Genomic DNA, 72,089 nt, shown 5'->3' on the forward strand with positions numbered 1-72,089 from the left:
TGATTACCAATTGTAACGCCCCTATCTAGATCGCGGCCGATCAGAGTAGGCTGGAGGAGGATCTGGAAAGGGGATGAGGAAAACTTGGAGAAGGGGATGAGCAAGGGAGAAGGTTAGGTGAGGGAATTTCATATTACTTTAACCAACATACAACTACATCCCTCTCCCAGGGGTTAAGTACACACGCACGCCAAGGCCTCTTACACACTTATAGGTTGAACCCACGCACACCTACACTTGGCCATGCCAACTGGCAGTCACACGGTGGTGTGTACCGCCGCTGTGACAGAGTGTGAATGAGACTTGTAACCCTTGGCAACACACGACTATCGGTAAAGTAACGCACGTCTGCAGAGTGTAATGAATCGCAACTTGTCACTGGTTGTTCTGGGCAGAAATTGCGAGCGTGATGGGAAAGGAATCCACAGGGTATTCTAGCAGCCCGTGAGACAACAAGAACATAGATTTTACAAATAAAACTTGTTGATTGTGCATTGGACTTTGGGACCATACTTCCTAGTAGTTGATAGTGCATACAACCAAGTTCTACTATCCTGGACTTGTTGAGTACCTCCTGTACTCATCTCGTATATAAAACCTTCCTTGCCAGATTGTGAGTCGGTGGATTCTAGAGCAGAGTACCCAAAAGTTCAAGAGGAGGAGCACGATGAGCAGGCACCTACAAAAGGAGAGGAAGGCGTCAACTACTATCTAGTCGTCAATGAGAAATCTAGGTTTTCTCAGTAGATGTGGTAAATTAGGGCATATCAGCGTGTCAGACATCTTTTGTTATAAGATAAACTTTGCTTTCAATTTTTTGTAGTTTTGAAGTTCTTCTTGCAGCTTGCTACCAGAGCTTTGGTTGCAGCTTGTTTCTCATTTTATAATAGTTGTTTGTATTAATGATAAGACCGATGCAATACTTCTGTTGTAATACCCTGATCAACATACTGTTCGAGAAATCTCATTTCACTTGCAATATGTTGAAGGCCTACATGTTATTATCTTAATAATATGCCAGTCGCTCCAGTACCACACTGAAGAGGATCGATTCTATAGTCTAGAGAGGGGGTGAATAGACTTTATAAAAAATATACTCGAAGTTTTAAAGTTTGTTGTTTATAGGCTACACTTTACAAGCTGCTTAGAGATACTAAGAGAACCTTTAGCAGAGTCCCCATAATGGCAGCTTCCATAATGTGTATGGAGCACACTTTATAATATTTTGGAGGCCGCCAAGGCGATACACAAACACAGAGTCGTCGTAAATAGAGCCTAGAAATCCATGTGAGACCCGTTGGTCATTGGCTAACAAGACCTCTTCCTCCCATCTCATCGAACAACAATGGCAGTTTTTTTGAACTTAATGTCAATAAGGATTTCAATAACAATTACAACTAGGATTTCAACAACCATTTGAACTACTATTTTAACAAGGATTCTTTACTATGATTTTTACAACGATATTAAACAATTGACCTATTGGTTATCTAGATGTGAACTAGCAGAAAGGGATGCTTCGGTTGTCGCAACTTTCGTGATCACACGGTCAAGAAACGCATGTGTGTCCTTCATGCGAGAGAAGGCCAAAACTTTATAGCCCTCCATGAGCATCTGTTTCTGCCAAGGCGGCTACCGACATGCATGAAAAGTAGTAGTGGGCGGCGGGGAGGCACTCACCGATAGCTAATCCAGCCTTACGGAAAGTATCCTTCCTAACCATTTAGAGTACTCCCGCTCCTTCTCCCACAACTTTCTCTCAATGCGTTCCTCTTTGGTCTCACTGAGGAAAGGTGCGTAAGGAGGGCTCAACCATCGTGAAATGTCCGCTGGGGGTGATTCTGGCGGCGATGGGGAAGGGAAGATATAGGTGAGGAGTGGCACTGGTGAAGGGGGCAGATGGGTGAGGAGTGGTGCCGTCGAGCTTGATGGCTCGATTTATATACCCGCGAATGGGCCGCTGGGGTGAGAAACGGGTCAGATTTGGCATGTGCGGGTGGGAAACGAGTGCAAAATGCCCTGACAACCAATAAAGGTGTTATTCCCGGTGGAAAATCAGCTACACCATTGGCAGGGGTGGAAGCGGTAGTTGTACGGATGGCAGCACCATTGGCCGAACTGCATGCGGGAGGAAGAGGTTAGACTGAAACTTCCCTCCCTCACGAGCGGTTGCTTTTGGAGGCCGCTCTATATCAGTGCCCCCAGCCTCCAAATATGGACGCTCGCGGGCTTGATTTGGAGTGGACTCCATACATATATAGGCAGAAGGGCATCTAGCGAGTCTGCTAGAACCACTCACCCCGCCCACATTCGGCCGCGACTATCGTCGGGGCAATTATAATGGCGGTCGGGCCGATATGGCGCATCTGCTATAGTTTGTCTAAGAAATAAGTAATCAATAAGATAGAGAGAGGAAACAAGACATCGCATGAAACTAAGGAGTAGAGTAGGAGATGCAAACATAGAGGGACTCGACGATGTCTTATCGAGGTTCAGATAGTTGGTGTTATCCTACTTCTTGTTGATGGAGGTTCTTACATCAAAGACTCCAAGACCACAAATGTCTTGGTAGCATGACCACGAATGCCCCATTTAGTGCATACCCATCTATTCCACTATGGCTTATAGAGCACAAAGGTCAAGCCTCATTCGGGGTAGATCATAATAAATAAATAAATAAATAAATATAGGAGATCTCCGATACAAACTCTTGATTCCTTCCGCTAGTACATAATCGGGCTTTGCATTCGGCTTTTACAAGGAATGTCAGTGGTTAAAGAATCAGCCTCAAAGACGATGTCACTAATACTCGGCACAACGCGGCGTATTTTAAAGCCGCCTTGAATGCTCACAGCACCGCAGGTGGTTTGTTATTTTAAAGCCGCCTCGAATGCTCGCAGTAGCGAAGATAGATTCTTATTACTAGCCGCCTAGAATGGTCAGAACGTAGCTTCTATTTCTTCGATTTGAGTAATTAGTCCTACTACTAATATTCACATAAAACAAGAAACTAGTCACTGGTACAACGACATGCTAAACAAACGGTTTTTAACCCCTTTCCGCGATGGCATTTGGAACCGTCGCCAAGTGAGTGTGTGTGATAGGGTGTCCATCCCACACGACCCAGAGATCATCGGGGATAGGCCCTCCTGGGACCCAGGCTGGGGCCATGTGCGATCGGGCGAGGCATCGAAACCCAGTCATTTCCGTAGGTATGTACATCCCACACGATAACCCGAGGAAATCATTTCCGTAGGTATGTACAACCCACACGGTGAATCCCAGAAAATCATTTCCGTAGGTATGTACATCCCACACGGTGAATCCCAGAAAATCATTTCCGTAGGTATGTACATCCCACACGGTGAATCCTAGAAAAACATTTCCGTAGGTATGTATATCACACACAGTTCTTTGTGTGGAAACGTTTGTGCAAGGTGGCCTAACGCAAACAGTTCACTGCCGGAAGCCGTGTGTGATTGTTAGTTGATCGAACACGCCTACTTTCTAGAAATCATGCGGGTTTTTTGAGTTCATCGCCAACGGTGTTGTCTGAGTAACCATCTGCAATAGAAAACCCCAATAAGTAGGGTAATTAGCCTATTATTGATAATCCATATACTAATCAAACTGACATTTCTTATATAACATGCCAGATATTTCATATCCGTATAAAAGCAACCAGGATTTCATAATCGAATTACATCAGATAGCTTCGGCACTCAGTTACGCCATTACACAACAGGACCAAGTTTCACATGCAGCATCAAAAACCTTTGGAAAGTAGTATCATACACGGTAAATAGACAGATGAATCTCATCTGGGAAACTGCAGAAGCGGAAGGCAAATATTGAGCCTTCAGTAATGTTGAATCTCATCTGGGAAACTGCAGAAGCGGAAACGAATAATGTCCAGTGGCTATGGATAATTCCCCGCCCAACCTTTGTCCTCTTCAGCAAGACTTCAATATTGTACCGTGGGTGTTGAATGAATACCTTCCTCGGCTCTTGACCATGCAGGTGGTTTGAGAGGTAATCATCGGTGAACTGCTTTGAAAAGTACTGAAAACAAAGATATGCATAAATTGCTGTTGTAAATTTTGAAATGGCGCAAGGGGTAAAAACAAGGTAAAAGAGTTGGTACCATCCTATAGTTGACTGATGTCTTCTTCATTGTGCAAACAAAGATCTTGCTGTTATTCGTCGCAAGTTTCTTCATCCTAACAATCTTTCTGAGTTTCTTGACTTGACTGATATGGATGGACATCTCATTTCCCCATATGCAAAATGGGTCGAACAGTGGGTCTAAGCCTCTGACAGTAGGACCTACATGTGCAAGACCAAATTGTAAGAAACCTAAATATTAGAATGATTCCTGCAACTACACAATAATGTGCTATTAGCCAAAGGACCCTACTTGAACAAACCTCGATGGTAAACCGCAGTGTCTCCCATTGTTTCCCTGCAACACACATAAGGAAGATCTTGATCAGGTTAACTGAGAGTTGCCATACTATCAGTAGAATATGTATTGAGTACAGCCAAATTCGATTGGTGTCACATGCATAACAATACAAAATTGTACCCACAGCAAATGAAAATCAAATTGCAGAACTGAACCAAACAGTTAAATGGACAGCAGACCAAATGAACCAAAATAGTTAACTGAGCACGACATTGCAGAATAGAAACATGTACTAGAAGATAAGACAGTTAACAAAACAAAGAATGCTTGAGAACAGTACTACGAAATGTAGCAATTGTTGGACCAAAGTGTTAACTGAACATTACATTTCAGAGGACCAAACTGTTAACTGAACATCAGATTGCATATTAACATTACACAGGACAAATCACTAGAAGGCACTGGCGGTGGCCTTGAGAAAACATCACGAACTGTATTTTAAAGTAGACAACTGTGTGGCGGTGTCGATGGTGGCCTCGAAGGCGAGGTGCTCCTCCAAGATCTGGTAGTCGACACGCATGGAAGCAATAGCGACCTCGTTCGTGCATGCGGCCGCATGCTACTCAGCTCCATGTTATACTGCGTGTAAAATGGCTGTGGGCGGCGCTTAATTGGAGGAGGGGGCAGTGATTTCGGTGGAAGGTGTCGCTCCGTAGATCGGGGCATGTGGGACGGGAAAGGAGGAGGATGGTGTGGGTGGGGTGTAGATTAACTGGCCATATCGACGAGGCTGCGCAGCAAGAAGAAGGGTCGGCGGCGAGGAGGACACACAGCAAGAAGAAGGGTCACCGGCGAGGAGGCGGCGCTGCAGGAAGAAGGGTCACCGGCGAGGAGGCGGCGCTACAAAAAGAAGGGTAGCCGGCGAGGAGGTGGCGCTGCAAGAAGAAGGGTCGCTGGTGAGGAGGCTGAGCTGCCAGTAAGCAGCAGTGAAGGTTTGAACTTGGAAAGCAAGGAGGAACAGTGGAAATGTGACTTTTGATAGGAGAGAGGGGGCGGGGAGATAGATATTTCCACGATGGCCAAAAAATTCCGCTCGGTGCCGCGAGAAACTCGCGCGCAAGTGTGGTGCAAGGGAGGCGGTGGACTGTAGACGACGAAGCTTCTTGCGTAAGCCAGACAAGATGGTGTGCCAAGATATTTTATATTGCATCCCACACGATTCTTTCTAGTAAACTATTTGTGGTATACCTGATTTTTTTTCATTATGTTTTAAAAGACAAAATGGTGTTACAAATGGAAAGGATGGTGTTTGAATTGCTAAACATTTACGTACACTGAACATGCAACTAGTACATGAGTGTCATGTTTAAATTTGGAATTATTCTGGGTTCATTTGGCATTTTTATGCATTAATTGAGTTTCTGGGCATTTAAGGTGCATAATTCAAATTTGAACTACAAGCACATGCTCCAATGCACCAAAGTTGTTTGAAAAATCACATGTGTGTCCTTGGGTGAATTTCTAGGTCGCATGCCAGAGATGGGAGTGAAATTCAAACATCTGGGCGTCGTGGCTCGGCCAGAAAGATTGAGAAACTTGGTTTTTTAATTCCTGTAAATCCAAAACACGCCTGAGAATCATGAAACTTGGGATGGTGTCATGACAATATGGCACCAACATGCTTCGGTAATTATTTTGGCCGAATTGGTACAAGCTTTGGTGTAAGCTTCTTGCAAACCGGAGCTTCCCTCAAGAAGGCTCGTGGTTCCGAGAGGGAACGTGTCACCTCCGTGTGCGAAACGACATACGTACACTGCCTTCTCCCGCCTTAGTTTTTTTATACAGGCAGATTAGACCAAATAGAAGTACCGTGCTAAATTTTGGAATTATTCCGGGTTCGTTTGGCCTTTTTATGCATTAATTGAGTTTCTGCGCATTTAATGTGCATAATTCAAATTTGAACTACAAGCATAGGCTCCAATGCACCAAAGTTGTTTAAAAAATCACATGTGTGTCCTTGGGTGAATTTCTAGGTCCCATGCAATAGATGGGAGTGAAATTCAAACATCTGGGTGTCGTGGCTCGGCCGGAAAGATTGAAAAACTTGGTTTTTTAATTCCTGTAAATCCAAAACACGCGTGAAAATCATGAAACTTGGCATGGTGTCATGACATGGCACCAGCATGCTGCGGTAATTTTTTTGGCCGAATTGGGACAAGCTTTGGTGTAAGCTTCTTGCAAACCGGAGCTTCCCTCAAGAAGGCTCGTGGTTCCGAGAGGGAACGTGTCACCTCCGTGTGCGAAACGACATACGTACACTGCCTTCTCCCGCCTTAATTTTTTACATAGGCAGATTACACCAAATAAAAGTACCGTGCTAAATTTTGGAATTATTTCGGGTTCGTTTGGCCTTTTTATGCATTAATTTAATTTCTACGCATTTAATGTGGATGATTCAAATTTGAACTACAAGCACGGGCTCCAGTGCACGAAAGTTGTTTGAAAAATCACATGTGTGTACTTGGGTGAATTTCTAGGTCACATGCAAGAGATGGGAGTGAAATTCAAACATCTGGGCGTCGTGGCTCGGCCGGAAAGATTGAGAAACTTGGTTTTTTAATTCCTGTAAATCCAAAACACGTGTGAAAATCATAAAACTTGGCATGGTGTCATGACATGACACCAGCATGTTGCGGTAATTTTTTGACCGAATTGGGACAAGCTTTGGTGTAAGCTTCTTGCAAACCGGAGCTTCCCTCAAGAAGGCTCGTGGTTCTGAGAGGGAACGTGTCACCTCCGTGTGCGAAACGACATACGTACACTGCCTTCTCCCGCCTTAATTTTTTTACACAGGGAGATTAGACCAAATAGAAATACCATGCTAAATTTTGGAATAATTTCGGGTTCGTTTGGCCTTTTTATGCATTAATTGAGTTTCTGTGCATTTAATGTGCATAATTCAAATTTGACCTACAAGCATAGGCTCCAGCGCACCAAAGTTGTTTGAAAAATCACATGTGTGTCCTCGAGTGAATTTCTAGGTCCCATGCAAGATATGGGGGTGAAATTCAAACATCTGGGCGTCGTGGCTCGGCCGGAAAGATTGAGAAACTTGGTTTTTAATTCATGTAATTCCAAAACATGCCTGAAAATCATGAAACTTGGCATGGTGTCATGACATGGCACCAACATGCTGCGGTAATTTTTTGGCCGAATTGGGACAAGCTTTGGTGTAAGCTTTTTGCAAACCGAAGCTTCCCTCAAGAAGGCTCATGGTTCCGAGAAGGAACGTGTCACCTCCGTGTGCGAAACGACATACGTACACTGCCTTCTCCCGCCTTAATTTTTTTACACAGGCAGATTAGACCAAATAGAAGTACCGTGCTAAATTTTGGAATTATTCCGGGTTCATTTGGCCTTTTTTATGCATCAATTGAGTTTCTGCGCATTTAATGTGCATAATTCAAATTTGAGCTACAAGCACAGGCTCAAGTGCACCAAAGTTGTTTGAAAAATCACATGTGTGTCCTGGGTGAATTTATAGGTCCCATGCAAGATATGGGAGTGAAATTAAAACATCTGGGCGTCGTGGCTCGGCCGGAAAGATTGAGAAACTTGGTTTTTAATTCCTGTAATTCCAAAACATGCCTGAAAATCATGAAACTTGGCATGGTGTCATGACATGGCACCAACATGCTGCGGTAATTTTTTTGGCCGAATTGGGACAAGCTTTGGTGTAAGCTTCTTGCAAACCGGAGCTTCCCTCAAGAAGGCTCGTGGTTCCGAGAGGGAACGTGTCACCTCCGTGTGCGAAACGACATACGTACACTGCCTTCTCCCGCCTTAGTTTTTTTATATAGGCAGATTAGACCAAATAGAAGTACTGTGCTAAATTTTGGAATTATTTCGGGTTCGTTTGGCCTTTTTTATGCATTAATTGAGTTTCTGTGCATTTAATGTGCATAATTCAAATTTGAACTACAAGCACAGGCTCCAATGCACCAAAGTTGTTTAAAAAAAATCACATGTGTGTCCTTGGGTGAATTTCTAGGTCCCATGCAACAGAAGGGAGTGAAATTCAAACATCTGGGTGTCGTGGCTCGGCCGGAAAGATTGAGAAACTTGGTTTTTTAATTCCTGTAAATCCAAAACACGCGTGAAAATCATGAAACTTGGCATGGTGTCATGACATGGCACCAGCATGCTGCGGTAATTTTTTTGGCCGAATTAGGACAAGTTTTGGTGTAAGCTTCTTGCAAACCGGAGCTTCCCTCAAGAAGGCTCGTGGTTCTGAGAGGGAACGTGTCACCTCCGTGTGCGAAACGGCATACGTACACTGCCTTCTCCCGCCTTAATTTTTTTACATAGGCAAGTTAGACCAAATAGAAGTATCGTGCTAAAATTTTGAATTATTCGGGTTCGTTTGGCCTTTTTTATACATTAATTGAGTTTCTGGGCATTTAATGTGCATAATTCAAATTTGAACTACAAGCACAGGCTCCAGTGCACGAAAGTTGAAAAATCACATGTGTGTCCTTGGGTGAATTTCTAGGTCCCATGCAAGAGATGAGAGTGAAATTCAAACATCCGGGCGTCGTGGCTCGGCCGGAAAGATTGAGAAACTTGGTTTTTAATTCCTGTAATTCCAAAACACGCCAGAAAGTCATGAAACTTGGCATGGTGTCATGACATGGCACCAACATGCTGTGGTAATTTTTCTGTCCGATTTGCGAAGGCGCACACATTAATATTGAACAAAGTCATTTTGGAACAAGTGATGTCACGTTACAAATCGGAAACACAAGTATTATTGAAACCGCGGGTGTTCTACTTACCAATTACGTGCGGCCACGCGTCCCCTTTTTTATTGGCTAGGAGGTGCCGTGCGGGGTAGCTATTTGAGTATGGGAGGCATGCGATCAGACCCCTGCGCGTGCTCATCGGGAGGAGAGCCCTTTGACCGCTACCCGCCGCGCACCTCCCTCCTAACGTCTCCATTAATGGCACCCGAGCACCTGTTCTACGGCGTGGCTATATGTCTCACTGGACTGAGATTTAGGAGAGAAAAATGGAAATCTGAAAAGAAAGTTTTGCACGGATCTTGATGTAAGATCCGATGGACCTATATAGCATCGACTGCGACTTATAGCAAGCATGATGAATATAAGGACGATGACAGTGGATAATAATTGTCTTACATATTTAGAAACATAATTAAAAAAGCCACATGCGGCAACGCCCGAAATACACAAGGGCAAAAGAAGAAGGTAGACAACGATCTGGCTCGCTGATCTCTACTTTCTTGATGTGTTGCTGCAGGCCGCGGGAACTAGTCTCCAGGGCGAGCGGCGACGAGCTCTTTCTTGTCCTCAAGATGCCGCTTAAGAGCATCCACGGATTCCTCCACCAGCCTTCTGCGCTCGATGCGCAGCATGGCATTCTCGTCCATAAGTTTCTCCACAATGACGCCGGTCCTCTTCAACAAGGCAGTGGTCTGCTCCTGCTGCTCCGCACTTCCGACGATCTTCGCCCTCAGCAGGTCGCGCTCGGCCTGGAGCTTCGCATTGCTCTCATTTAGTTGTCGGATGACGCCGGTAGACTGTTCAAACGAGGCTTTCGGGTCATCCTACAACCTCGCCCACCTGGAGATCTAATCCATCTGCCTAAGGACGAGGGCATGCATGCGCCTGTAAGAGTCCTCGCCTGCCCGCGAGACATTTTCCTAGGCCGCTGCAGCGTGGGAGGACATCTCTGCTGCATTCACGGTCCGGCGGGATACGCGGTGCGGCCGGACCAGTCTGCTGCATCGACGGCGCAGCGGGACCGCCGTGCTGCTTCGGCGGCGCGGCGGGACCTCTGTGCTGCTACGGCCATGCGGCAGGACATGTTGGCTGCTCTCGTGGTGAGGTGGGACATCTCTCGTGCTTCCGCTTCCAGGCTCTCCTCTCCCTGGTGGCAATCTCTCGACCCAGAACTCACGCTGGCCATGGCGGACGCAAGGGAACGATGATGAATGACGTGTTTGTTTTTGACTTTTTCTGGATGAGGAGTTGAGGAGGAATGTGCGGTCATCTTGGAGTTTTAGTATTTATAACCGCGTAGTAATACGCTCCTAAGTGGGAAACCGTTTACGTTTTGATCGATGTGAAAAGGTTTGCAATTTGGAATGTGATGGGATGCCGCCTCCCTGTTCTTCTAGAAAAATTGTGACGGGACGCATGCTCAAAATTTACTGACGGTTATAAGTGCGACACTATTCCCGAAAGGCGTAAAGTGGGCACGTATGCCTTCTCGGCCGCGTACGTGGTGTTTGCACCATAGGGTGCGCCGCAATAGGCAATGTCAGCACACGTCTTGTTCCAACAACCATGCTCGCTCGTTATTACCATCGCGCACACTTCTTTTAATTAGAATGTGTGTGCCCGTCTAGCGCACACACGTTGATCTATCTAACGGTTTCACTTTGTTGTGGCTAACCGCAAACAGTTCATCCATTTGAAGTGTATGCCATCAATCGCAGACACTTTGATCTGGCTGACCCGTTTCTGTTCTGTTGCCTAATTGCAAAGAGTTAATCCTTCTGAAGCGTATGCCCTCAATCACACACACCTTGATCTGGCTGACCGTTTCTTTTGTGTTGCCTAATCACAAACAGTTCATCTGGGTGAACCATATGCTCTATATCGCACACGCCTTCATCAGGCTGCCCGTTTCTTTTGTTCTCCTTCATCGCAAACAGTTCATTGGACTGAATCGTATGCCCTGGATCGCACACGCAACTAAAATCTGAACCGTGTTTGATGGCTCCACCATCGCAAAGGTTTTGCACCTTTTTTGACGGTTCTTTTACACCACCTTTTGCGATTATTGCATCGCACACAGTTTCGTCGAAGGGTCTCTCATCGTAGTGTCGCATTAGCAGCATCCTGCAGTAGTGAGTGTATGTGACAACAAATTAGCATACACACTGAAATTCATATAAAACAACATTACTATTCAACATACACACAAAAAAGAAAGTTTAATATAGTTCAACATGACAACCGATCACAGAGGTTCCATAAAACACATACAACCTAGGACTCTAGTAAAGCACCACTTCCTTCTGCATCACCGCTGGCTCTTCGATTTTGGTATACAATGTTAGGGGCATGAGCATACACCTGAAAAGACAAATAACCAACGGTTTAAAGAAAGCACCGAAAGGCAAAATCGCACATCTAGTCTTAAAGCAAGTTAAATGTTCTAATCATTGTTTAGGATATCAGTAGTGTCGATAGTCAACTAACATTGACATATTACATGCACCGACCAAAATCAAAAATAGCACATCTAGTCCTAAAGCAAGTTTTAGGCCATTCCCAAATCTAATAACATGTGTTTTGCTATTCACCTAAGAGCATCAAATATTTGTACATGTATATGTCAACATTTAGTACAAACTACTAATAAAAATCATAAATTTACCTCTTTGTCTTCTTCATTCTTACAGCGCTTGCTTCCAGTTGTGACATCATTACTCGACCTACTAAGCCTTTTTCCTTGATTGACATGTGCAAAAGAGATGATTTTCCTATACATTTCCTATGACTAGTGTCAACATAGGAAAATCTCCTACTCCTATGATTTCCCTATACATTTCCTACAAATCAAATTAACAAACCCTATATTGTTGAAATAGCGGAGGAAATAAGCATAACTGAACTTGGAAGGGCATGGATAGGAAACTTAATCCAAAGGGGGAATTCATCTGATTTCCTATGGTCTTTTTGCTTTGAATCAAACCGATGAGTAATGATAGCATCAGAAAAAAATTATATTCCTATGAATGTTCTATACATTTCATATGAACCAAATTAAGAGACCATATCTTTCTCAAACTAGGTAGCATATGAAATGAACATATGAACTTGGAAGGGTATGGATAGGAAACTCATTCCACAGAAAAAAAATCATCTAATTTCCTACGGTCTTTTCCTTTTGAATCAAGCGGATGAGTATCAACATAGGAAAATTTCCTACTCCTATGTTTTTCATATACATTTCCTCTCAATCAAATTAGTATTACCTATGTAAATTAAATGAGCTAGCGTAGGTAATATTAAACAAAATGACCTTAGCCTATTTGTTGTCACTACAAGGGGTCTTGCTGGAATCCATGCTATCTTGATTATAATCGCAGAGAGTTGATGGAAATGTTTACTTAAAATAAAAAAAAGTACAAAACTAATAAGCCAATGTTGTCATAGATTCAATCTAATATCAAAGGATCCTACCTTGGAAACTCTCTCATGAACTAATCTGAAGAAGAGTTAGAAAGAGAGAAGAATATGCGAGGGAGAAGAAAGAAGCAGAAAATAGGAGGAGAAGAGAGTGAAGCAGCTTTTGTGGGAGCATTGTGGGAAGTGGGGAATCTAAGGCGTCGGTTGCACAGAAAGCCTCAACCTCGCGTCCGCTGCACAGACTCCTCCACTCCCCATGCCCTTCTTAGGCGCGCACTCCTCACCCCCCCCCCCCCGCCACCCCCTCGCGCCATACCCCTCCACTTCACAATGGGATTAACCCCCTCCCCTTGGAACTCTTCGCTTCCCGATGGGATTAAAACCCCTTCCCCCGCCCTAGACTCCTCGACTTCCAACCACCACTCACTGTGTCGTTTGAAAATGGGAAAATGGGGAATGTGTTTGACATGCCCTAACATTGTCCCCCTGGAGCAAGGTTGGAGGCATGAGGCGTGACGAGGTGCTGCGAGGCGCAACACCAGACCGTGGCGATCGCGTGGGCCACATGGTACAACACGGCAACAAGCCTATAACGGAGAGGCTTTCCGGCGTGAGGCCTAAGACTCCATGGTGCAAGGCTATGGGGTGAGGAATGGGGGTAGCGCCGAATACATAGGAGTTCAAAGAGCGGAGCGGTTCTACAAACTAACAGGCAGTTTGTAACTATGAACCACCTTGAAAAAAATTACAGGAGGTTTTGAATTTCCACCCGCATCCAGCACAAAGATAACGGCCTCTGCTAATTTTTGACATGCGACTTTGTATCACCTTGCCATAACCGCTTCCAGGGCCCGCGCTAATGCCCGTTTTTTTACTAGTGTACAAATACGGCAGTTGAAGGATCTCAAGTAACTCCTAATCCTATATACCTAAGAGAGTGATCCCCACTAATTTATTTATCTCATCATGCAAGCATGCCACATCATCATACAATTATGGATAAGTAAGGCACACCTCAACATGCAACCATGCATGAGAAAGACCCACATCTAGTTGTAACCATGCATGGGAATTTTTTTGCATTCTATTATTATACTTATATTCAATAAATATTTTACAACTATAGATAATAAAATATAATACGCCATGTGTATTTTCAATTTTGGTTCACGTGTTATTAATATTTATATTTATATGCAACATAATTAAAGCTTATTAAGGCCTTCTTTGGTTTGTAGGAAGGAATTCTATAGGATAGGATTTGCAAAGAAAAAATTCCTTTGAAGCTCTTTGGTTTGTAGGAATTGATTCCTATTCCTATGTAGGACAGGAATCAATCCTTCACATTTTGGAGGAAAAAAACATTAGCCTAGACCCAATGGAAAAAATCCTATCATATGCACCAAATGGCATCTCTTTCTCTATATGAATTGACATGCATGTCATCTCACTTCCTATGATTTTTCTATTCCTATAAAATTCCTATCCTATGAACCAAAGAAGGCCTAAAACATATTGCAACCAATTCCCACTGGAACGCATGGAGTATCATCTATTTGTCTAAGAGGCGCCCACCCTCCAAGGGTAACAAACAAAAAAAAGTCACTTTCATGAACTCCTCAAAAGATCATCAATCAAAGCACTCTCAATCTCAAGAATCTATGGGACCTACATTTCTCAACGGATAGGATAGGAAGCAAGAGCGATGAACACTTAGCATTGGGGGTTCAAGCAAGGGAGGTGCTCGGCCTTCATGATTTGAGCAAGATGCTTGGCATCACCCAAAGCAATCTTCCAATCTTCTTGAAAGAACTAGGCTTCAAAGCTCTCAAGAACTCACCCATATAGAACCAGCATAAGGGTGGAATGACTTGACTTTCCAAAGCAAAAGGGTGTGTGGTTGTAGTTATAGAGAGAACAAAAATCTGATCTTTACTCAAAAACTTGCCTACACATTCCAAAGAAAATGTTCTCGAAAGTACCAAACGCATTCAAAATTTGAACATACAGAACCAGCTATTTGGACACAATACTCAAAAGTACCAGAAAAAGAGAAGTGGAGGCATCAGACAAAAATGGTGGCTATTTTCTAAGAGAGATTGAACTACCTTAGAAGTACCAAAAATATGAAATCTCAGAGGTATCTAGTTCAACAAAGTAGTTCACAAATGAAATCTTTGTACAAAAGCCTAAGTCCCAGCTTATAGGTTCCGGAATTATCTAAACGGAAGTACTAGACCAATACTGGCACTATGAAGCAGAAGCAAGTCGAAAGGTCTTCAAAGTGCTAGAGAGAAATCTTATGCTCAAAGGTTCTAGAGCTAACGGATATGGTCTCAAACAAAACAAAGCTTGGTAGTATCTAAAAGGTTTCACATGAGTTCCATGCATGCTGAAGGAAAAAGGGTTATCTCGCCAGGGTAACTCATAGAGGGCCCTATGTTTGTATCATGTCAACTCTCCGAAAAAGGATTTTTGCTCTCCGAAAAAGCGAATCATGTCACCTTGATGTGCTATTCACACAATAGGGCAAGAAGTGTGAGGTACGAGGACAGTATAAATAGATGAACTTAGTAGCAGGAGTGGAATGATAAAGAATTTTCATAGAGGACCTAATTTTGGAGTTCAACCTAATATATTATGCTTGAGACCCTCTTGATTGTGCAATTGTTCTTAAACTCAATTGAAAGGATCGATAAGAGGTGTCTAGAGGGGGGTGATTAGACCCTCAACAAAGAAAAGTAGTAGTTTTTAATTTCTTCAAGTTAAGGTGGAGTTTTAGCACAAATTTAAACATTCATAATACATTTCAAGCAAGCATGGCAAGAGTATATGAGCAGCGGATAGTAAAGCATGAAAGTTGCAAGAAAGTAAAGGGATGGGATTGGAGTGTGCAAACGCAATTGGACACACGGAGATTTTTGGCGTGGTTCCGATAGGTGGTGCTATCGTACATCCACGTTGGTGGAGACTTCAACCCACGAAGGGTAACGGTTGCGCGAGTCCACGGAGGGCTCCACCCATGAAGGGTCCACGAAGAAGCGACCTTGTCTATCCCACCATGGCCATCGCCCACGAAGGACTTGCCTCACTTGGGTAGATCTTCACGAAGTAGGCGATCTCCTTGCCCTTACAAACTCCTTGGTCCAACTCCACAATCTTGGCGGAGGCTCCCAAGTGACACCTAACCAATCTAGGAGGCACCACTCTCCAAAAGGTAATAGATGGTGTGTTGATGATGAACTCCTTGCTCTTGTGCTTCAAATGATAGTCTCCCCAACATCAACTCTCTCTCACAGATTTGGATATGGTGGAAAGATGATTTGAGTGGGAAGCAACTTGGGGAAGGCTAGAGATCAAGATTCTTGTGGTTGGATTGGAATGTCTTGGTCTCAACACATGAGTAGGTGGTTCTCTCTCAGAAAATGAGTAGTGGAAGTGTAGGCACGTTCTGATGGCTCTCTCCATGATTGGAGAATGGGTGGAGGGGTATACATAGCCTCCACACAAAATCTAGCCGTTACACACAATTTACCAAACTCGGTAGGACCGAATTGTTAAACTCGGTTAGACCGATATGGTTCAAAATGTGAACGTTAGAGTTTTCGATGGGACCGACAAGGTCAACTCACTGAGACCGATGTGCTAGGGTTAGGGTAAAACCTCAACTCGGTTTGACCAATTACACAAACTCGGTGAGACTGATTTTGGTAATGAGCAAACATAGAGTTGGTCAAGCAAACTCGGTCGGACCGAATGCTTATTTCGGTGGGACCGAAATAATTGCAAAAGGCAACAGAGAGTTCGCAATCCCATCTCAGTGAGACCGAGATCCCATTGGTGAGACCGAACTAATTAGGGTTTCTGGTAGTGGCTATGTCAAGTGAACTCGGTGGCGCCGGATAGATCAAATCGGTGGGGCTGAGTTTGACTTTAGGTTTGGGACATATGTGGAAATGAGAAAGTGGTTGAGGGCTTTGGAGCATATCTCTAAGCACTTTGATCAAGCAAGTTGTGACACCCTCGATTTAATCGTACACTAATCATAGACGCAAATATGTACGATCAAGATCAAGTACTCATGGGAAGATATCACAACACAACTCTAGACACAAATAAAATAATACAAGCTTTATATTACAAGCCAGGGGCCTCGAAGGCTCGAATATAAATGCACGAAGACACAAGAGTCAGCGGAAGCAATAATATCTGAGTACATACATAAGTTAAACAAGTTTGCCTTAAGAAGGCTAGCACAAAAGTAGCAACGGTCGAAAAGGCAAGGCCTCCTGCCTGGGACCTCCTAACTACTCCTCGAAGTCGAACTCCACGTAGAAACATCCTCGGGATCCTCTGGCTCCTGGACTCCGGCATCTGGTTACGACAACCAGGTATAGAAAGGGGGAAAAGGGGGAGCAAAGCAACCATGAGTACTCATCCAAAGTACTTGCAAGCAAGGATCTACACTACATATGCATTGTTATCAATGAAATGGGTAGTATCTGTGGACTGAACTACAGAATGCCAGAATAGGAGGGGGATAGCTAGTCCTATCAAAGACTATGCTTCTGGCAGCCTCCATCTTGAAGCATATAGAAGAGAGTAGATGGTAAGTTCACCAAGTATCATCGTATAGCATAATCCTACCCGGTGATCCTCTCCTCGTAGCCCTGTGAGAGAGCGATCTCCAGGTTGTATTTGGCACTTGAAAGGGTGTGTTTTATTAAGTATCCGGTTCTAGTTGTTCTAAGGTCAAGGTACAACTCCGGTCGTCCTTTTACCGAGGGACACGGCTATTCGAATAGATAAACTTCCCTGCAGGGGTGCACCACATTACCCAACACGCTCGATCCCTCTGGCCGAACACACTTTCCTGGGTCATGCCCGGCCTCGGAAGATGAACACGTCGCAGCCCCACGTAGACTCAACAGAGAGGTCAGCACGCTGGTCTAAATCCTAAGCGCGCAGGGGTCTAGGCCCATCGCCCATTGCACTCCTGCATGTTGCTTGGGCGGCCGGAAGCAGACCTAGCCCCTTTAATACAAGCGCGGGCTTACGGTCCAATCCGGCGAGCGCCGCTCAACCGCTGACGTCAAAAACAGCTTCGGCTGATACCACAACGTCGAGTGCCCATAACTGTTCCCGCATAGTTGGTTAGTGCATATAAGCTCGTAGCCAGACTCATATCAAATACCAATATCTTGTTAAGCGTGTTATTTTGAAGCAACCGCGGATGCCGACCAGGACCAGGCCCACCTCTCTCCTAGGCGGTCTCAACCTGCCCTATCGCTCCGCCACAAAGATCCACACAGAGGGCCGTCGGGAAAGTATGTCCTTTCAGCCCCCAATCCGTGAATCAACCGCGGGTACTCAACAAGCCGACCCGACTTTAGTCACCACATGTATCATATATTATGTATATAAGTATATACCCGTGATCAACTCCCGAGTGATCACCGCCCGGTAGTATAGCATGGCAGACGGACAAGAATGTAGGGCCACTGATGAAGTACTAGCATCCTATACTAAGCATTAGGATTGCAAGTAAGGGTAACAACTGTAGCAACAATGACAGGCTCTGCAGCAGAATAGGATTAACTGAAAGCAGTAACATGCTACACTACTCTAATGCAAGCAGTAGAGAGAAGGAATAGGCGATATAGGGTTGATCAAGGGGGGCTTGCCTGGTTGCTCAGGCAAGAAGGAGGGGCCGTCAACACCATAGTCGTACTGGGTAGCAGCGGCGTCGGTCTCGGTGTCTAACAAGAGAGGAGGGGAAGAAATAATAAATATAATGCAAACATATGCATGACGATGCATCACATGACAATGAGCGGTGCTAGGCGTGCCCTAACGCGGCAGTAGGTGATACCGGCAAAGGGGGGAAACATCCGGGAAAGTATTCCTGGTGTTTCACGTTTTCGGACAGATGAATCGGAGGTGGATTGTTACATGTTCGCTATGCTAGGGATGTGTGGCGGATGAACAGACTGTGTATCCAGATTCGTCTCGTCGTTCTGAGCAACTTTCATGTACAAAGTATTTTCATCCGAGTTACAGATTCTTTTATATTATTTTTTAAAGATTTAATTCATATTTAGAATTAACAGAATTAATTTAATTAGAAAATGTAATTTATGACGTCAGCGTGATGTCAGCAGTCAACCGTCTGTTGACTGGGTCAACAGACATATGGGTCCCGTTCATCATTAACTAAGACTAACTAATCACGATTAATTAGTTAACTAAGTGATTAGGTTAATTAATCTGAATTAATTAAGTTAATCAAGTTAATTAATTAATTAATTATTATTATTATTATTTTAATTCTTAAAAAAGTTCCAAGGGCGCCCCCCCCCCCCCGCTGTCATAGGCCCTATGGGCCTTAGCGGGCACCGGGCGGTGCGGTTACGGGCGTGGGGGCGTACGACCGCTTGCAGGCCCGAGGCCACCAAGGGGGCCGCCGACAACGGCGGCAGCCGGAGCAGCGCGGCAAGGGGGCGACAGAGCAGGGCGGACGGGCGAGGCACGGCGGCCGGACGCGCAGGCGGTGGCGGGCGTAGCGGGACTGCGAGGCCAGGGACTCTGGCGGATGCACAGAAGGCGCCGGTGGCCATGGCCTGGGAGTACGAGGAGGAGGCGGGGCGGGGATAGGCACGGCCTGCGGAGGGCGCGGGCCAGCGTGGCCGGGCGCGACGGAACTGTTGGGGAACGTAGTAATTTCAAAAAAAAATCCTACGCACACGCAAGATCATGGTGATGCATAGCAACGAGAGGGGAGAGTGTTGTCCACGTACCCTCGTAGACCGAAAGCGGAAGCATTATAACAACGTGATTGATGTAGTCGTACGTCTTCACGATCCGACCGATCCAAGTACCGAACACACGGCACCTCCGAGTTCTGCACACGTTCAGCTTGGCGACGTCCCACGAACTCACGGTCCAGCAGAGCTTCGAGGGAGAGTTCCGTCAGCACGACGGCGTGGTGACGGTGATGATGAAGCTACCGGCGCAGGGCTTCGCCTAAGCACTATGTCGATATGACCGAGGTGGATTATGGTGGAGGGGGGCACCGCGCACGGCTGGAAAACAATCAACTAGTGTGTCTAGAGGTGCCCCCCTCCCCCGTATATAAAGGAGAAAGGGGGAGGCTGGCCGGCCCCTGTAGGGCGCGCCAGGAGGAGGAGTCCTCCTCCTAGTAGGAGTAGGACTCCCTTCTTTCCTACTCCTACTAGGAGGGAGAAAGGGAGGGGGAGAGGGAGAAGGAAAGGGGGGCGCCGCCCCCCCCCCCCTCTCCTAGTCCAATTCGGACCAGAGGGGGAGGGGCATGCGGCCTTCCCTAGGCCCGCCCTCTCTCTCTCCACTAAGGCCCATAAGGCCCACTATTTCTCCCGGGGGGTTCCGGTAACCCTGCGGCACTCTGGTTTTATCCGAAACCACCCGGAACACTTCCGGTGTCGAATATAGTCGTCCAATATATCGATCTTTACGTCTCGACCATTTCGATACTCCTCGTCATGTCCGTGATCATATCCGGGACTCCGAACTACCTTCAGTACATCAAAACACAAAAACTCATAATACCGATCGACACCGAACTTTAAGCGTGCGGACCCTACGGGTTCGAGAACTATGTAGACATGACCGAGACACGTCTCCGGCCAATAACCAATAGCGGAACCTGGATGCTCATATTGGCTCGCACATATTCTACGAAGATCTTTATCGGTCAAACCGCATAACAACATACGTTGTTCCCTTTGTCATCGGTATGTTACTTGCCTGAGATTCGATCGTCGGTTTCTCAATACCTAGCTCAATCTTGTTATCGGCAAGTCTCTTTACTCGTTACGTAATGCATCATCCTCCAACTAACTCATTAGTCACACTGCTTGCAAGGCTTATTGTGATGTGCATTATCGAGAGGGCCCAGAGATACTTCTCCGACAATCGGAGTGACAAATCCTAATCTTGATCTATGCCAACTCAACAAGTACCATCGGAGACACCTGTAGAGCACCTTTTTAATCACCCAGTTACGTTGTGACGTTTGGTAGCACACAAAGTGTTCCTCCGGTAACCGGGAGTTGCAAAATCTCATAGTCATAGGAACATGTATAAGTCATGAAGAAAGCAATAGCAGTAAACTAAACGATCATGTGCTAAGCTAACAGAATGGGTCAAGTCAATCACATCATTCTCCTAATGATGTGATCCCGTTAATCAAATGACAACTCATGTCTATGGTTTAGGAAACTCAACCATCTTTGATTAACGAGCTAGTCAAGTAGAGGCATACTAGTGACACTATGTTTGTCTATGTATTCACACATGTATTATGTTTCTCGGTTAATACAATTCTAGCATGAATAATAAACATTATGATACGAGGAAATAAATAATAACTTTATTATTGCCTCTAGGGCATATTTCCTTCAGGAGCGTGGGGCCCGGGGAAGAAGCAGCAGCGACAGCAGGCTGGAGAGGCTAGCGAGGCGCGACAGCAGCCGCAGCACGGGCGGCACAAGCAGGCAGAGGCGGACGGGCGAGGATGGCCAGCGGGCTGCGGTGCTGGCGCGCGAGCGCATAGAGCGGCCGTAGCAGTGGTCGGGGTCACGACGGCGGGGTCACAGCGACGCGTGATCACGGCTAACGGCGTGCGAGGGTGCGGTGTGCACATGGGGACGAGGGAAGAAGGAGGAGAGGCTGGGGTTTGGCCCCACCGTACGGTGTAGGGGAGTGGCAGTGGCTCGAGGATGATGACGGGGACGGCGGCGAGGTCGAGGCGGTGGTGCAACAGCGGGGCAGCATGCATCGACGGCGTCCGGTGAGGACAGGGATGAGGATGAGCGACGGAGACGGGGAGGCGGCACCGACAACGGCAGGGTGGTGGGGCGGCTCCGACAGGGGTTCCGGGCGGCGGCGGCGTCGAGCGCCGTCGGGGGCGGTCGTCGCCGGGCTCGATCCCGATCCAGAGCTGGGTCGGGGGGGAAGAGAGCAAACGAGTGGGGGAGTGGGGTGTCGGTTAGGGTTTGGGTTTCCCCCTGGTGGGGATATGGAGGGGGGTTGGGCCGGCCGGTTGGTGGGCTGGCCAGCTGGGCTGTCTGGCCAAGTTGGCCAGGGGGGTGGTCCTTTTCTTTTCTTTTTGTTTTCTGTTTTTTCTTTTATTTTTACTTATTTTCCTTTTTTGTTTTAGTTTTGTTTCCTAGTAAATATAAACATAGCATCTAAATCAGTATTTCAACTTAGTCCATAGTCACAAAAATTCTAGTCCTCAAATAAATTAGCTTGACATTTTATTAATTACAAAAGGTATTTAAATAATTGTTTTACTGTTGTTTTATTCATCTAATAGTATTTAAACATTTTATAAAGGTGTAGTTTCTCCACCATAATTACCTATGCAATATTTGCTTCACTCCGACATTTTAGTTTTAATACTTGAAAGCTTTTATTGTTTGCTTGATTTTGAATTTGAATTTAAATCGGTTTCAAACTAACGCAAGATTAGCAACAGTAGTCGAAGGGACGTAGCGTCATTAGCAAAGAATTACTATAGCTTAATTATGCGGGCGTCACACAAGCCATTAAGCAACATCTCATCCCCTTTTAATAGTATTGGCTTTTCCTATGGACTCAGTGTGATCTTGGACCACTAAAATGAAAAAGTAGAGTCTTGAGCTTTTGCCATTGTTTGTCCTTAGCATCTTGAAGGGGTTCCACATCCTCCTGTCCATGCCACGCCTTTGTTGAACTTTCTGAAATATACTAGATGAAAATATTAGTCCAACAAGAGATATGTTGACATTAATTACCAAAATCACCCAGGGAGCACTTGTGCTTTCATCAATTAAATCTTATATTTACCAAAAATCTATAAAACACATGTTAGAGTAGACAAGCACCATTGATGTTAGGCTCAATCTTGAGGATTAAATTTCCTGAAATGAACTTGGTAGGCAGCTAGACCTCTCAATTGGTTTGTCATTAATTGTCAAAAACCAATATGGTTATCTAATAGATGCACTTTCATGTGCATCCCCTCACGTCCCCCACCCCACCCCGTGCCTACGAACCTCCTCCATTCTCCCCTCGCTGATGATGACCTCAAGAAGCTTGTCGAAAAGAAAGTGGATGAGCTTTTGGTGAGTTGCAAATTCAGTTTGGAATTTTCCAAGGTCTCGCCCGCTTTTTCGACAACAAGACTTTGGGCAATATCATGAAAACTTTTGTGATCCCCCGCAACATATCGTAGAGGATGTGAGAGACACCGAGGTAGACAACGCGTATGGCTACGTGGGCCAACTGTAACACCTCGTAGGAATGTGGACCGGCTTCAAGGCATTTCTTGAAGTATACTAGGGGATTGAGGACTGGGGTTCACATGAGCAGCCTTAGGAAGAACATGTTAAGAATCAATGGAAGCTATATGGGCAATAGTTTCATGGTATTTTACCATATTTATTCATGTTTAATGATATCAATTATTTGCATTTCGACCTATGTTAGTTTTGAATTTAAACTCAAAATTATGGATTTAGTATGTTGTTGAATTGTGTGATGTTGAAACGTGAAAATATTGAATTATATTGATGCGAAATACAAGTTATGATATAATTTATATAGACATAGATATGATAAATAGAATAGAAAATAAATATATAGTTTGTAGTTTTAGGGAATACAAAAAAGCACAAGACTTGAGAACCTCCGAAACCATTTTAGTGGGAGCCCTTTAAGGGGGTAAGCTAGATCGAGTTGCTCTCAAGAATCCAAACCCATTCGACAAGAAAATGACAAAAGCAGCTAGGTTGTGAATAGTGTCAAATTAAAACCCAAAGTTTGTCTTAGTATTGCATCCGCCTCAAAATATAACGCATATTAGTTTAGACAAAAAAAATCAGCGTCTACGATACCAAATTTAGTATCATCAGATCCATCACGAATTGTACTTTCATATTTCATTTATTTGATATTGTAGACATTGAAAGTTCCTTCTATGAAGTTGGTCAAACATCACCATGTATTTTGTAACAGATATGGAGTATAATGTTGCCATGTTGGCATAGTAGAGCTCGTAGTTGAGGATATTCCTCAGCTTCGGCCAGATAAAAAATGAGATTTTATCTGCACTGTTTTCAGAGAAAGAGGTGTTTGAGGCGATTTCGGAAACGAAACCGAATAAGGCGCCGGGACCAGATGGGTTCCTGCTGAATTCTATAAGAAATGTTGGCATATCATAAAGGGAGACCTTCTACCCATGTTCCAGGACCTGTTCAAAGAAAGAAGGAGCAATTCGTATTGAACAGTTTCGACCGATATGTCTTCTGAATGTGAGTTTCAAAATTTTCACGAAAGTTGGCACCAATAGATTGACACAGATTGCCCACTCAGTGGTGCAACCGAGTCAGACGGCCTTCATGCCTGGGAGACACATCCTGGAAGGGGTTGTTGTCTTACATGAAACTCTTCATGAAATCCACTCGAAGAAACTAGATGGGGTAATCTTCAAGGTAGATTTTGAGAAGGCATATGACAAGGTCAAATGGCCTTTCTTACAGCATCTAAATGGCCTTTCTTACTGCAGGCCATGCACATGAAAGGGTTTGATGAAAAATGGAGGAAGCAGGTGGATTCCTTCATCCAAAAGGGCAGTGTCGGGGTTAAGGTGAATGATGACGTGGGTCATTATTTCCAAACTCACAAAGGATTAAGACAAGGAGATCCAATGTCTCCTATTCTTTTTAATATCGTGGCTGATATGTTGGCCGTGCTTATAGGCAGGGCCAAGGAGAATGGCCTAGTAGGTGGACTAGTTCCCCGTCTGGTTGATGGTGGGGTTTCCATCTTACGATATGCTGAAGATATTATCATATTCATGGAACATGATATTGCAAAGGCTAGGAATATGAAACTAGTGTGTTGTCTCTTTGAACAGATGTCGGGGCTTAAGATTAATTTTCACAAGTGCGAATTGTTCTGCTTTGTTAGGGCCAAAGAGGAGCAAGAGGTGTATAGACATTTCTTTGGGTGCGAAATGGGATCCTTACCTTTCAGTTATCTAGGGGTCCCGATTCACCATCATAAACTTACTAATAAAGAATGGAAATGCATTGGAGACCGATTTGAGAAAAAACTAAGTTGTTGGAAGGGTAAGCTTATGTCCTATGGAGGTCGGCTGGGGCTGATTAACTCAGTACTTACTAGTATGCTGATGTTCCTATTATCTTTCTTTGAAGTACCCAAAGGGGTACGGAAGAGGTTATATTTTTATCGGTCTCGATTCTTTTGGCAATCGGGAGAAGTTAAATCAAAATACCTCTTGGCAAGATGGGATATTATTTGAAGACCCAAGGACCGGGGGGACTTGGGATCGAGAACCTGGAGGTTAAAAACAAATGCCTACTGAGCAAATGGTTGTATAGGTTATCAGTAGAGAATGATGGTATGTGGGCACAGATTTTGCGCAACAAATATTTACACTCTAAATCTCTGGCCCAGGTTACCGTAAGACCTAATGACTCACCATTATGGAAGGGGCTAATGACGATAAAAGATACCTTCTTTCATAGAGCAAAATTCGTTGTTGGTAGTGGTACCACAACAAGATTTTGGGAGGACAAGTGGTTAGGGGAGATGCCGCTAGCCTTACAGTATCCCACCTTGTATAATATTGCGCAACGTAAGGACGATTACGTGGCTACAGTATTACAAGAGGTCCCATTAAATATCCAGTTCAGGAGGTCCTTAGTTGGAGAGCGTTAGAATTCCTGGCTTCACCGTGTGGAGAGATTGATGGATGTTCAACTCTCTGACCAGCCTGATTCTTTCCAGTGCAAGTTAACTGGAAGCGGGTGTTTACGGTCAAATCTTTGTAGATGGATCTAATCAATTCTAGCCCAATCCGAAGATCGATTCGTATTTGGTGTGGTTTGTCCACAAGCAAGTTATCCTTACCAAAGATAATTTGCTTAGGCGAAGATGGGTAGGCAGTGCACGTTGTTGTTTTTGTGATCGAGATGAAACAATACAACACCTTTTCATTGATTGCCCTCTCACGAAGCTACTTTTGGCGCACCATCATATAGCCTTCAATATTTTTCCTCCAGATAGCATTGACACGTTATTTGGGACGTGGTTAACTGGAGTAGACTCAGTTATTGCGGCACGCATTCAGATAGGAATATGTGCTTTATTGTTGGTTATATGTAACTGTAGGAATGATATGATTTTTAATAGATAAAACTTTTTGAATTTCTTGCAGGTCATCTTCAGAGCTACGGCATGGATCCGTACGTGGTCGTTACTCACTCCTACGACTCCAGTGAGCATTTGACTACTGGGTGCAACCATTGGGAGATGGTAGTGCGGGGTATCTTCAACCGGTTTGGATGACGACCCATTAGTTGGATAGGTGTTTAGTTAACTCATCCCGTTTTTTAGAGTAAATAGCATAAAACTACTAGTTTACAGGCTATGGTTCCAAAAAACTACCACTTTTTAATTTTTCTCAGAAACCTACCAGTCGCGCGGTCCGCTGTTTCAAAAAACCCAAAATCTTCGTTGTTAAAAAATTAAACAGGTTTATGACAGGTCGGGCCCGCACCTAAACGATCCGTCTATTTGACCGTGTGTTTGACCGTTAACTGACATGTGGGTCCCACATGGCAGTGTCTGTAAACTTTTCAAAAATGCCATCAGGTCCCTGCAAAACTTTTCAAAACGCAATCGGGTCCCTACAAACTTTTGAAAAAAGCAATCGGGTCCCTCCCCGTGGCCGTGCGCCAGCAGCCGGCGTGAGGCGGCGGTGGTGCTCGCCGGTCAGTAGGTGGCCGGTGACGTCCTGGTGCTGGCTCTACTCCCCGCCACCTGATACATGACGAGGAGCGCACCCGACGATGTCCTGCTGCTGCTGGCTCCACTCCCGGCTTGTCATCGACCTCCCGTGCGAGGAATCGAGCGCAGGAGCCGGTCTTCTTCTCCGACGACGGCCGCCATGCTCTTTCGTGGCTCGGTCCGGTGTGGAGCCCCGACGCTAGGCTTTGACCTCGCACCGGCAACGGCCCCACGACTCTGGCCTTGCCCCGTGCGAGATCAGCCAGAGGAGAGCGGCGGCGCCGTCGTCCATGTCCACAGGGAGGCGGCTCGAGGCGCTCGTCCATGGAGCAGGGAGAGAAGGAGAGAGGAGGGCTGGAGGTGTGGGTGCCCCCCGGGATGCCGCGGCAGATCCCGCCGGACTCGGGCGCGACCACAATAAGTTAACGGTCAAACAAAACGGTCAACTAACGGATTGTTTAGGAGTGGGTTCGATCTGTCATAAATCGGTTTAAAACGTTAGCAACGCGGAATTTGGGTTTTTTGAAACAGCCGACCACCCATTTGGTAGTTATATGAGAAAAATTTAAAACCGGTAGTTTTTTGGAACCCTAGCCTGTAAAGTAGTAGTTTTATGCTATTTACTCCGTTTTTTATGCCGGTTTTTATTTTCTTTCGGATATTTTGTTTTCTTTTGCTCCGTTTGTAAGCTGTACTGGATTACAGACTTTGTATTTCGTTGGCACATTTTAATAATATGGCCGCAATGCATCTGTCGGATGCAGAGGCCGGGGGTGATCCTCCTTCTTAAAAAAAATTGGTATAGTAGTACCAACAGTAGAATTTGTGGTTTCCTTTTTCCTTGAGATGTGCATCTAATTTGGATCCAAAAGTCGTGGCATGATAGACGCATGTTGGAACAGTTTCAAAAGACATTTTAGTGCTAAACTGGTAGTTTAGTGCACTGCGGGGACTGGTGCCCTATACTGATTTTCTCACACCCTAAGCTCACACTCCTTGATACTCCTTTAACCGGCGACACGGTCGATCTCGCAATGATTCCGGGACCTCATCGACCTGAGGTCGTCGTAGACGATGATCATTGTCCATTCACGCTGCGTGACCGCTGCTTTGACCTGTGATGGAGTAACCTCTGAATCTCATCCTGATGAGCCTGAGGATACAACGCCGGAATTAATGGCGGTTTTGTTCGGGAGCCCGTGTTCGTTTCGGCGCTACAGCTGTGGCACGTTGCGCAATCATTAGCATGCATGCCTGATGTGCACACCGTTCTGTCAGGCCCGGCCGTCTGCGTAGTGTACGCACAACGGTCTATTTAATTAGCGCATGCATGCATACGGCCGGACAGATCACCTGCGCATGCATGCAGTGGGCACCGGTTTGAGTAGTTGATGCGCGCTGCTGCTGCTACCACGCGTTGCAAGTGACTGGACGAAGAAAATTAGGAATTTTTTTTTTTGAAACGGAAGAAAAAAACGAACACGTCCGGACACTGGCCAGGCGTGTCCGTGGACGTTACGTGGTTGAAGAGGCTCGTGTAGCTAGTCCATCACATGCACAGATACTCGTACATAGAAAGTGCACTACTATCTCTATTGCCTACGGGAAAGAAATGCATGCATGCATGCACATGCAGTACTGGTACGTGGATAGATCGCGTGAATATATATCTGCAGTACATCGATCGTACAAGTATAAGGAGCCGTCTCATCGTTCACCCTTCAAAATATAAGGAGCCGATCGATGGATCAAACGTGGGTCGGTGGATGCCCTTTGCTCCTCGCTCGCTCGATCGAGCACTTGCATGGCTACGACGGACGGATCGGGGCAGGTGATCAGAAGCAGGTGGTGGTGTTGTCGCCGGAGGAGGAGGAGTTGTCGTCGCAGGGGGGGTGCGTGTGGCGGCCCTCGTACGTGGTGATCACCATGCGGCAGTCCGTCGACAGCCGCTCCACGCGCTTCTTCACGCGGCAGTTGCTGTGCGTGCACCTGAAGTAGCTCCTGCATGGCCATTGGCAACAAAATGTTTATTACAGTATGATGTGTTTTTTTCACTATGATGTTTACACTATGGGGTATGTGTGCCCCGCTTTAGGTAGTACTACTGCTCCAGAACCACTTCTAAAGGAGATCAGAATATATCTATTCTTCAGCAGAGCAGAGAAATCATTAGCCAGTACACAGTTTGCTGAAAACCAAGCTGCCAGACCTATATATGGCGCACTGACTGACCTAGCTAGCTGTCGTCTGAAGTCTCAGACTCTCTGAAGAAACACAATCATCTTAAAATGTCCGTTCCATTTGTCCTGGCGCATATATGCAGGAGGCAATGCATGCATAGCCGTCTACTATATCCTATTTGCCCTATCACGAATCTTTTTTTTTCTATTCTTCTTTTACTACAGTGTTCAAAGGATAACAACTATGCAATCAGTATAAAACGTGGAGAAAATAATGCGTTATAATTTGGAAATAATATAAAATTTCTAGATGCATATAGTAGTATTAGATAACAGTTAGTACTCCATGAACCAAATATGTAATTAATGAATGGGACACACTAGTTGAAAACTACCTTTAAACATAGATACACTGAAGTATCTCATTTTGTCTTGTGTATATGCATATATATACACGAGAGCCTTTTTCGGTATATGCATATATATATATATATATATATATAGCTAGGTAGAGGTGCCTAAATTATATATACCACCGCTAGTGATCCGTGCAGCTTTATCGCATGCTACTTCTCAGCCATATATTTGTTCGTGTGCAAGATGATATCCCTTCTACAATCTCCTCTGTCATAGTGCCACTGCCTTTCCACACCGCCCCTTCTGTTCTTTTAGAAACTTTACTGTGTGACAACAAGTACTCCTTAGTTCACCCGTTGTACCAGTCTGATAATAATAAATTAGCACCGGAGGATATAGATGGTTTGGAAGATTTTCTTTTCCAGATAATAGAACAGAACTCTGTTAGGCCTTCTGTATTTATCTGAAGAAGCACACGATCGAGACCCAAATGATTCGAAACAACTGAACTATATGTATGGATTCGTTAAGCTTGTGTATCCAATGAAAGAATTTTTCTTATTAAGTGCCTCAAAACCACAAATTAAGAGAACACTTCTTTTATTCTATGCTGAGAGTGTGTTTCATGCATATTACATTTGTGCTCAGAGTACATCAGGCTATTAAGTATTCTCAGATTTGTACCCATAAAAACAGCTTGCACGTACAACTGCGGTATTGTTGCAGGCTAATTAATCTCAAATTAGGTTCCCCCTGGATCTATTAGCCACAATTGATTGAAGCAGATAGATCATTAATTGAAGCAAATAGATCAATTTCTCTACAACCAAGTTACTTCTGAAGCTGCTAGCTCTCAAGGGAAAAGATTAACCTACCACTACCACATAAAACTGATCCTTTCAAACAATCTGTACGAGCTTCTAGTTCTACTCGATCCTAGCAGAGACAGGCAAAGGTCTTGAGGAGTTCATAGATGACAGTTAAAAATGGAAATAGGTTAGGGTTCTTAATTGCTTATAGAACCGAAGTTACCTGGGATGGAGACTGTTCTTGACAACCTTCTGCCCGTATTTCCTCCACTTGTAGCCATCGTCCAGCACATCCACGTCGCTTCTGGTCTGGAAGCAAAACCTCGGCTCCCTCATCTTCCTCCTCACCTTCATCTTCCCCTTCTCCCCCGCCAACATCGTCGAGCCCCTCCACCTGTACCCTCACACGCACACCACAATGGCATCAAACGCTAAACATGCAGTTAAATCTCATGAACATAGCAACACTAGGTACAAACGCATCCCGTAACATGCTCTCGCTCACTAGCTCACATACCATGTATTACTAGAATAACCATTACAGGCAGTGACACCCTCATAGCCAACTCTTGCGGTCACCGACGTGCCCACCTGATCAGGAAGAGACATCAAATCAAATGCATCGATATGTAATTTATCATCTTTGTAATTCTCTATATATGATTATGAAGCTAGCACAGAGCATACCTCCTCAGCCTCAATATTAGGCATGAAACCGACCGTGGGCTTCTCGCAGACGGTGGCAGGCGCGGCGGCGGAGTGGCCGCCGCCGAACGGAAGCGCCGGCAGCGGGTATAGCCCGCAATGGTCAGAAGAGAGCATCAAGGCTTCTTCCTGGTCGAATGGCATCTGGAGAGGCTTGGGATGGAAGGGTAGTTGAAGTGGAGAAAGAGGAACAGGGGTGGTATAGTAGTGATCTGGCACACTGAGGTTAGGAAGACAGTAAGCCATCCCCAATTGGCTCCCTTGATCCATGCATATATGCATGTAGATCGTGGCGTACTGAACCCAAGGTGGTTCTTGGGGGCACAGAATTCTTGAGATAGACTTGTCAATCTCTCTCTCTCTCTCTAGAGAGACCTCTCTCTCTCTTATTTTTTCGTGTCAAATTCTGATAGGGTTGATGTCTCTAGGTTTGAAGTGGTGGGCTATGGTGCTCTGGGCGCTGGTCTAAGCTGCCCCCTTTTAAAGGGCCTTTTTGGCTCAAGTTGTGTCGTGGGTACAGTACTTACTTCAGTGGCAGCTGTTTGCCTTCTTGATAGCTAGCTACTGGCTGCTAATTCACCACCTCTTAGCTAGATGTCGGGTATGACTTTCTAGCTCAATACACAGATGCCTTTGATTGTTATTTTTCTTACGTAAAACAGTAGCATTCTAGCTACTGTTGAAAATATGAGCAAATTACTACGAGATTTAATCCGAATAAATAGGAAATAGATCATGACAACAATGGCAGAGATTAAACTAATCATGCGAACTAGCATAGTGGATGAACAGATCACATCTAGGGCACATACTAGAAACATGAATTCTACCACGATCTCGAACAAGAAGGATAGAATTACATACGGTGCAGCGGCCGCAGCACCGCCGGCGTTGACGTTGTCGCCCATGTCGTCGAGGATGAGGTTGCCGAGGTCGGGGAAGAAGTCGTCGCTCGCGAAGTCGTCGCTGCCAGCAGTCGCGCGAGTGCGCTCCCCAAAAACCTGATCGCCTCTCTCCCGTACAGGATCACGAGAGGCGGGGTTGCGGAGGCCTGCTGTCCCTTCTCCCGGTGCACGTCGAAAGGAGGGATGGAGAAGACTTGCTTGGCGGCGCAATGATCTGGAACGATGGTGAGAAACCATACGAAGCGGCGGCGGCTAGGGTAGACGTCTGCCTGACTATATAGTGCGGGCCGGGCAGGTCGTGGGAGTAAACCCCACGTCCGAGCCGTCACGATCCAAAAGAATCAGAAATGGTTCAGTAATTAACGCGTCCGTTAATTATTAATTAATGACTCATTAATTTTTCTCGAGCAGCAAAAATATAGACAACGTGCATAGCTCTGTCCTCGGCTCGGCTCAATCCCACAACCCGCGGCGCGTCGTGGCGAGGCGAGGAGGAGGAGGAGCGCGCGTGTAGGTCTCCTCTTCTCATGCTCATACAAGTGGTAGAAGAGCTCACCTTATAAAGAGGTGCAACTCTCTCTCAACTTATGAGGTGGGACTAAACTTTAGCCTCACTCACTCCATTCACATGTGTGCATGAATGGGCCAATAGAATTTCAGAATTTTAGTTGGGCTTTGGGCCAAAGGCCTACTAGCAAAATTCCAACAATCGCCCACAAAGTCTCATTGGCACATCTCATCATTTAGTTCCAAAACATTGTTTATATACCGGTGCTTAGTGGGGACTTGAACTTCCACTTAGAGATTTATGCTACACTAGATCACAACTTGAATAGTGGACTATGCCTTGAACTACAAGTTTTCTGCGAGACTAGTTTCACACAAATTCTTGACCGATACTGGGCTGCCGCAAGGCTTCCCCGCGGGTGGAGCTTATACGTCGTACTCCAGGGCCTTTTCATGAATTTATTAGAGTACACCCAATTCTCACAGACTGCGACGTTAACAGTCAAATTCATATAGGTGTGTTCCTCAGAAGATGTTCTGCAGGACAACATCTCTGCTTACCCGAATAAGCCACTTGGAACACATTAAGATAAGTATCAACCTGCCATGTAGATCAGGAGAGTATTGCATCTTCACGAAGTGGGATAGTTAATATAGGGATACTCTCCTCCCAGCTGACCAACAGCTTGTCTCCCACTTCTACTTCACTGGATCTCCGATCACATAGAGTGGGTTACCACTATGGACAACTTATGCGGTGGGTCTCAAACCCATCTCCATCGATGCATTATCTATCACATTACGTGATAGACCCTATGTGAAGGGATCTGCCAAGTTTTTCGACGTTTGGATATAATCCAACGTAATAACTCCGGAGGTTCTCAATTTTCTGACAGATTTTAGTCTCCTCTTCACATGTCTTGAGGACTTCATATTGTCATTCGAACTGTTTATCTTGACGATCACAGTTTGATTATCACAGTTCATCAGGATATGGGGTATTGGTTTTTCAACCATAGGTAAGTCCATCAAGAGTTCACGAAGCCACTCTGCTTCAACAGTGGCAGTGTCTAATGCTGTGAGTTCTGCTTCCATAGTTGACCTCGTTAAGATGGTCTGCTTGCAAGACTTCCAGGAAACAGTGCCACCACCAAGTGTAAAGACATAACCACTTGTGGCCTTAATCTCATCAGCATCAGATATCCAGTTTGAGTCACTATAACCCTCCAGTACCCTTGGATACCCCGTGTAGTGAATCCCATAGCTCGCGGTGCCTTTCAAATAGCGCATAACTCTCTCAAGCGCATGCCAATGATCATCTCCCGGTTTTGACACAAACCGACTCAGCTTGCTCACAGCAAAAGAGATGTCAGGCCTCGTGGCACTCGCCAAATACATAAGCGAGCCAATAATCTGAGAATACCTCAGTTGATCTCTAGCAATCCGTCGATTCTTTCGAAGCAACACACTAGCATCATATGGAGTTAGAGAAGGCGTGCAGTCGCTATACCCAAAACGACTCAAGACCTTTTCCACATAGTGAGACTGAAGCAGTGTGATCCCACCATTCTCATCTCTCAACAGCTTGATATTTAAGATAACATCAGCTACTCCTAGATCCTTCATCTCAAAACAGCGAGATAAGAAATCCCTAACCTCCTTGATTAAATCAAGTTTGGTTCCAAAGATCAGTATGTCATCGACATATAGACAAAGAATAACTCCTTCGCCCCCACCATAGCGATAGTACACACACTTGTCACCATCGTTTACTACAAAGCCGACAGCAGTTAATGTTATTTAGAACTTCTCATGCCACTCCTTAGGAGCTTGTTTAAGGCCATATAAAGACTTTAATAACTTACAAACCTTTCCTTCCTGACCAGGTACTACAAAACCATCTGGCTGATCCATGTAAATTTCCTCCTTCAACTCTCCATTGAGGAAAGTCGTCTTGACGTCCATTTGATGAACGAGAAGACCATGTGAGGCAGCCAATGATAGTAGCACCCGAATTGTGGTCAGTCTAGCCACGGGTGAGTAAGTATCAAAGAAGTCTTCACCTTCTTTCTGGGTATAACCCTTGGCCACAAGCCGTGCCCTGTATTTTTCAATCGTACCATCGGGTCTAAGCTTCTTCTTAAACACCCACTTACATTCTACAGGTTTGCACCCATAAGGACGGTCAGTGATCACCCAGGTACCGTTAGCTAAGATGGAATCCATCTCGCTATGAACAGCTTCCTTCCAGTAGTCAGCATCAGGAGATGCATAGGCTTCTGAAATAGTCCTGGGTGTGTCATCCACAAGGTACATAATGAAATCATCACCAAAAGACTTTGCAGTCCTATGTCTCTTACTCCTCACAGGAGTTCCATTGTCACCCTCAACAGGATTCTCAATGTGTTCCATCGCAATGGTGAGTTCAGGAATTACAGCGAATTCCTCACTAGATGGAGTAGGTATCTCCTGATTTGATGAATTCGACATATCCTTCATAGGAAATATGACCTCAAAGAAAGTTGCATCATTCGACTCCAATCGTACCAACATGCATGTCGGATACCTCAGATTTTATTATCAAAAATCTATAGCCGATGCTATGAAAAGCATAGCCCAGAAGAACACAATCCACGGTTTTTGGTCCAAGCTTGCGCTTCTTGGGAATTGGTATATTGACTTTTGCCAAACAACCCCAAGTACGTAGGTAAGAGAGTTTCAACCTTTTTCCTTTCCCATTCCTCAAATGGAGTCATGGTCTTATGCTTTGTGGGAACTCGGTTTAGGACATGACACGCAGTCATTAGCGCCTCCCCCCACCATTCCTTGGATAGACCCGAAGTGTCTAACATGGTGTTAACCATATCAGTTAGAGTTTGGTTCTTTCTTTCGGCTATCCCATTTGACTGGGGTGAGTAGGGAGGCGTCCTCTCATGGATTATACCATGTTCTGCACAAAACAAATCAAATTCATTGGAAAAATACTCTCCACCACGATCAGACCTAAGCCGTTTAATTTTTCGATCAAGTTGGTTCTCTGCCTCAGCTTTATAGTTTTTGAAGAAAGTTAAAGCCTCATCTTTTGATTTCAGAAGATACACATAACAATATCTAGTGGAGTCATCAATCAACGTCATGAAGTATCTCTTTCCACCTTTTGTCAACACGCCATTCATCTCACAAAGATCAGAATGTATAAGCTCTAGTGGCGCCAAGTCTCTTGCCTCTGCAGTCTTATGGGACTTGCGAGGTTGCTTAGCTTGCACACATACTTGGCACTTAGAGCCTTTGACAGGAGAGATTTTCGGAATTAAATTCATATTGGCTAGCCGCGTCATGCAACCAAAGTTAATGTGACAAAGTCATGAATGCCAAATATCAGACTCATTATTGTGGCCAACATTATTAATAACTTTAGTGCAAATATCTGACAAAGATAGGCGGAACAAGCCTCCGCTCTCATAGCCTTTTCCAACAAATTGTCCATACTTAGAAATTACAACTTTATTGGATTCGAAAACCAACTTAAAACCATCTCGACATAAACGGGAACCGCTAACGAGATTTTTATTGATGGACGGCACATGATGAACGTTCTTCAGATGCATGGTCTTCCCCGAAGTAAACTTCAGATCGACCGTACCAACACCTCGAACGATGGCATGTGACTCGTTCCCCATCAGCACTGGAGAAGTCCCTGTGGCCTGGTAAGAAGAAAACATGGAGGCGTCAGCACAAACATGTACATTGGCACCGGTGTCAATTAACCAACCAGGGGATTGAAATACTGAAAGGATGGTAGGAAAAATACCGTACCATGATTCCTTCATATCAGTATCACCGGTGACAACATTAGCGGACTTGCCGCTCTTCTCATGTTCGCGCTCCTCAAAGCGGTTAGGACACTTCGGAGCCCAGTGATTAGGATCACCGCAGACATGGCAAAGTCCCTTCCCCTTTTTATGAGAATTCTTCTTGAAGTTGGTAGAATGTGATGGCTTGTTCTTTGTATCAAACTTGCCTTTGCCCTGAGTTTTGTTCTTGTTGTTTTTGAACTTGTTGGGCTGGAAGTTCTTCTTCTGTACCATGTGGGCACTAGAACCTCCCTCAGCAACTCGAGAACGTGTGTCCTTTGCTCTCGCCTTCTCTTCAACATCAAGAGTACCAATGAGATCCGCAACGGAAAACTCCTGTATCTTGTGTTTCAGGGAAGTAGCAAAATTGTTCCACGAAGGTGGAAGCTTGGCAATGATGCCTCCAGCAACAAATTTGTCCGGCAACACACACTTGAAGTACTCAAGTTCTTTTCCGAGCGACTGTATCTCATGAACCTGCTGTACAACAGAGCGCTCATCAGTCATCTTGTAGTCATAGAATTGCTCCATGACGTACAACTCGTTGTCGGCGTCCGAGGCACCAAACTTGGCCTCGAGCGCAGCCCACATGTCCTTGCCATTGTCAAACGACATATACGAATCCACAATGGAGTCATCAAGAACACTCAGAAGAGCGCCTTTAAAGAGGGTATCGATCTTCCCAAAAGCTTCCAGCTGTGCTGGATTAAGATCGCCCTCAGGCTTGCCCTTGGTGGCGTCATAGCAGCCCATGGTCTGGAACCAGTAGACTGCTCTCGTGCGCCACCTCTTATATTGTGCCCCCTTAAAGGCAGGCGGCTTCAGATGCACAGCAAAACCACTCGGAGTAAAATGCCTATAATCAGGTTTTTGGATTGTTGGAAATATGAGCAAATTACTACGAGATTTAATCCGAATAAATAGGAAATAGATCATGACAGCAATGGCAGAGATTAAACTAATCATGCGAACTAGCATAGTAGATGAACAGATCACATCTAGGTCACATACTAGAAACATGAATTCTACCACGGTCTCGAACAAAAAGGATAGAATCACATACGGTGCAGCGGGCGCAGCACCGCCGGCGTTGGCGTTGTCGCCCATGTCGTCGAGGATGAGGTTGCCGAGGTCGGGGAAGAAGTCGTCGTTCGCGAAGTCGTTGCTGCCAGCAGTCGCGCGAGTGCGCTCCCCAAAAACCTGATCGCCTCTCTCCTGTACAGGATCACGAGAGGCGGGGTTGCGGAGGCCTGCTGTCCCTTCTCCCGGTGCACGTCGAAAGGAGGGATGGAGAAGACTTGCTTGGCGGCGCAATGATCTGGAATGGTGGTGAGAAACCATACGAAGCGGCGGCGGCTAGGGTAGACGTCTGCCTGACTATATAGTGCGGGCCGGGAAGGTCGTGGGAGTAAACCCCACGTCCGAGCCGTCACGATCCAAAAGAATCGGAAACGGTTCAGTAATTAACGCGTCTGTTAATTATTAATTAATGACTCATTAATTTTTCCCGAGCAGCAAATATAGACAACGTGCATAGCTCTGTCCTCGGCTCGGCTCAATCCCACAACCCGCGGCGCATCGTGGCGAGGCGAGCGAGGAGGAGGAGCGCGCGTGTAGGTCTCCTCTTCTCATGCTCATACAAGTGATAGAAGAGCTCACCTTATAAAGAGGTGCAACTCTCTCTCAACTTATGAGGTGGGACTAAACTTTAGCCTCACTCACTCCACTCACATGTGTGCATGAATGGGCCAAGAGAATTTCAGAATTTTAGTTGGGCTTTGGGCCAAAGGCCTACTAGCAAAATTCTAACAGCTACTGCATGCCTTTATATTTTGTTTTGTCACATAGGCCAGGGTTATCCTCCTTTCTAAAACAGAGAAGAAATCTCAGAGAACCTACATGAAACTAACCATCCATGATTGGAAGTCGATGAATTTCACCCCGCTTTATAGATAAAGCAATGACCAACATACAACCCAACGGATAAAACACAAAAGCACACACATCCAAAGCCGGATACAAAGGTGCTGAAGAACACCTACATCACTCCAAAGGACTCCACGAAAACGAAATAGAAAATATAGCACCACTAGAGGTCGAAGGAGCCTTCGACTATGAAAGAGTCACCGCGAGGGGATGAAGCCGAACATCGACAAGCAGGGCCTCCAAAGCGGCGCCTTCAAGAAAGACAGGACATCGAAGCGCCGCCACCACCCAATCCACAGGATCATGGTTTTCACCCGGAGTGTCTCAGAGGGAAATGAGCAGCGATGATGGTGCCTTCAAGGAGACAACGCCCACGGGCGCCACCACCGTTGGCCTGGCCAAAGCTTGAAAAAAAGTCCACCCCGGCTAACCCTTACCGCTCCCAAAATGTGGTATGGACAGATTGCCGCACCAACACCACCACACGTCGATCGCCAGCACCCGAGCCATGCGCCCTGCCCACGAGTACCGTGACTCCAACCACCAGGGCCGCCGCCCAGACATCCGAGACCACCCATGAGCTTTGCCACTCTCTAGAGACGCCGCCAATCGGTAAAGGGGTAGAAGGCCCCTCCTTGTTTTTGAGGGGTGGGGCAGTAGAAGGCCCCTCCTTCGACCCCAAAACGATCCCTTTGGCAAGAACGAGGCCTAGCAGGCCGGAACTGGGCAGTGGGAAAGGTCGGCGGCGGCTGCAAGCAACACCGCAGCCACCCTACCACACAAACCAGGGACCAGAGCCGCTATCACCACCAAATCATGGCGACGGCAATGCCGAGAGACACCCCTGTCTGCCTCACCATAACGCCCCTGCCACCTCTGGCCATCCATGGGCGCGCAACACATCGAGTAGTCATTCCTCACACGCAAGGCTCTCATCCAGCCGCAGATGAGCACACCATGAGCAGAGGAGGAGGGGGAGCCGAACCACCACCATTGCACCGCCACCTCCGCCTGCCAAGATGGCCACGACAGAGGCAGCCGCCCGTGGCCCGTGCCGTCGCGGGGCCAGATTTAACAAAGCCACCTCACAACCAGCTACGTCGCCATCCCCGATCCCCAGCCCGCACCACTACCACGCCGCGCGTCACACGACGCCACACCGATGCCACAGTACTGCTCCGGCACGCCACCACGCTCGGCACCTAGCGCCGCATCCTGGCTTGACCGCATGACCCGCAGTAGAGTTGCGTCACAAGAAGACAAGAGGACATCGGCGCCGCCTGTGTCGACCGGGCTTCGCCCTGGGAGGGAGGGAGGAGAGGAGGCGCGCTGGCGGCAGCGCTAGGTTTGCCTCCCGGTCTCGGGGGGGGGGGGGGGGGGGGGGGACTTTGGGTCCAAGTGATTTCTTTTTGACACCTTCCTACTTTTCTCGTGCATCCGTAAAGAATGGGCTGAATTCCTTTAATAATGGTTGCATTTTTAGTGGGATATGGATTTGTGGAACATGGTTCCATGGGAACTCCTTATGAATAGTAAATTTGAAAAGAATACTAGAAAAGGTAAAAAAAAACTGATTTTTCTTTTTGGGTAATATACATGGTCAACTAGTATACTCGCATATGAAGTTTCACGGAGAAATGATATCCGTGGCATTCTGAGGAAAAATGACATAATTGAATTGTATTTTGAAAACACTTCTTTAAGGAGTAGTAAGGTTGGATTGGAGTTTCTTCACTACCGAATAGTAAGGTAGTACCTCTAGTCATTCCTTCATGAAGCATCATACATGAGTAGAATGGTCGACCAAGTTTGATATTAAAAAAATAATTTTTAGTTAGTTTTCTAGTATTGAAAAATTTAATGTTCATATGGGTACGCATGGACCATATTCACCTGTGTATTTTCGTTTCTACTGTTTCAAATAGCCCAAAGCAAAGAAGCATAATAAGTTCCATGAAATTTCCTGAGGGAACCACCGCAGATTAGGTAGGAGCGTGTCCAGGAAGGGCAGCGGTGTTGCTAACATGCTTCGGCAAATTTGCAGTGGAAGAAAACAACGCATTCGGTTGTTACATGCAACTAATTAATCGTTCATTAACCCACGTGAATCGTCGCTTAATATTATGTTCGTATCCCAGCTTTCCTGGTTGCAGCTTCAGCGTTGATTCAACGAGAAACTTGCCGCCACTTTGAATCTTTTGGTCGATCAGCAGAGCTTTTTCAGGTGGGGCAGACATTATTGCAGCGATTGTTCCGCCAACAGGATAGCACTGATTGTACCTTTTGTTCCCTGTGATTGCTCGTTAGATATCCTTTTCATTGCAGAGAAGGCCCCTCGTTTTCAGTCTTCTGAAACGCACACGTATGTGCGCCTAGTCTATTCTTGAATCATCACCTCGTTTATTTCTTGGTATATATCTAGGTTACTTGTTCTGAACGCGTATCTCTACCAACCCTCTATTTTCTTTGACCACCCAACCCGTTGATGTATAAGAGCATGGTTAATAGTACAGCCAGCTGCTAGCTATATGGTCTTGCCACATCATCTATAGCCAACCTTATAGCCGGCAAGTACAATAGTTGCATATAAATATGTACTATTTTTTAATACATGGTCCATCTTTCTCTCTTACAACATGCCTAGGAGCACGTGCTACAGCCGGCTTTTAATCAGTAGCCCGCTTTCCTTCTTTCTCCTCCAACTCATCCAAAATATAATATTTAAAGGCTTATAGCCCGCCTACGTCATCCTATTATATTTGCTCTGACGGGATAAACATATATATATATAACTTCTTTTTAGAAGGACAAGGTAATATATTAAAATCCGGAATGGTCAGATTTTTAAGCATGGTAAATAAACTTTTTATGGCAAATTATGTTAATGCGAGGATAGCAAATTCTTTTAGCAAGTATGGTGATTCCTGGCAAAAAATGAACATGGCGAGGATTTACCATGCTTGCTAAAGGAAATTGCCTCCTCTCGGCAGCATAATTTGTCATGCTCAAAAATCTGACGTTCAATTCGTAGCGAAATACAACCATTACGGGATGAAAATTCAAGTTATTTCAAGCTAAAGCCACCATCAATATAGATACAATAAGATCTATGTTCTGAAAGATGATTCTCATACCGAATTTCATGACCACCAGCCTAAAGTTGCTCTGCTCTGGAGAGCTTTAAAAGATAAACTTGGCACTCCAATGGAAACATGCTCCCTGTTGGGTCTGAACCCTCTAACTCCAAGGTGTGATGATCTTTACTGTCATGAAGTCCCCTTTTCCGAAAATGAGATTGATGAGGTTATTAGGCTAATGCAGGTGGACAAGGCTTCTGGCCTGATGGATTTAATGGTGCATTCATTAAAGCTTGCTGGAGCATTATTTGTTTGGACTTCTACAGACTCGTTGAAGATTTTTATCATGGTAGGGTTTACTTGCATAGTATCATTGCATCATATATTACCCTGATTCAAAGGACGATAACCCTGTGACTGCTAGTGACTTCAGACCTATATCTTTTCTTGCACCATCAAGATTATTACTTTCTGGCCAATCGGTTCCAGGCTGTCATTCTTAAGCTGCTTCATATTAATTAGTGTGGCTTTATCAAAAGCAAGACCACTCAGCAATGCCTTGACTGGGCATTTGAATATCTTCATCAATGTCATCATTCCAAGAAGCAAATTCTAGTACTAAGGTTAGACTTTTAAGATGCATTTGATCTGACTGAGCGCAATATCATTTTGGATATTTCAGGGCAAAAGGTTTTGGAATAGATGGATGTTATGGATGCAAATGATCTTCTCTTCTCGCACCTCCTCTTTCCTACTTAATGGCATCCCTCAAAAGTAGTTCCAATGTAAAAGAGATGTCAGGCAAGGGGATCCATTGTCCCCACTCCTCTTTCGTCTGGCTCCCGACCTCCTTTAGACATTTTTTTATGAAGTCATGCACACAAATATCACTCAAGCTACATTGCAAGTTCATTCATGCCCTGATTTGCCATTTATTAGTATGTTGATGATACTATGTAATGCTCCCTGTTGAAGAGCCTCAACTATGCCAAATCAAGAATCTGTTATTACACTTGGTTTAAAACTCAACTACAATAAGTTTGTGTTGGTTCTAATTAATTTACTTGCCCAAAGACTGGTCAAATTGACATCAATTTTGGGATGACAATAGGGCTCGTTCCTTACCTATCTTGACTTAGCTATGGGACATCTAAACCAAAAATTGAAGATCTAAGCCAAAACATAATGCAGAGGATTGAGAGAAGGCTATCTGGGTGCTCTACAATGCTTTCATATGATGGAAGAATTATTTTGATCAAATCAGTTTTCTCTTCTCTGCCCACCTTCTTCATGCGCACACTTGTATTGCCTATGACAGTAGTCAATAAAATTGATAAATATTTAAGACATTCCCTTTGGAGAAATTTTGGATGGAGGATAAGGGTCCTACTCTGATTACATGGGAAAGGGTTTGTAGGCCAAACAATCAATGTGGTCTGGGTATCCTGGATGTCACCACCCACAACAAGTCTCTCCTCCTCAAGTATCTGCATAAGTTCTTTAATAAATAAGAACTTCCTTGGATGAAGCTGATATGAGAAAAATACTATAGCTTTGGGAAACTCTTGACAAATTGGAAGGCTCATGTTGGTGGAAAGTCATCCTGAAACACTTGCCTTGTTTTAAAGCACCTACTACTGCTACTCTCTATATATACAGTTGTTGGGATTTCCTGAAGAGGAAGGGTGAGGTAGTATAGTAGCAGATAGTATTTCCCTCAGTTAAGAACCAAGGTTAATCAAACTAGAACAAGACAGCACACAGACAACTTAAACAGTACACGCACACAAGCAAAGCAAATGCTTGCACCCAACGAAGGCAAGGGGGCTATCAATCCCCTTGTTCTCGCCAATTGCAAAGATTAAATCTGATAGTGGTAGGTAATCTAACAAAATAAAATAAAGCAAATAAAAACAACAAGCAATTGTAGGATTTTTAGTAATAATGGAAAATGGAATGGGGGGCCATAGGTTCACTAGAGGCATCTCTCTCATAAGCATAGCATCAGTGGGTAGACAAATTAATGTTGGGCAATTTGACATAATTGCTCATAGTTATGATTACGATTCTTCATGGCATGATTCATATATAGGCATTACGTCCATGACAAGTAGACCGTTAATCCAACTGCATCTACTACTATTCCTCCACCCCAAGACCTCTATTCAACATGAATCTCAAAGTATTGAGTTCATACAAACAGAGTAACACGTTAAGAAAAACGATGTAATGCAGACAAAGTAAGACCAAGCAATATGTTCGAACCCCATCGTTTTATACTTAGTAGAAACAATACAAATGTGCCCTAGCTCCTCCAGTCACAAAGTAAGGCTAACCGCAAGATTGAACCCACTACTATGCACCACTCCCTCTGAAGATCTACTCATCCAATTTGACAAAGAAGACTCATAGATCGGCAAGCATGCATAGCTATAAAATCACACATAGATTAAATCTCAAAAGACTCAAATGGTTTCAATGAATAATTTGATCATAAACCCACAATTCATCGGATCCCAATAAGCACACCCTGAGAATTACATCGAATAGATCTCAAAAGATCATTGGATTAAAGATCGAGAGAGAGAGAGAGAGAGAGAGAGAGAGAGAGAGAGGAAGCCATCTAGCTACTGCTATGGACTCGTAGGTCCTGAAGGAACTACTGACACATCATCATGGAGTTAGCAAGGTCGATGAAGATTGCCTCCTCAATGGTTTCCCCATCTGTTAGAGTACCAGAAAAGGCCTCCAAATGGGATCATGGAAGAACATAGGCTTGCAGTGGCGATAAAATTGGTTCCGGTCCCGCTTCTGTGTTTTTGCAATATATGGGAATTTATAGGCCACAGATTAGGGTAAACTAAGCCACGTAGGGCCCACAAGTGCCGATAGCGCCCCCCCTACAGGGCACGCCATGTGAGCTTGTGGCTCCCTTGTACGTCTTCTGGTCTCTCCCCAAAGCTTCTAGGGTCTCTCGTAGTCCAGAAAAAATCACCGTAAATTTTCATCGTGTTTGGACTTCGTTTGGTATGGTTTTCTGCTAAACGAAGAAATAGGAAAAAAAAAAGGAACTGGCTCTGGCCACTAAGTTAATAGGTTAGTCCACAAAAATAATATAAAATGACATATAAAGCATGCTAGAATGATAATATAATAGCTTGAAACAATCAAAAATTATAGATACATTAGAGATGTATCAGCTACCTACAAATTTGGGGAGGGAGACACTTCTCACAAATGGCTAGATCAGCCATTAATTCACAAATCTCTTAAACTCCATTATTTTGCCATAGATGATTTGAATTATCTCTCTATGGTGTTGTCTTTTGATGACATGACTGCACTTTTTCATAGGCCTCTCCCCGCCCAAGCATATGGATAAATTCTTGAGATTAAGAACAGTATGATTACGAGTACACCAACTGTTGTAGGATTGAAAGTATGTCTAGAGAGGGGTGATTAGACTACTTGACCGAATAAAAACTTATCATTTTCCCAATTTTAGTTGTAGGTAAGCTTTAGCAATTCTACCAAGTCAAGTAACACGCTACGCATGCAAGTCTAAGAGTTTAGCACCGGAAAGTAAAGACTTTGCATATGAACGTAAAAGAGGGATGGGAGAAATCGAACGCAATGAAGACACGATGATTTTTGGTGTGGTTTCGATAGGTGGTGCTATCGTACGTCCACATTGATGTAGACTTCAACCACCGGAGCCTAACAGTTGCGCGAGGGGCTCCACCCATGAAGGGTCCACGAAGAAGCAACCTTGTCTATTCCACCATCGCTTACGTCTATGAAGGAATAGCCTCACTCAGGGTAGATATTCACGAAGTAGGCAATCTCATTGCCCTTACAAACTCCTTGGTTCAACTCCATAATATCTTGGAGGCTCCTAAGTGATACCTAACCAATCTAGGATACACAACTCTCCAAAAGGTAATGGATGGTGTTGTTGTTGATTAACTTCTTGCTCTTGTGCTTCAAAATATAGTCTCCTCAACACTCAATCATTCTCTCACAGATTTGGCTTTGGTAGGAGAAGGATTGGAGCGGAAAGCAACTTGGAGGGGCTAGAAATGAAGGTTTAAATGGTTGGATTGGAATGCCTTGATCTCAACACATGAGTAGGTGACTCTCTCTTTCAAAAAATGAATGGTAGAAGTGTAGTTTCGTTCTGATGGCTCTCCTAGAGAGTGAGTGGGGGTGGAGGGGTATAAATAGCCTTCACCCAAAATCCAACCGTTACAACCTTTTGACTCAACTCGGTAACATCGAACCAAAAATTCGGTGAGACCGACCTATGTACAAGATTTAAACGTTGGGATTTTTGGTGGTACCAAGCAAAGAATCTCGAACGGACCGATATGTGACGACCTAAGCGAGACTGCATTTCGGTAATTCCAATCGGTTCAACTCGGTAATTCCGAAGTGAATCAATTGGGTTACAAAAACTTGGTCAGTGCAAATCGGTGGGACCGATCGTCATCTGGTGAGACCAAAACTCTAGGGTTTGGCTATGGCAAAGTATAGGATCAACTTGGTGGGTCCGGATGTGGAGATTTTGGTAGGGCCGAGTTGGCTTTTTAAGGTTTGGACAAATATGATGTTGAGAAGGTGGTTGAGGTTTTTGGAGCAATGTCTTCAAGCACTTGAGCAATTGAGTCATGATCAAAACCTCATCCCCTTTTAATAGTATTGGCTTTCCTATGGACTCAATGTGATCTTGGATCACTTAACAAAAATGTAGAGTCTTGAAGCTTTGCCAATCCATGTCCTTAGCATTTTGAGGGGTCCACATTCTCATGTCCTTGCCATGCCAATCATTGAACTTTTCTAAAATCTATCTTGAAAAGAGTTAGTTCAATGACACATATGTTGTTATGAATTACCAAAACCACCCGGGGAGTAGTTGCACTTTCAGTCTCCCCCTTTTTGGTAATTGTTGACAACATATAGATCAAAGCTTTAACAAATGATATAATCAATGAAAAATATCGCTGCTTTGAGAAGTATGTGATAAGCAACAGCTCCCCTTAAATTCGTCCATTATTAAAAAATTGCATTTGAATGCAAATGCACAATCGATTAGGTTCATGGGTTACTCTTTCATGTCACATACATCTTGGTGGAGTGCTCAAAATGATATGACTGGAATGTAACAAGCACTCATCACCAAGCATACACGTGAATTATCATACAAGAAGCATATAGATAGATAGATAAACATGTGTATCATCGAAGTATAGTATGATCAAGCACAAACGTAACATAGTCTCATACAAGCATCAAACAAATGTATCACGAAGTAGAAAACACTCAACGACAATCAAACAAGCAAAGCAAATCTCTCTCTCTCTCTCTCTCTCTCTCTAAGCCCTAATGATCTATACTAATTTTCCCCCTTTGGCAATAAGTACGAAAAAGTTCGAATGAGTACAGAGCTAAACGTCATTCTTGGCTCGATCTTCGGCAGCTCCTTGTGAAGAAGTCCTCTAACTTGCAGCTCCGGTGTGCATAGACGTTGTTGGAGTAGAGAGAAGTGTGTCTGCAAAGATCTCAGATGATGTTTGATGAACTAGTGGAGTGTAAACAGCTGGAGGGACTATGGGAGCAACTGAAGGTGGAGCAGCTGGAGCTGAGACTATGGCTCTAGTGTCGGTGATTGGCACGGCTGCTGACCTGGCATCGTCTGAAACTGAGTAGTAGTAGGAAGACATGTGCCCGCCTTCAATGGCCGCCTTTTGTATCCGTGTCCGTGGACGGATGCTGGAACAAATTTGCGGGTCAGCGTTGAAGATGCCCTTATCTACTCCCTCTGTTTCTAAATATAAAGGCATTTTGGCAATTTAATCTGAACTACCAAAATGTCTTATAATTTAGAAATGATGAAGGGAGTATATGCAAGATATACTCATTCATAACTATAGGGTATTTCACTTTGTTGCGGCAGTGGGGCTGCGAAGATAGATAGATATTGGCGAACTAAACACATTGCAGCTAGCAGGCGGTGCAGGCACTCACCACGCCCATTGATGCTTCCAGATTGAGCCACGGACTGCGGCAGACAAGGGGGGATTTTCCTATCATTGCAGCTGCGGCAAAAGCCTCTTCTTCAGGCCCTGCTCTCCTTGGCCACTTCTCCCTCAATGCGCACACATCTCTGCCACTAAATCCATCATGCATGCATGTGTATGATCTCCAATTAATTCGAATTAAGGTGCAAGATCCATGCATATGCAAGTACTACTGCGTTTATCATCTGCGTGGTGAATGTACGTACATGCATTGATCCGATCAGGCAGTACAGGTACATGATCAAGGAGTACTACTGTATGTACGACCGAATGGTTGGTCCGTGAACATGAAGCAGGCACTTTGCTAGGCAGGGGGTGCATCATACATGCACGTGAGCGCCACTACCGCTGCTGGGCTAACGCGCAGAATCCACGAGAGCTCGGATGGCGTGCCCCGGAAACGGCGAGGCACAAAGAGTTGGCATAGGCAGGCGCAGGAAACGGCGGCCGCAGCGGCAAGAAAAGGATAGAAACCCCAAAGTGGCGGCCGGTGTCGCCGTGGTAGCCAGCGCCGTGCGTGCCGACCCAGACCAGGAATACGTACGTGCGTGGAGAAGGGGCAAAGGCAAGGAGACAAGGAGATGTATGCGAGACAAGGGGCGTGCTAGCTAGCTAAGCTACACTACACCCGCGTACGTGCATGCATGCATGCGCATGCTTGCACCGCGCACGAACGAATCATCATCTTTCTTGCTGTCATTTCTTTCCCCTCCTCGCCTTTGCATGCATAGCCTCGTCGGTGTCGCCTGCCTTCCGGTGCCATCTGCGTCCTGCAGCCCCTCGTCCATGGGGACAAACAAATAGCCATCATTGTGCGGCAGCTGGTGGCTGGTGGACGTGTCTCGTGGAAGCAGCTAGGCATACTATTGCGCAATGTTTGCTGATCGAGAGCATGGCACCGATTAACAACACAACCTAACTATGGTACTGGGGATCCGCCCATGCGTTTTATAGCCTCATAGCTATAGTGCTTTTTCTCATCACAAACTTTCGATGTTTCTTTTCCGTGTTCCCGGGAAATCATTGATCATATTATTTTTTTGAAAAACTTCTCATCTATTTATTTTTAATCATGACAGTACAACGAACACTAGAATAATAAAAATTGGGTTCATATTAGTAGACCACCTAGTGACGATTGAAATCACTGAACGGAGTCGAAGGCGCGCTGTCGTCATCGCCCCTCCCTCGCTGGAGCCCGGCAAAACTTGTTGTAGTAGACAAGCGGGAAGTCGTCGCGCTAAGACCTCATAGGACCAGTGCACCAGAACAACAACTATCGTCGATGAAGAGTAGTGTATATAGGAAGGATCCACACACGAACGTAGACGAACGACGACCAGATCTGAGCAAATCCATCAAAGACAGATCTGCTGGAGACACACCTCCACACATCCACCGACGATGCTAGACGCATCACCGGGACGGGCTAGGCGGGGAGAACCTTATTCCATCTTCAGGGAGCCGCCGCCGTTTTGCGTTCCTGAGCAGGACGCAAACCCTAACAAAACTCGAAGAAGCGTCTAAAAACGGAGCCCTCCCATCGGCAAGGGCCAGAATCCACCGCGCCCCCATGGCCCCAAGGCCACTAGAGACAAGGCGGGCCAGCGGCAATGTCGGCGGGAGGCAAAGGAACCCTAATTGATCATATTGGACGCCTGCCCTTCATCAGCTCCAAGGATGATTAGAGTAAATCACCATGCATACAGATTTTGCACTAAGAACATCTCCAACGCGGACCCTCAACCGCCTCCATCCGTCACCGGACGTGTTTTGTCATCCAACATGAACCTGTATCTGTCAGCTGGCCGGTCCAGGCATCCTTTTTCCCGCAAACTAGAGGCAAACTCGGGGGAGGGGGCTTTGCAGGAGTCCAGACACCAGTCACGTAGGACTCCGACACCCCCACCCAACTGAAATCCCCCTCCCGGTCCCCTTTTCTTTCACTCCACCCCTGCCCCCCTTCTTTTCATTCACACCCTCGCCGTCCGCCGCAGAACCTCTTTGGCCTTCGCCCAGGCATCCTTGGACGTCCGCAGACCCCACCCACACAACTTCCCTTCTTGGACTACGTCGTTGTCTGCCTAGGAATCCCTCTGCATCCCTGCCGACGTCGTCCATGGTGGACACCGCGCCCGGCAGGTGTTCAGTCAAATGCCATTGGGCTTTTTGAACTTGTTGTTTCTCGAGAAGCACGATGGCAGGGTTTTCGGTGTTCGAGGATGAGTTGTTGTGCGATGTGTGGTTGGCCGTTTCTAAGGACTTTGTAGGCATGAACAAGGGCCCGACCTTTTGGCAAAGCTTGCATGCTTCGTTTCATGAGCAAAAGAACTGTGCGCCCTACAACATGCATGGCATCCATGCACGCAATATGAAGTCGCTAACGCATCGGTGGTACAATTTCTACAACTCTGTCATGAAGTTTTGCCGTGCGATTCACCAAATGGAGACAAGGTGGTCGTTGGGTTGTCAAACATGGAGATCATAATTGTTGCTTCTTCTTACTCTTGATGTTCGTTAATATGTTGATGTACACGTTATATAGCCTGCATGCGCTGCCATGACGTACTACATAACCGAGGGCAGGCCATTCGCACACATATACTATTGGATGAATTTCAAGGGGCAGTGTGTGTGGGATGACATGTGTCGGTTCTGGCTATAGTATCGTTGCATTTGGAATAGATGATTTTGAAAACTTTGTTGTACATCCGGTTATCTCGTTGAATTTGAACTATTGTTGTACTATAGATATTTGCATGGATAAATTGTGCCATTTTCTATAATTACTTTGAGTGTTGGGGGCTTGGTTTAGTTAAACGAACAAAATACCATCTGTTTTATGTAAATTATGTTTGAACTATGTTGAATTTCGTCATGTTCGATAAAATTCATTTGGTTTGTTGAAATGCGGTTTAAATGTATGCGGGCATGGTTGGATGGCCGGTTCTCGTATCACTGTCCGCGGACTGCTCCCATGGAAGCGATGTCTAGTTTACGGGTCAGTGTTGGAGATGCCCTAAGGCATTTTTGTGTTATATAATAAGTCACAAAGGTCACACCTTCATTTCAGTATGAAAAGTGGCATATTCGAAAAATGTTTCGGGTCCTTTGATTCAAAAGAATTCTATAGGATTTTTGGAGGATTGAAATCCTTAGAATTTTTTTCCTACGTTGGTCCTTTGATTTATAGGATTTGGATTCCATTGAAATTTTTTCTATGGAATCTTCTATACTAAATTTTATAGAAAATGTAATATTTACTCCAATATCTTATTACAAATCCTTTGTTTTTTTAGCATCAAACACTCCTTGCTAATCATATAGCATTTAAATGGATATGCCACTCTAATCCTGTACTTATCATATTCCTATTTTTTCAGAATCCTGCAAATCAAAGAGGCTCTTATTTTGAAATGGAGGATGCCCCCCCGCCAAATCAAAGAGGCTCTTAGTCAATCCTTTAAAACTTTGTCCAACAATATATCTGTTGATGTGCGAGAGATACATGTGTAGATTTTTTTCTAAAAAGACTTTAAAGTATAAAAAATCCATTTTATTTTACATTGAAGTAGAAATTATTTGTCAAAATTGCATTAGACTATGTCCGGGAATACCCAAACCCAATAATTTTTGGCACATACTCCCTGTGTAAACTTCTATAAGATCATTTAGATCACTAAAGTAAGTTTACAGAGGGAGTATAACCAATGAATCAGGCTAAGCACAAGAAAGGGGTGATGAGAAACAACGCACCAATGTAGCCGCCGCATCCTCTCCCAAGTTTAGGTTTTCCCTGCCTCCCATCGGCGCCATCGCCGGTCCGCCCTCTCCGGTGGCCTTAGGGCTATGGAGGCGTGGTGGATCACGGTCCATGCCGATGGGAGGGCTCCGTTTTTAAATGTTGCTTTATGATTTGTTAGGGTTTGTGTCCTGCTCAGGAAAGCGAGACAGCGGCGACTCCTTGAAGATGGAATAATGTTCTCCCCGTCTAGCCCACTTTCCGGTGGTGCGTCTAGCACGGTCGGTTGGTGTGTGGCGTTGTGTCTTCGGCGGATCTATCTTTGGGGGATCTGCTCGAATCTTTGTCGTTCGCCTACGCTCGTGTGTCTTCAGGTTGGATCCTTCCGATCAACGCTACTCTTCATCGACAACAGTTGTTGTTCTGGTGCGCTGGTTCTATGGGGTCATAGCACGACGACTTCCCGATTGTCTACTACAACAAGTTTTGCCCGGCCCCATCGAGGAAGGGGCGATGACCGTGGCACGCCTTCGGCTCGCTTCAGTTTTGCAGTCCTCGCTAGCTGGTCTATAAATCTGGATATAATTATTATTATTTCTGATGATCAGTGTACCGACATGATTGAAGATGAATAGATCTGAAGTTATTTTTAAAGAAAAAAGAGAGAAACGACCCACCAACATGCAGCCTGTAACTAAACCCGGGCAAACGTCGGGCCGGGCCGGGCTTGTAATAGCCCGACCTTCATTTCTCAAGACTGAGCCCGGCCCGAAGCCCGAAATACTCCCTGTTTTCAAGCCCGAGCCTAGCCCGAAAGACCGGGTTGAACGCTGTTTTTTAATGTACGCACGTGCAAGCCCGGCCCGAAAAACAGAAAAACTGAAGCCCGAGCCCGGCCCGAACTATCTTCCAGGCTGCAAAACAAGGCCCAAGCCTGGCCCGAACGTCAAGCCCGGCCCGGGTCGTCGGGCCGGGCTGTCCATGCCCGGGTTTACCTGTAACAGTGTCTCGAACTGCGGCATGTGCTTGTCACCAAGATTTATACATTTGCCACACAATGTATTAGGTCCACATGTGTATGATACAAACAATTTGATCCAAATTTGGCCACACGCCGCAAAAAGGGATTTGCAAATAACCCATAGGAAAACCGTGTCACTTCAGAGACAAACGCGCGAGAGCGCACGGCGCACATGAGAAGAACTCTTCTTTTCTGTTCTTTTTCTTTCTTTTTGAGGGGTAGAAGAAGAACTCGTGGTTGGTCTATGTGTCGCAGGAGGCCATCTCAAGTATCAACTAGGAGTAGTTTTTACGGCTGAAGGCAGTGGCAGTGGTCCACTACAAAAACTTGTGAAAAATCAAAATGCCTTTGGAGATCAAGATTTTCCTTTTGGTTGCTGCTGAAGAACAGCATACCAAACGAAGGATAATTTGATTAGGAGGGGATGGACGGGAAATAAGCAATGTCATTTCTGCTCCGAGGACGAAACTGTAGATCACCTTTTATTTATATGCTCTGTAGCTAGATTTATCTGGCAGGTGGTGTTGTCTGCTCCGAATCTCCATAGATCCCCTACTGATGCAAAAGGATCTGTGAAGCAACGCAACCTGCTGCTTTGTGAGACAGCGGGTTGTAGTGTGGACAATCTGGAAGACACGCAATGTTGCTTGCTTCCGACAAGAATTCTCTAATGTTCCTGCTAATGTGATTTTTATGATGTGTGATTACATCAATTTTTGGGCGACGCCGCAGAAGAAATCCAGGCGAAAAGATCTTGAAGGGGTCAACCTGATCAAGATGGTGATTCGAGATGCGTTTACTCACAAACATGGATGGGGGGTCGACTAGAAGGAGGATTGCGGGATGTCGATGAATGTGTTTTCTTCAGTTTCATCTTTGAAGTTTCAACACAGTATAGGGTTGCCAAGACTGAGTGCTCTCCGAGGCAACGGTATCCCCACCCCAGATCGATAATATGATAGGACCGATGAAATCTAACGCCCCATCAGGATTCCTCTTATGATGATGCCTTTCGTGTGCCCTCGACAGCTTCATGCCAGGTAGATAGATGAATGAGCATGGGCAGATCTTCTCTGATCTCCGCGACTGCACGGTTGCACACATGTCAAATACACCATGACACCCCTAGTCCCATTTTGATCCCCAAAAGGGATGGCAAGGCGTCGGCCTACAGAGTCTAGAGAACCAAAGCGGTAGCGTGTTCATTTGGTCGGAACCTCTCAATCTCTCTAGCAATCGGTCCTAGACCCTTACCCACACGTGGTAAGAGGATTTAACTAGTTGCAGACAGTGGCGAGCATAACTGAAGGATGTGTCCTCCGATCCGGCCACTCGCTTGAGTAGAGCGCCATCGACTGATTGCCCAATTGAAAAACCCATCGATAGTAAGTAAGATCATCATACTTGCACGACCGAAATAACAGCATGCTGTGCCCATTCTACGCATCAGCTTTTGAGGGTGCAGTATCAGCCAGCCGCTTGTATGTTGCTGTACATGTTACATGTAGTACATGGCTGTTGGAGGGGGCCTGTTTGTCTCAGGTCTGGGCAGATCAAAGAGTGGAAGCCATCTCACCCAGACAGCAGGCAAGCACCACCACCACCCCTGGGGCTGCTGCAACCATTGTTCAGACTTCAGCCTCCCTTTTCTCTATATTATTAAAGAACTCATTCTTTAGTAATTTGGTTGAACAGGTGGGTATAACTGACTAGTACACTAGTGTCAAAAACGCTCTTATATTATGGGACCGAGGGTGTAGGTTCCGAGTTGCAGCTAGGCCACATACCACAAGATGGTCTGCATTTGGAACAAGGTTCATGCATCAGGGCGATGAAGAAAACATCGGATCTGTATCAGCTGGAGACTAGCAAGAACAGCTATCGTAGTTGCTGCGCACTCAGATTAGCTTTCACAAGAGGCTCCTGGTTACAAGGACAGAGACAAGGACTACATTCCTTCCGTGGTATTATGGGCAATAACCAAACTTTAACAGCGCACGCGCGCACACACACACACCCTACAAATACTCTGCCCTCCTGGTAGTTGGTCGGATACTGGAGTTACCCTACGTGGCATGCTGGCCAAGAAAACCCTACTATGTAAATACATGAGAGCCCGGGTTATCGGAGTACCTAAAACGCGACAAGATACAGGGGCATCTACATCTTGGAATTCTCTCACTGTATAAGGACACTGGTTGCATCGTTCAGCAATTCAAGCCTCGCGGCGACATGTAGGCCATGTTAAGGTTTCAGTTACTAGCTAGCGGGCTAGAAGCTTGTACGATGGCATATCCTCAACCCGCTGAATATCTTCAATCAACAGCTCCCTTTCTAGCTGGCGTCGTGTGGATTTCATGACTGTCTGCAATGTTAGTAGTGTAATCAGGTCAGGAAGGACTCTTAAGTTCGAATATGTGAAGCTCTTCAAAAAGTGTTAAGGTTAAGGGCCTGTCTGGAACAGTGGTATTTCTTGGTCAAGTGTCGGTATTTGTTCCAAACAGGCCCTAATATGGGAGAAATTCCTGGTTGCAAGAATTTGAGTAGAAGAGCATCATACATTGAAGTCCATGTAAGTAGCATGCATGTCAAGCCATTGCTGATCCATCAGCTTGAAGGTTATGCAGTACAGGATATCAAAGGCTCGATCATTTTCTGAATTACAAAAATAAATAAATGAGAAATCAGTATCAGGAGTATTAGTAGTATGTGGTGCCATAAAGGAGAATTCAGAGAACGCTCCTTATCAATTTAATAATGAAAAATTATCGGTGAGTGGTAAGAACTGTTAATGCACTTGTAGTCATCACAAGCATATATTGTTCAGCTGCGGCGGAAAAAATCCCAATGGTAAGCAGCTCTTGTAGATTCTCAACTGCTTTCCATAAAAGGAAAGAGGAAAGAAAGACTGTACCTGAAAGTAGCTTTAGGAAAACAGCTCCCAACAATGACCTTGGTTTGACTGCAGAGGAAACAAAGATCAAGTGTCAGTTCAACATGAAAATGGATACTCCAGATTTCACTGCAGGAACTAGTATTATCTGGTAAACAATGATAAGCACAAAACTTTTGGCAACAAAACCTGCTTGTAGATCAAGCATCTGAATGAGCATGAATGTTATATTTACACCAGCTACCGCAAATGGATACTCCCAAATTGCACGGTCACCATTCTGCTTACGAAGAAGTTCCTGAAAAGATTTCTGCACAGGAAATAAATTGCTTAGTGTGATGACCATATAAATATAAAAAAATTAAGGGTACGAGATTACTGTTTCAGTGTCATATTGATCAACATTACAGGTAAAACTGGACTATTTCTGCATTTTATTCTATAAGGTGTACTTTGGATTCGCTTTATTTAGTCTACTGGATATACTTTACATTTTCTTCTTTACTTTTTTACATCAAGGCAATTATCAGAGGAATACTACATGCCCTACATCTAGTAAGAGAAAACGGTGCCACGTTTCATATTTAGCACTGCAGCATTGAAGAGCCATCTATATTATGCCTATTGTGCTCAAACAGAAGTGTTAACTACTAAAGAGTGAAGACTTTGTCAGAACTTCATCCTGTAAATAGTGACTAAATGAATCATAGGATACACATATCCTTGGAATTGACAACCACACTCACCGGGTAGTTCCTGGCAAAGAATAATAAATTCTCCAAGGAGATAAAGCCTCCACCTCTGTATTGCAAACACGGCAAAAAATCATACATCTCAGGTTCTGTAGTTTAGCGACAGAATACTGATATGGAGCATAGTAACTGGAATTAATGATAAATACAATACCTAAAATCCGTGGATGGATCTTTCCCTTGCCAGCCCATCTCTTTCCATTGTTCCGATATTAGGCCCCTAAGCTCAGTTCCAGGAAAGGAGGCGCACCAAAGGGCCTTCAGTTCTTCCTGATAGAGCGAAAAATGAGGTCACAGCTTAACAAGTAGTTCCAATTTATGAAGGGTCATTTTGTATTGAAGCTTGCAAGATATAGCGCGCCCCGACTTCATAAAGAAACATATGGACTACCAGAACTACCTAACTTAGTAACTAACTCCACTTTCAAGTGTCATCTTGTACTAAGAGATTAGTTGAGGAAATTTGGCAAAAGTGGCACACGCCCACTTCACAACAGAACAATATGGAATATAAGTACTCAACTACGATCCATGTATGAACAGTTCGGTGGCAATATCAAGAAAACACAGGTACCTGATGCTCTATGTTTGAACTATCATACTGAATTTCTATCCGGTTCTGTAACCTCAGTAGGCACTCTTCCTGGAATAGGCAAGGCAAAAGGCAAAGATATTACTTCCATGGAAAACTTTAATATCATGTGGTTAACACGAGAAACGCACAAAATTAGTCGAGAAAAACTGAAGTACGTTCAAAGTAGCATGAAAGCCAATTAGTTGCACTGCAACATGTATGCAAAAAGTGCATAAAGCAATGCGAGATCCGGGTGTGGGTTAGTAAACACAAGACGAGCTTCGGAGACGCTAAGCCAAAAAAAAATACAAACTCGCGATCGTTGTCCAAATTCTAGCACAACATTGACACCACAGAAGCAATCCTGGGGATCAAACGAATGAAGGGGGAGCTAAGCTATGTTCACCTGAACGGGAGTCAAATCGAAAGAAAGGCGGGCGTCGCTGTCTCTACTCTGCACACAGACGCAGGAGAGCCCCCTCCCTATCCACGCCGTCGACCCGGTCACGACCTCCGCTGCAGCAGCGCACGCGAACACACGAAGCGTAACGTAAGCATCCATTGGCGACGAAGGAAGAGGAACAACTGCCAAGAGGAGACAGAGGAGTCGGAGAAGGGCTGACCTGAGGACGAGTGATGGAACGCGACGGCGCCGGCCGCTCGGTCGGAGCCAGCGAGCCGCCGGACGGCGACGAAGGAGCCGGCGTTGGTGTCCATGTCCGCCTCGCCCCTTGGCGCCGGCGTCTCTGCCACCTCTACCTCCCGCTACTCGTCGCTATCCGCGCGACGGCGGGGGTCCATGCGCCGGCCGGAGCTCCAATCTCGGCGGCGGATCCCGAGGGAGGCAGAAGAGGAAAAGGAGGGAAGGGGCGCGAGGCTTGGCGGCGGTCTCTTCCGTCCGTTGGTTAGTTGGTTGGTTCGGCTCTGCTGCCTGCCTCTTTCTCTTTCTCTTTCTGGTTGGGGGCGCTCCGCTGCTGCTGCGCTGGTGAACTGCTGGTGGTGGTAGCGATGCTGCAAATAAATGAATAATCCATCCCAGCGTGCCATGCTTCTCCTTGATTCGCTCCCTTTTTTTTCTCTGATCTGATTCGGGGTATATGTGTTTTTTTCTAGATGCAGATCTTTATGTTATTCGACTTAACGTGGGAATTTAGGGGTATTTTAGGTGTTTAGGGCTGGAGGGATATGAGTGATGCCGATCAGCTCGAGCGTATATGGGCGATGCGAGAGGTGCGGCTGGTTGAGATTTTGTGACTGGTCATTGACCGAGCCATCCGCCCGGACATATAGGGAGCGTTTGAGGAGTTCGATTATAGATATTGTTAGATCGCACCAAAGGTTTTCTATTTTTTTTAAATAGAACACCTTGCATTACAATTACGAGGGACCGATCAAATCTATGGTCACAGCACGGATTGCATCGTCCGGGAAAATTGATTGCCAAACATGTAGGCTTTTGGGAGCTCCACTCGACTCAATAGCGGCCAACACATACGCTGGGAGATTACATAACTGGGGACAACACATAGCTCCGCTGTTGAGGATATAACCATTAGAGTCACCCGCCCAGGAGGGGCCGGGTTACGTCATAATGATCATCACGTGAAGCCCAGTACCAAGCTTGATGATGGCGGATCAATAATGGGCTTAACACCCGGAGGCGGCTTAAGGCCCGTAGTGATAACCCGCCGTTATGGCAAGACTTGTAATGTAAGGCAAGATTAGTTAAGAGTCCGAGCCGGATACTGTTATAAGCCGGTCGGGACTCTGAGAGCCGCGGGGTGTCAACCTCCCTATATAAAGGGATGACCCGGCGGCGGTTCAGGATGAGAGACAACAGATCGAGAGCCAGGCATAGCGATTAAGCTCCCTGGTCATCGAAACCCTAAGTAATACCACCTCAACTGGACGTAGGCTTTTACCTTCACCATAAGGGGCCGAACCAGTATAACCTTCGTGTTCCTTGTCCCGCTTAACCCCTTTAAGCTTCTTAGCTGCGATGGCTCCACGACTAAGTCCTTGCACGAGGACATCTGCCGTGACAATTCAACGACAGTTGGCGCCCACCGTGGGGCCAGCGCACGGTGGATTTGAGTTCTTGAAGGGCAGCTTCAAAGGGCTCAAGGGATACGCTGTGGGCCGGATGACCAAGAGTCGTCGCGGCAAGCTCTACATCGACGATGCAAACTGGGGCCCCGACGCCGGCTCAATCGAGTACGGGTACCGGGTCCCCTTCGGCGGAATCCATGTCTTTATTGGCAAGATTGGTGAGCCGGGCATTGAGCCGGACCTCTGCGCCGATCTCATCGAGACGGCTCAGCGTGCACGACCCGCTCGGACTCTGCCTGCCTTGAAGCATGCTTTCGTGGGATGCGTCCATGGAGGACTCTCTGAAGGATCTGGATCTGGCGAGGAGACGGCCGCTCGCTCTGACGGCGAGTCATCCACAGAGGAGACCGACTCGTTATACCAACTTCAAGATGGTAGGCTCAGGGTTTGTTCCGACGGCGACAGTGTTCCGGACCCCTTTGAGCCGCCGAGCCGGGTTGGAATCTTCATGGCTGGCACACAACCTGTTCAAAACCCCGCCGCCGGGGCAGGAAGCCCTGTGCCCTCGCCGGCTCAGGTGCTGATGGATCTCACAGACAAGATGACGGCCTTGTTAACCACTACGGTCGCCCTAGCGGATCAAGCTCAGCATGACGCGGAGGTGGCACAGTTAAAGTTGGATCTAGCAAAAGCCAAGGAGGATCTGGCGGCGGAAGGGATCAGGATGGCTGCAGAGAGGGCGGCTCTCGACGCCCAGACTCAGCTGATTCAGGCGCAGTCTTTCCGGCTTACGATGGATCAGAACGGGTCCAATGAGGTCATGAGAAGAAGGCATCAAAAGGCCCAATCTCGACTCCCTCCGGTTTACGATCCTCGAAACCTCTTCAACACGCCTGGTGCAGGGCCCAGTAACCCGCCAGAGATCACGGCGCCCGGGGCTGGAACGTCAATTCAGCCCCAAGTGATGGGGCCTCCCCGGGTGAACGCTGCCCCGCCTCAGTACGTGCCAATACCACCGGGTCATTATGCCAACCCGTTGGAAAACATGGTCGCCGCGGCGGCGCGACTGGCGGCTCTCCCAATCGATGGCGACTCTCCGACGGCGGTTGAAACCCGCCGGGTCAGAGAACTCCTTCAGACGGCTCTGGCGCAACAGGAGGCATATTCATATAGCCGGGACAGAATTCATTCAACCCCTCGTCCAGGCCGGAGCCCAAGTTATAGCAGACACATGGTCTCAGCGACCGGCTCTAGCAATGTCCGACGCTGTGACTTGCCTCTAGGCCACGACCCGGTTCATAATGGAGCTTTTAACGCGGTAGACCAAGACAGAGCACGACAAAGAGGCGGAGCAGGCGGCTCAGTTGACGGCTTACCAGCCACTCCTGGCTTATCCGACGGCTTCCATCGACGCGGGTATACCTACGAGGACTGGAGGCGTTCCTTGTCTGGTACCGGCTCTCCGTAATGAACGTCTGCCCAAGGATTTCAAAGGGCCTATGAAGGTACCTAATTACACGGCTGATTTACAACCCGGGGCATGGATCAAGAGTTACGAGATGGCTATGGAGTTGCTGGAGGTCAGTGAAGCGGCAATGGCCAAGTACTTCACCATGATGTTAGATGGGACTGCCCGCACTTGGTTGAAAGGTCTGCCACCGAATTCTATCGGGTCTTGGGCTGAGCTAAAAGCCTGGTTCATCCAAAACTTCAAAGATACATGTAGGCAGTCTATGTCAATTGTAGATTTGACTAACTGTAAGCAGCAGGAGGGTGAGTCTACAACCCATTGGGTTCGCCGGGTCAAAGAGATAATACATTCATCTGATAAGATGGATGCTGGCTCTGTAGTCTTAATGTTAGAGCAGAATTGTCGTTTTGCGCCCCTGAAGATGAAACTCGGGCGGCTCAAGCGTGATTGCAATGATATGGGTACGCTGATGGCGGCTCTGGTCAAGTACGCCGACTCTGATAGTACCAAGGATCCCGCGTCGGATGATGAAAGGACAGGGAAGGGAAAACGGAACGGCAATGGCAAGGGCCCCCAGCATAACCCGGCGAACCAAGGAGGTAACAAGCGTAAGGCTGATGGCAGTATGGAATTTGTGGCCAACGCCAATTCACAGGGTAGCAACCACCGGCGCAAGGGGAGACCGCCTCCCCGAGCCAGTGGGTCAGGCCCGACGCTTGAACAATTGTTGAATGAGCCTTGCCCAAGGCATGGCTCTAGGGAAAAGCCGGCCACTCATCTATGGAAGGACTGTGCAATCATGAAGGCCTTTAAAAATTCCAATGTTTTCAATGGCAACAGTGGCCCGGGCGGCGGCCCAGGCGCTGGCGGCTTTCATGGCCCGGGCGGCGGTTCAAATTCCAATTCTCAGAATGTTCAAGGGGGCTTTAATCAGCAGTCCGGCCAGGGTCATCAGCAGCAGCAGGGGGGATACCAGACTAATCCAAAGCAGCTCAATGGCGGGCAGTATCACGTATTTACTACCAGTCTATGCAAGCGAGAGCAGAAGCTCCATAAAAGGGCTGTGAATGCTGTTGAGTCGGCAGTTCCACGCTATTTAAGATGGTCTGAGCAGCCTATTGTGTGGAGTAGGGAAGATCATCCTCCCGGGGTTGATAATCCAGGTCACCTGGCCTTGGTGGTGGCTCCTCAGGTTGGGGGGTATAAATTCACTAAAGTGCTCATGGACGGAGGCAGCAGCATCAACATCCTCTACTATGAGACCTTCCGTCGTATGGGTTTAACTGATAAAAACCTCAGCCAGTCCAATACTGTTTTCCATGGCGTGGTGCCCGGCAAGTCAGCATATCCGGTCGGTAAGATCGAGCTGGAAGTGGCCTTTGGAGATGAGTATAACCACAGGGCAGAAAAACTAACCTTTGAGGTGGTCAAGATAAGAAGCCCGTACCATGCCTTGTTTGGGCGGCCGGCTTACGCCAAGTTCATGGCACGGCCGTGTTACGTGTATCTGCAGCTCAAGATGCCAGGTCACAATGGGACCATTACGGTTCATGGCAGCCGAAAGATAGCCTTGGAGTGTGAGGAAGGTGACGCGGCTTACGCGGAATCTGTTTGTGCAACAGAGGAGTTGAAGTTTTACAAGGACAATGTTGACCCGGCAGATATGACATCTTTGAAAAAGCCAACTACGGAGCATGAGCCGGTAATGAAATTTAAGTCCACTGATGAGACTAAACTTGTTGACTTTGTTCCAGGTGACTCATCTCAGCAGTTCAGCATCAGTGCCAATCTGGATTCGAAATAGGAAGGCGCGCTCATCGAGTTCATCCGTGAGAACAGGGACATCTTTGCATGTAAACCTTCTTACATGCCGGGTGTACCTAGAGAACTCGCTGAGCACACTCTCAATATTGATCCGAAGTTTAAGCCGGTCAGGCAATTCCTCCGGCGGTTTAATGAGGAGAGGCGGAAAGCCATTGGTGAGGAGGTGGCCCGGCTCTTGGCGGCCGGGTTTATTGTTGAAGTCTTTCATCCAGAATGGTTAGCTAACCCGGTGCTCGTGCTCAAGAAGAACGGCACCTGGCGGATGTGTGTGGATTATACGGATTTAAACAAGGCTTGTCCAGCTGATCCTTTTGCTCTCCCTCGTATTGATCAGATCATTGATGCTACGGCGGGTTGTGAGCGCTTAAGTTTCTTGGATGCTTATTCTGGATACCATCAGATTAAAATGGCAGTTAAGGACCAGGAGAAGACGGCGTTCATCACTCCCTTTGGAGCCTTCTGTTATGTATCTATGCCTTTTGGGCTCAAGAGTGCACAGGCGACTTACCAGCGTTGTGTGCAGAATTGTCTTCATAACCAGATTGGGCGCAACATTCACGCCTATGTGGATGATATTGTGGTTAAATCCAGGGAGAAGGAGACCTTGGTCGATGATCTTAGAGAAACCTTTGATAATCTCCGGGTTTACAAGATGATGCTTAACCCGGCCAAGTGTGTTTTTGGTGTTCCCGCAGGCAAGCTCTTGGGTTTTCTGGTTTCTCACAGAGGCATTGAAGCTAACCCGGAAAAGATCAAGGCAATCACCTCTCTGGCTAAGCCGGCGTGCATAAACGACGTCCAGCGTCTGGCGGGCCGCATCGCTGCTTTGAGCCGGTTTATAAGCCGTTTGGGTGAAAAGGCCATGCCACTGTACCAGTTGATGAAGAAAACAGATGACTTTATCTAGAATGATGCTGCTAATGCTGCTTTTGAGGATTTGAAGAGACAGCTGGCGGAGCCCCCAGTCCTTGCTGCTCATGTTGACAAGGAGCCCTTATTACTGTATGTAGCCGCTAACACACGAGCCGTCAGTGTGGCTGTGGTGGTGGAGCGTAAGGAAGCGGGTAAGGAGTATCCGGTTCAGCGGCCGGTTTACTACGTCAGCGAAGTACTCATTGAGTCCAAACAACGGTATCCACATTGGCAGAAGCTTGTTTATGGGGTATTCATGGCAAGCCGGAAGCTTAAGCATTATTTCCTGGGTCACCCTATCACTGTGGTTAGTTCTGCTCCCCTAGGAGATATCATCCAAAACAGAGAAGCCACAGGAAGAGTAGCTAAGTGGGCTATAGAAGTTGGGCCTCATGGTCTGAAATACGTGCCACGCACTGCTACCAAATCTCAAGCATTGGTGGATTTCATCAACGATTGGACAGAGCTGCAGGTGCCTGAAGAGAAGCCGGATAATACATACTGGACTATTCACTTCGACGGGTCTAGGCAATTGGAGGGCTCAAGGGCTGGAGTTGTATTAACTTCCCCTCGAGGTGACAAGTTTTGCTATGTGCTACGGTTGATGTTTCCCTGTACTAACAATGCGGCTGAGTACGAGGCCTTGCTCCATGGTCTTCGGATGGCTAAGGAGATGAGCTTGAGCCGGGTAAGGTGCTTTGGCGACTCAGATTTAGTGGCCCAACAAGTGTCAGGCAAGTGGGATTCCAAGGACCCTCTCATGGCGGCTTATCGCCGCGAAGTTGATGCCGTTGCTGGACATTTTCAGGGTTACCAAGTAGAGCACATCGATCATCGGAAGAACGAGGCGGCTGATGCATTAAGCCGGCTGGGCTCTCGGCGAAAGCCGGTGCCGCCTAATACTTTCTTGGACATTTTGCATAACCCTTCTGTTAAGTCGCCCACAGAGGAAGACTTGGTTGTTCCTGACCCGGAGGCACAGTTGGTGGCGGCTCTCCACATTACCCAGACTGGACAGTACCATACTTGGCTTACATGACCCGGGGAGAATTGCCTGAGAATGAAACTTTGGCCAGACAAATAACCCGGCGGTCTAAGTCAATGATAATTATCAATGGCGAGCTGCATCGTCGCAGTGTCACTGGAACATTCCAGCGTTGTGTTTCCCCTGAGGAAGGTCAAGAAATTTTACGTGAAATTCACGATGGGGATTGTGGCCATCATGCCGGCTCAAAATCCCTTGTGGCCAAGGCTTTTCGTCATGGTTTTTATTGGCTGACGGCTCATGCTGATGCAGAGGATTTGGTCAGTCAATGTGACGGTTGCCAGAGGTTCTCGCGACGGGCTCATGTGCCGGCTCAAGAATTGAGGATGATTCCAATTACTTGGCCATTTGCGGTCTGGGGACTTGATATGGTTGGGCCTTTTAAAAGATCCAAGGATAAGAAGACCCACCTCCTGGTGGCGGTCGACAAGTTCACAAAGTGGGTTGAGGCAGAGCCAGTTAGTAAGTGTGACGCAGCCACAGCGGTTTAGTTTATGAAAGGGTGATATTTCGCTTTGGTTTTCCACACAGCATTATAACTGACAATGGTACCAATCTGTCTAAAGGCGCCATAGAGGAGTTTTTTCAACGAGAGCATATTCGGCTTGATGTTTCATCAGTGGCTCACCCTCAGTCCAATGGTCAAGCTGAGAGAGCCAATCAGGAAATCTTGAAGGGCATCAAGCCCCGGCTTTTGGTCCCTTTGCAACGGACGCCGGGTTGTTGGGTGGAGGAGTTACCTTCCGTGTTATGGAGCATCAATACTACTCCTAACAGGTCTACGGGTTACACGCCTTTCTTCATGGTTTATGGAGCAGAGGCGGTCCTCCCTAGCGACATCCGTCATGACTCGCCTCGAGTGGCGGCTTATGTTGAGGCGGATAATGAGCGGGCGCGCCAAGATGCTCTTGACTTGTTGGACGAACAGCGTGATGTGGCAGCGGCTCGCTCAACGATTTACCAACAAGACCTGCGCTGCGCCGCTATCACAGCCGCCGGGTTAAGTCCAGAGTCTTCCAGGAAGGTGATCTGGTGCTCCGGCTCATCCAAGATCAAACAGATGCACACAAGTTATCCCCGCCTTGGGAAGGGCCCTTTGTGGTCAGTAAGAACTTGTACAACGGCTCATACTACCTTATCGATGTTCGGGAGCACAAAGATTCACGTAAGTCGGAGGAGGAGACCCGTCGGCCGTGGAACGTAGCTCAGCTTCGGCCTTATTACACTTGAGCCACCGGCTGTCATAATGTACATATTTCTATAGCCATGTATATATTATGATAAATAATAAAGCAGGACCTCTGTCCTTTTCTCCTCCAAAGGTAAATGTGTTATTTCCATTACAACATTACATGGTCACTTGGAGGTGGATCCGGCTTATGATCGTATTCGAATCTAGCCGTTAACAATATGATCACTTGGGGGCTTCCTGTTCAAACATGGGTCGTATTCGAACCAAAGAGAACATAGCTGTCGATATCCATTTGATTGGCAAATTGCCGAGCTCATTGGGGAGTTTTTTCTTAATCATATTTGAATCATAGCTCAACCCCCTTTGGGAACCGACGTGGATCGTATTCGAATCAGCGTCGTTAAACAACTATTAAGGTCATTTGGGGGCTTCCTGTTCAAACATGGGTCGTATTCGAACCTAAGAGAACATAGCTATCGGTACCCTCTTGATCGGCAACGCCAAAGCCACTGGGGGCTATATGATCGCATTCGAATCTTAGCTTAACCCCTTTGGGACGGTTCTCTGGTCGTATTCGAACCAGAAGCCCCTAAGTTTTGATCTTTTGGTTTGCAACAAGTTCTTCTGATCATATCAACAGTGTGCAAAGGCGGTTCTTACTCCGCCGGCTTAACTTTGGTTAACAATGTTGATAGCACGCAATAAGCATTATCGATGCTGGTGAGCCGGAGTTGAGTTCTCAGCCTCATTATTTGGGTTACATAAACCGGAAGTGTACTTAAAGGCTTGCAGGACAATTAAGGAAAGTAAATGATCAAACATAACCCGGAGGAATGTAAAGGAGCAGCTTCAACAGAGTTAAGCGTTGCACACGTGCACGATGGCACGACAAAATTAAGTGTTTGTCCTACTCTATTACAGGGCTCCCCGAGTCCAAAAGGTGAGGCATTGTTTTTAAGGCGTAACCATGAGCCGCCTAAGAAGTCAAGGTGCTTGCTGGGTTGAAGCGCCCGGCTCATCCCTCTCCGCTCCTCCGGTTGTTTCCATAACCTGGAAGGTTGTGGATTTCCAGTCAATGCCACTCAAAGCTTCGAATTGAGCCTCATCATCAATTAACCCGGCCGGGTCAACTTCTGGGGCGAAGGTATGCTTACGAATTAGAGGGATCAGGCTGACTGCTTCATAGCGAGGAGTTGGGATCCTCTGATTCTCCACGTCATAGCCCGGCTGATACTTGGTAAGATCTGTGTCATTCCCAATCAAGGTGGCCACCGGGCGCACGCTCTTTACACAGGCGGCAAAGTCTTTCTGGTCAAAGGGGGTACCGTCTTCCTTCAGGCTGGGGTATCCAAGAGCGATGTCAGCCGGGTCTAGCTCCGGTAGAAACGCCTTGGCCCGGCTCAGAGCAGCTATAGCTCCGGCTCTTGCAGAAGCCCGTCTCAGCTCTTGGAAGCGTTGAGGAAGTACGGCAAGCCGCCTGAGTACGTCTGCCAGGTGAGTGGGAACCTCATTAGACAGAGCCACAACGGCTAAAGCACGCTGTGACCCGGTGTAGAGTTGCTCCACCAAGGTGTAGACAGCCTTCAGCTTGGTCAGCATGTTCTGATTGAGATTGGAGCTTCTGGGACCTGTATAACAAAGTCAGGTGAGCTGATGGCAATGGTGGGGCTTATGAGACATGAATGATGTAAACTTATTTAAAGCCTACAGAGTAACTTACCGAAGATTGCGGAGACCATCTGCGATACATGGCGTTTTAAGCCGGAGAGTTCGGCGGTCTTTTCAGTAAGAGCAGCCTCCGCTTGTTCGGCCCAGCTGAGCAAGGCAGTTTTCTCATCGGCCCAAGCTTTTCTTTCTGTTTCAAATTTGTTCTTCAGTTTTTCTTGTGCAGAGACACTGAACTCAAATTTGGCATTGGCCTTCTGGGTCTCACTTTTCTGAGTCGTCAGGCGAGTCTTTAGGTCAGAGATTTCCGCTTCAAGTTTCTTGCAGGCAGCCTGTACAAGTTCCGGGTTATAGCTTGAGTGATTATCATACAACATTAAAGTCCCAAGCACTTTGCAAGCAAAGACACTTGGCACTTGGGGGCTAATGTAGGCTGAGAAGCTTTATTTACAGTGCCGGTTCATGAAAATAAGTCCCAAGCACTTTGCAGGCAAAGGTGCTTGGCACTTGGGGGCTAATGGGCAAAGTTTCTCAAGTACTTGATTAAACACATAAGGTAAAAGACCGGTTCACCTAGGCTGTTTAACCCGGCCCTTGAGTGTTACCAGGTAAGCCGGTATTAAGTCTACAACATATTCTATCATAAGTTATAGACTTGGGGGCTAGCATGGTAAGGATGACTATGGAATAAGCAAGAGAATTATACCTCAGATTTTTGCTGTATCTGCTTCACCATGTCAATTTCCAGGTCCCGGCTGTTGTGCACTTGACCAATATAACCAGCGACAATATCTCCAATGCTCAAGTTAGCATGGTCAGTGATATCCAGTCTGGCTCTGCGGCGCTCCAGCAGTTCTTCCTTAGCAGAGCATCTAGCCAGCACAGTGGGTCTTCCCGGCTCAACAAATTCGGTTTGGATAATCACCACATCCGGGTCATCGGCCGGTTGAGATGGGCTGGGAATCTCCAGGTTGTCAGAACCCTCCATGGCTTGTTCTTCAGTTGTAGCGGTGGTTTCTGGAGCTGGTGCAGACGGCGGCTTAGAGGCAGAGGCGTTGGGTTCAGTCAAGACCGGCTCTTCGACCGGGTTACTTTTCTTTGCCCTCTTGCTGAGCTTTGCTTGTGCACTGAAAGTCAAAAGGTTAGTGCAAAAACATGAGTAAGGTAGGCACAAAGTAAGCTAATCATCATTACCCGGGAGCGGTCTTGAAAGCCGGCAAGTTAGATTGCATGGAGTCCCCGGAGGAAGGTGAAGTTTCCTGATAGTTTGAATCCGAAGAATTGAGTGGTTGACGAGTGACGCCCACCAAAGGATGAAAAGGATATAAGTTGGAGATAACCTCGGTCCGGCGCTTCCTTGATGCTTCAGGTAAGCCGGAGAAGAGGTCTGCTTCCTTGTTGGTCCGGGTTTGCCTCCGGTTCTCATGAATCTGTCGCTTCAAAAGAAATTGAGGATCTTGATAAGCTAAAGGATGTGAAAATCTTACTTTCCGGGTTACTCTTCGGACTTTCAGCCTTGGCAAGGGCTCCGAGTCGGAGGAAAGTATAGTTACCTCTTCAATCACCGGGTTACTCGCTCCGGTATCATCCTGCTGATAATCAGTGTCAATAAGATGGTTAAAAACAGACAAAAAACAAAAGAAGAGCCTAAAGAATCAAGGGTTACCTCTGACTCGGAGGTGTCATCCAACTGAAGCAGGTCTGAGGCGCTAGGCTTACTCCCCTTCTTGCGGGGAGCGGCTCTCCTGGCGGCTTTTTTAACCTTCCTGGCTTTTTTAGCAGCCTCATGGTCATATCTGACCTTCCAGAACTTATCATTAGCCTGAAAAATACAACAAAGGTTTCTTGAAGTTACAGATGAAAATTGTTAAAATGGAAAGTAAGGTGTTCAGATCAGTAGCCTGTTGCAGGGTCAAGCAATCCATCTCAGAAAGCATACACCCCACACCGTGTGTTTCAGCTAGCCGAATAGTGTGAGAGCTTCCGTTTCTGCGTGTAGAGCAGCACTTTGGTTGATGAGCTTCCCGGCAGCAGTGAGGATAACCACACCGTCCGAGTCAGTGGCAATGTCTCCCTAACCCCCCCCCCCTCCCGCCTTTGTCTTGTAGGCTGCATTGACGTTTATCTTAATAAAATTGCATGGTGGGGGGAGGGGGTAGCGACCACTTGGGGTTGGGCTTCGTTTGTTTTGTCGTCTTACTGCCCAAGAACTCCTGCCATTCGGCAATTGCATGGCCAACATTAATATCAGTTGCTTGTGATTTGGTTTATTCATCTGTGACCACCCATGAGCATAGAAGGCAGATAGCCCGCAACTTCTTGTCCTTCGGGAGCTTGAAAATGGCCGCAAGCATTTCCCTGGGTGTTTGGCATGTAAAGAAGCTTTTGGCGGATCAGCTCCAGCCCACCTCATTTCCAGACCTTTTTAACCTCCTTTGCACTGCATGAATAAATGTGCACCGCCTTCGGGTAGGTATTCGCAAATCACGCACTTAGTATCCAATTCCACTCCTATGTGCTCCACATTTCATAACATAGGGTGACTATTACGTGCAAGACGCCACATGAAGTGGTGAACTCACCCCGGGCACGGAATCATACATAAGCTTTCCAGAACCTTTCGATTTCCTATGAACTCGGCGAGATCCCCTCTCCCCCCCCCACTTGTTGCACTCATTTTTCTCGACCGTATATCCACGTACACCCTGTACGCAGACCGTACTGAGAACATTCCTTTTGGGTTGAAATACCAGGCCACAAAATCATCATACTGATCACAAATTGGAATGCTCATGATTGTTGATGCATCCATTGGAGAGAAAGATTGGCGAACAAGTTGGGCATCCCATTGTTTGTTACACGGTCCAAGAGCTCAGACACCTTTTGTCAGAATGTTGGCTCCTTGCAAGATCGTAGGTTGCCTTGTATCATTTGAATGCAGCCAGTGGTCCGACTAGATGTTAATGTGCCCACCCGTACCCACCCTTGAGATCATACACTAGTAGAAAAAGACCTAATGTGAGACACATTAGTCCCGGTTTAATTTTTAGCCCGGTACTAATGGTACCATTAGTGTCGGTTCGAACGGCTATGCATTAATGCCGGTTTGTGTTGAACCTTTAGTACCGATTCGTGCCACGAACCGGTACTAAAGGGGTGGTGGCAGGCTGGCGTCAGGCTGGGGCCCCACGATCACCTTTAGTACCGGTTCGTGGCACAAACCGGTACTGAAGGGCTAACCTTTAGTACCGGTTCGTGCCATGAACCGGGACTAAAGGGGTTTGACCTATAGTCCCGGTTGGAGACACAAACCGGGACTATAGGGCAATTTTCAAACTCTACCCCCCCTCCCCCCCCCCCCCCCCCGTGTATCTCCATTTCAGTTTTGAAAAAATCAAAAGAAAATGATAAAAACTTCAAAAAATAAAATCCTTTGAGAGGTAGTTATATTAGTACATCTACTAGTTAGGAAAATTTGAAAACTTAAATTTGGACATGTTTTGCAAAAAGTGTAGGGAAAATGTAAAACGGCTATAACTTTTGCATATGATGTCGGAAAAAAAGTATAATATATCAAAAAATTCCAAAAGGAAAAAAATATGCTCAAATTTCAGTTTTTTTAGTTTTGGTTAAATCTGGTCAAACTATGGTCAAACTACTTATTCAAGAAGTATTAATGTTACTACATAATTATTCAAGAATATTAGTGTTACTAAATAATTATTTCAATTTTTTGAATTTTGGTCAAATCTGGTCAAACTTATTCAAGAAATATTAGTGTTACTAAATAATTACTGTTTTTTAGAATAATAGTTTCAAACTCAAACGGTGAAACATGTGACCTAATGCTCAAGCTAAACTGCTGAGGGTTAATAGGATTGACAGCTTACATTTGTCAGGAAAACAACAAGTGCAGACTTGGAAAGTAGGGGGAATAGAACTCTGAAGTTAAGCGTGCTCAGGCTGGGGGAGTGGGAGGATGGGTGACCGACCGGGAAGTTAGACGATTTGAAATGAGTGATCCACACTTGAGCAGTTAAGAGGGGTGATTAGAGACGAAATCATCAAATAATTCAGAAAATTGAAAATCGAATTCAAAAAAATACCTTTAGTACGGGTTGGTAACACCAACCGGTACTAAAGGTCCCTCATACCACGGCGCGAGCTCACGCCACGTGGTGGGCCTTTAGTGGCGCTAAAGGGGGGGGCTTTAGTCTCCACTCTTTAGTGCCAGTTGCAGAACCGGCACTAAAGGCCCTTATGAACCGGTATTAAAGCTCCGTTTTCTACTAGTGATACATGCTACCTTCACTCCTTAAAGTAGGCTCCTCCACCCATAGCTCATACCAGGGTGGCTAGTTGCCTTGAGAACATCACCCTCGAGGAAGTATTTGGCATGTAACACTCGCGCACAAAAGCGAATCCAACACTTGGATGATGCACCAAATCTGACAGGAAAGCATTGCCATGTTGAACGAGCACAGGTCAGTAATTGCGACAAGTCAGCGGTGCTTTTCAGCCGAAGGAGGACATGATGCGCCAAATCAGCAAAGCTTCACACACCCTCCGTCGACGCCAACCAACATATCTGAAAGGAGGACATGATGTTTTTTTATTTCCACTCCAATAGTGACATCATCGTCTCGCCACCGTCGGCAGTAGATGTAGACTAAACCCTAGTCATGCCTAGGACGGCACAAACGCTAGAACCAATTCCCAAATTGGGGTTGCCCTGACTTCGCCGGCACTTGAAGGCACCCGGAGGCAAGGGGGGCCACTCGCAGCGGTTTCACATACGGAAAACCCTAGTTGCATGTATCTTTTTGTTTTTTGTTTTATCAAGGATTCAATAAGCTATGACATACAAATCATATGTTTTTTCCTGAACCTCTATTTGCAAAACCATGACGTATAAATGGTTCTGGTTTAATTTTGATATTTTGTGTTATTCTACCCAGATATGTATGGCATCATAAAATGATTTTTAATAGGACAGATTTTAATTTCTGTAATAAGCACCCTGTAGCTATAGGTGGTCTGCTTCAACCACCCAAGGAACTTCCAGAAAAGCTGCACGACTCGAGTTGTTATTGATTTTTTTTTTTTGAAACGAGTTGTTATTGATTTTCATGCGTGTGCATTTCTTTGGCGGAGTCAGCCCCATCACCGTTGCATCAGACTTCCAGACAGCAGTTTGGTTTGATGACGGATGACTTCAAATTGAATATTGCAGCAGTGGATCTGCACCGAACAAACGAGCGCGCCATATGCTGTGGTTGCTGTCCACTGACCTAATCCCATCTGTTCCTCTTCAAAAGGCAGGGAATCGGCCAGTCTAATCATGCGTGATGCGCCCCTGCCTGCTACTTTCGTCCCCAAATAAGAAATAAATTCAGCGGCACCTTTCATCTTCTAGTACTATAAAAAAAATGACACCTTTCATCTCCGCTACGTGTTCCCTTCATGTCGCCACTGATTTGAAGATGTGCTGTATAAAAGAACATAGTAGTAGCCGTCGATTAGAACAGCTAGCGCAACCAAATATTTCACCGCAAGTCCGCAGCTGACAAAGTAATTGCCTAGATCATGTCGAAGACAAGCGGATATATGAGCTGCACTTGCCGTATACGCCTACGAAGCGACCGACCGGTCAGGAGTCGCGACAAAGCCCAGGCGGCGCCGTGCAGAGACAACGCGTGCGGGCGCGGCACGAGCAAATCGGCCCTGGAGTACTCAGCCCATTGGTTTTACGGCGCGAGCAAAAAAGGATGTCGACGAAATCTGCTAGTAGTGGTAGCTGATTACCCAGGCTGGAAAGATGGCTGTGATCAGCCGCAACGCCGTGCTATAATGGCGGCTCCTCTCCTCGGGACGGCAGCGGCACGCATGTGAGACGGTGAGACGTCCCGCTCCGCTGTTAGGCCGGCGCCACCCCCACCCCAGCCGGTGGTTGTGGGCACGCGCCGGCCGGCCGGACGGACGCGTGGGGTGCACAGACGACACGGACGACTCGCACGGCGTCGCTTCGCTGGGCTCGCCCTGCGCCCGCTTCCCGTGGCCGCCGTGGGAAAACGACCGATCACGGCCGG

At 46.2% G+C, this 72,089-nt stretch overlaps 2 protein-coding genes across 2 annotated transcripts; both read right to left on the reverse strand.

Moving 5' to 3' along the window:
- Positions 1-28,109: 28,109 nt before the first annotated feature.
- Positions 28,110-30,949, reverse strand: LOC109770278 (probable WRKY transcription factor 2). The gene is made up of 4 exons (XM_020328984.3): positions 30,497-30,949; positions 30,327-30,400; positions 30,033-30,203; positions 28,110-28,464 (listed from the first exon to the last, which is right to left on the reverse strand). The coding sequence occupies exons 1-4, from the start codon at positions 30,794-30,796 to the stop codon at positions 28,299-28,301; spliced, it is 711 nt and encodes a 236-aa protein (XP_020184573.1). The 5' UTR covers positions 30,797-30,949; the 3' UTR covers positions 28,110-28,298.
- A 22,542-nt stretch (positions 30,950-53,491) lies between these two features.
- On the reverse strand, positions 53,492-57,098 carry LOC109770276 (uncharacterized). Its single transcript, XM_020328982.4, has 9 exons — positions 56,466-57,098; positions 56,249-56,358; positions 55,843-55,911; positions 55,423-55,538; positions 55,263-55,317; positions 54,706-54,826; positions 54,538-54,585; positions 54,184-54,278; positions 53,492-53,988 (listed from the first exon to the last, which is right to left on the reverse strand). Exons 1-9 carry the CDS (start codon positions 56,557-56,559, stop codon positions 53,887-53,889), a joined length of 810 nt encoding a protein of 269 aa, XP_020184571.1. The 5' UTR covers positions 56,560-57,098; the 3' UTR covers positions 53,492-53,886.
- Positions 57,099-72,089: the final 14,991 nt, after the last annotated feature.

The sequence above is a fragment of the Aegilops tauschii genome, chromosome 6 (genome assembly GCF_002575655.3).
Source record: "Aegilops tauschii subsp. strangulata cultivar AL8/78 chromosome 6, Aet v6.0, whole genome shotgun sequence".
Classification (NCBI taxonomy): domain Eukaryota; kingdom Viridiplantae; phylum Streptophyta; class Magnoliopsida; order Poales; family Poaceae; genus Aegilops; species Aegilops tauschii.

Coding starts and splice junctions, on each gene's coding strand:
- LOC109770278 (XM_020328984.3), bottom strand. CDS start 30,796: ATGCATATATGCATGGATCAAGGGAGCCAATTGGGGATGGCTTACTGT. Junction 30,204..30,326: donor GGTTATTCTAGTAATACATG/GTATGTGAGCTA, acceptor GTGAGGGTACAG/GTGGAGGGGCTCGACGATGT. Junction 28,465..30,032: donor AAGAACAGTCTCCATCCCAG/GTAACTTCGGTT, acceptor ATGGCCATGCAG/GAGCTACTTCAGGTGCACGC.
- LOC109770276 (XM_020328982.4), bottom strand. CDS start 56,559: ATGGACACCAACGCCGGCTCCTTCGTCGCCGTCCGGCGGCTCGCTGGC. Junction 54,827..55,262: donor TCTTTGCCAGGAACTACCCG/GTGAGTGTGGTT, acceptor TTTCCTGTGCAG/AAATCTTTTCAGGAACTTCT. Junction 54,279..54,537: donor TTTCCTAAAGCTACTTTCAG/GTACAGTCTTTC, acceptor TTTGTAATTCAG/AAAATGATCGAGCCTTTGAT.